Below are 58,959 nucleotides of genomic sequence, written 5' to 3'. Positions count from 1 at the left end.
ATGAAAAGCAACAAAGCTGGATTTTTTTTTCTTGGAGCTTTTTCCTTCCGGAATGTGAACTTTACTAAACTATCCAGATCGTGAGGAAACTTTATTTTCACTAATTGTAACACGAGTTAAGCGTGCTCGTCACTGCCTATCTGCACTACCTAACTGACCACAGCGGGGCAGCACCGGCTCTTTTACCAGTGCAGCTCTCTTGATTGGTTGGTTTTAACTGCTCAGTCAGGATCAAAATCGAAATCAGCTCTTTTTGTTCTGATTGAATATGTGTTAATGTGACACCACTCAGGGCAGAATTCACCTTCCAAATGCAACGACACCAGTCTCGATATTTAAACCTCAGATTCGCCTTGGCAGACGCTGAAGATCTTTCATTACCACTGAGTTGCTGTGCCACCTTATTGCCCCCTCCACTGTCAATAAATCACTTGTTGAACATGAGGTTGAGTGACTTTGTGCCCAGAGTCAGTCTGTGGAGCTCTGAAGGCCTCCTGCCGGCTGGGTGAGGGGGAAGAGAAGGGTAGACAGGGGGAAGGACAGAAAGAGGACAGGACCCTTTCTCAGCACATGAAGGTTACAGTTGCTATAAGAAACATAACAGAGATTGACCTGTAGGGGGCACCATGTATACACAAACTGTCCAGTCGGGGAAAAAGTCGAAATCTGAGGAGAGTATTTGTTTATTTGCTCAGGCTTGATCATTACTGGTGAAGGGACTGACTTTCTGGAAAGATTTAAAGCTTAAAGGTTGTTAAATGTGCCTCCCTTCACCTACTACGTTAAGCCACGGGGCGGCAGCACCCGCTCTTTTGACAGTATTGTGCAGCTCTCTAGTTATTTGGTTTTAAACCATTAAGTCAGCATTAAAGTGCTATATTCAGCTTATTGTTTGTTCTCATTCAGCTCGTGCTAATATAACACTGTCGCTTCGGTCAGAATTAATTCGAAACCATTGCAATGCAAAGATGTTGAGTTACAGTCTGGCACGAGCAACGGCCCTGGCACCAGCAGCACCGATTCAAGTGAACTAACATGGGGATTCCTCAGGGCTGAATGATCGGACCACGGATAACTGCCACACCAGCATAATAATGCTTGTCAAAAATGAGGCTCAATAGAGCCCTTTCTGTCAGAAATAAGGCTGAAACCCTGGAGGTCTGCACCAGTGAAGCTCTCTGTTGGACTCTCAACACCACACCTGCTCCAGAACACCCAGCAGGGCCAAAGTCCCACCCCCTCACCAGCTCTGCACTCATAAGACGGTCCTCATAAATAGGCACACATGTTAATATTTGATGGCAAATATCGATTTTGATGCTGTTTATACAATTACTGTATTGCTGCTATTGTCCGACTGAGCACCTGGAACAACATGATGGCAAACTTTCCTCCACTGTTGCCATATAAATACATATGTAAAATCTTGCATATTTTACTTTATTGTCGCATTTAGAGCTCTTTATTCGTGTTTGGGGGTTTGCAGCCACCACAAAGAAGGTGCAGACGAGTTCAGGGTTTTCCTGTGCGTTGGGTCATTTGTCCTCTACATGCCGAACGACTTCCTGTGTGGGCGGTGTCTAAATATAAATAGGAGGTTTGTTGGTTAAACTGGGTTAAAAAAAAAACCGTCCCAGCGGCAGCAGAGTCAGGGTAGCGGCTGAATGATCGCGGAGTTTTAGGGGCCCCCGTCTGTTGAAGAATGTTATAGATTTTTGATAAATGTCGGTGTTTGCGCGGTGATCGTTGCCGTGTCGGGGCTGCTAAAGTGAACGCGGCGGTGCGGTTATTAACTAAAACAAAGCGGACCCTCGTATCAGTTTTAGCTAGTTCTCGACTTCGCCCCCGTCCAAGAAAACCGTTTCAAGGAAGCTAATGTCGCTCTGAACCACCGCAGACGACGTTTTATTGCCTTCACACGGTAAGTGCTGTTGTTTTAACCCACCTTTGTGGCCTTTTTCAAGCAGGCAGCCGCGCTTGGGGCCATTGGGAAGACGGGGGTGAAGAATGTGTGTCTTCGGGCTAACTTTGGGTTTGCTCAGCACCAGTGGTATAAACGCAGTTAAAGCTTCACGTTCATGTTTAGTGGTGATCGGGGCGATGGGTGGTCGTGTTTGAGCCCACTTCCCCCCTCCAGCCCCACTCTTTAATAAAGGCTAGTTTGGTCTTTGTACCGAAAGTAGGCCACCGAGCCGCCCTGCGGGGCTGGAGGGCCACCAGGATGGCCAGAAACAGGACCAGTCCCGGAACACTCCTGTCATCTGTGACCCATCTGTATTGGGTTTTGTGTCAATGTCTTGGGTTCTCTCTCATGGTGGTGATGGTGTGAGATTGATGCACGTTTTCAGCCAGTTTTCCTGTTTTTCCGTGTTCCTGGTCTTCCCAGAACATGTGTGTTTCCAATGCTTCCAAACCCATCAAGTGTATTCCCTCTTTTTCCATTACATCACCAGATTTTCTCCAGGAATGCTGGGAAAATGCCCATCTGCAAGTGCTGTTTGTCATTTATACGTAATCGCAGAGGGACAGAACAACCTGGTCCAGGATCTGGTCAGACCACGATGTCTTGAAGGCAGCCGGGCTGGTCGAGCAGAACCCGAGAGGTTCCTGTTGAGTCAGGCCCGCGTCTCCGCAGCCTTCAGACCCGACAGGATCAGTCTTGTCTGCTTCATTCTTGTCCTCTAAAGGAATCGCTGTCTGCGGGGGTGTTTTTGCTTGGTCTTTTCGTTCCTTCCTTGTTAATCTCAGATCTTGATTTGATGAACTAGAAATCAGGTGACACAAACCTCCCGCTACAAGGCATAATTAAGGTGGGGCAGAATTCCTCGGGTAAATGGCCTTCTTTAGCCTCACAGGGAGTCTTTTAATGACATGGCAACAGCACCGTCTCCAGTGTGGAAGGCATTCTCCTCTGGTCCCGGTCGGATCACATGGATAATGTCCACCGGGTCGTGTAATTGCAGACACGAGGCAGGATGGGTCTGTCAACTTCTGCCGAATGCCTGACTCACTTCCCTTAGTTACGTTGCTGTTGTGCTGTTTAAACTGGGAGTGCCCCAGAGCTGGGAGTGCCTGGGGGCAGCTGGACTGGGCCGCCCCCCGTCCCCTACCCCCGACTTGAGTCACACATGTCCGGATCTCCAACGATGGTTGCGTGTGGAGTTTACGCTCCGTCACGTATGTCCCGACCCGTAAACTCTTGTATTTGTCCACTTGGCTGGGTGATTCTACTGCAGTTCTGAAGGTTTGTTTTTGGTGTCGGGGGTCCTTTTGGGTATAAAAGATGCTTTTTTTTAGTTTCTGTGACCTGACCAAGTGAACTCACGGCGGAATGAAGATTAAAACGATCCATATGGGGGTTACGTAGCCGCTCCGTGGCGCGTTCAGAGCTAACTCAGCTGGAATGCGTTATCTCATCTCTCCGAGGAGGCTTGAATGATGAGGATCTGCACCGTATGACGGACACAAACCCAAACGGGTCATCGCGTTCACTCTTTCAGTCCTCTTCGGTCTCTCGGGTTCCCACATGGATTTAGACTTCAGTAGGATTCAATCCATGTTGGGTTGATCCAGTTTGGATCCATACGGTTTGGCCACAGTTATGTGAACACTTCAGATTTGGGATCTCGGCTTGTTTACTGTTGAGTGGATCTTTATTGGCGTCACAAATCTCCCTCTTGGCGTTAGAACGCCAGCTTAGCTTTTAGCTGTGCCTCATAGGCATGCAAACGTGCTCGGGCGTGTCGGGACAATGTGACCGGTAGCCACGGCAACTTGCTCTGGGCCCGTTGGAGGAGACTGTATCTCAACACCGACACTTCTCGCCAACCTGAGGCGGAGTTAGCCGTTAGCTTGGAGGCTTCCATTAGCGGCAGATGTGGGACGGATTAACGGATATATCAGCATGTCTGTCGGGCTCTTTTGTGTCATTTTGGTCAAAGTTGGTGGTTGGCGGTCGACGTTTAGAGGCGCCGATGTTCCCACAAAGGCTTTGAAATCTGCGTTCTGAAGACCATCTGATAAAGAGGAGCTTAAAGAACGTGGTTATTCTCTCACTATTCTGCCATCTCCATGACAACGTGACATTATCCTGGGAGCATTTCGGATGGAGCATTTTAACTTAGCAAAGGTTTGTCATCGTGATGGATGCGTTAGAAGCTAGCTGAGGGGCAGGCCCTTGGGGGTCGTCGTCCAGGAGAACGGCGTTGGTGTCCCAGTGTGTTTAACGGGTTTGGAGCCATGCTGAGGTGTGTGTGTGTGTGTGTGTGTGTGGTGTGTGTGTGTGTGGTGTGTGTGTGTGTGTGTGTGTGTGTGTGTGTGTGTTGGGGGCAGACCTGGGTGGGTGGGGTGTGGGACTGTAAATCATTTGGTGCACGGCTGGATGACCCACCCGACTCTGTGTCGCAACACCAGTTTTCAAGGTCATAAATTCACGACGACGGCAGCGTGAAAGATCCGGGACACAAAAGTCACGTCCATAAACGTTAGTCACCGTTGTTTCATGCGTCGGGCTGGGAACGCAGCGTTTAAACGGTAAAATGATGACATGTTTGACACGTATGAGTCTCGTCCAACACTCGTCTCCTGTTCTGAGGGTGACTAAAGCTGACCCGGATCGGGGAATTCCACCAGGAGCGAGTCACTGAATCTGTAGCCTCCGTATTTGTGATTCATTCGTCCTCTCAGACGTTCTGGAGCAGCTATGTCCACGGTGGTGAGCAGAACAGGTGGTCATGCAGCTCCAGAGATGGACATGTGTGCTCATAATGAGGCCGGCTGTCAAATTAAATGTAGGGTAACCTGCGTTTAGCGAGGTTATATCAGAAAGAGCACGGTTCTGGTCCCTGAGGTGGACTTCTGGACTTGTCCCAGCTCTGACGAATCCTGAGGAACGGTGGGGATCATCTCCCACCAGGGAACCATGTGACTGGGCCGACGTTCAGTGCTCTCCAGTCTGACCATACAAAGTCAGGATTCCACACGCTCTCCCCCCACTGTAAATATTAACCTCATCGTCATGACATCACACTGTCAAGACGCCGCATTGGCCGCAGTTTCTGCCTGATGATGAATAACGAGCGAAGAAAGGAAGCAGAACGTTGTCAGCGGCTCAGTTTTTCCTACGGTTGGGATGAGATGCAGATGGCAAATGGGACATTTTACAGCTCTAACAGCAGATCTGCCTCGGTTGACGCCACCGTCCACAACGTAAATAAGGAGCCTGTCCACAGTCGTGCATTTAAAAGGTCTCGGTGGGCCGTCCATCCGTCCGTCTGTCTCTCTCTTCGCCCGTCGTCTGCTGACTCCCACCAATTTGCGTCAGACATTTTTCAGAAATTCGCGGTCACAGTAAATGTGACCACACGGCAGCTAGTTCCTCTGTAGCACCTTTATGCAACACCCGGAGCATCTCTGGGTCTGTCAGCTGGCCGCGATGTGCCGCCGTGCGTCCGAAGACGTAAACTCAACGAAGCGTCTAGTTTCTGCAGCAAACGGCCACGACTCTTCAACACAGCCTGTTAACAGACGTTCCACTCTGCATTGGGATTAAACACCCGACCTAAACATGCAAATGGGCTCGTCGAGCGACCGGTGTGTGCAGGTTTCAGCCAGCTGTGGGTTTGCTGGCTGCTTTCAAACACAGGGAACGTTTGTCTGACAATTAAAGTTGGTCAGTTTGAGGTGTGGTGAGGCTTCAAGAGAATGCAGCCTGATCAAACAGCAGTCACACACACACACTCACACACACTGTGTAGGTGTGATGTTTCACACATGTTGCCGACCCCCAGATGCAGTGTTTCCTCTCAATGACCAAGTGTTCCTCCCATTTTACTGTCTCTTATCGGACTTCTGCCTCTTCTTGGCTGTTGGGATTAATGTTTTACTTTTATCTGGACCGAGCTTGAGTCTCCCGTCTGCTGTGATGGACAAATGAGGAAGAGCTGTAGTTTGTGTCGTGCTGGGCCCAGTATTATAACTCAGATACAACAGTTTATTTAAGCAGCGAGTGTCTGCAGCCTCCCATACAGATGAGCCCACATCTGTATCCCATTGCAGATGTTGACCTCCTTTCTTCCCTGCCTGCAGACGTGTGTCAGACCTGCACGTGGACGTCCTGCCGCGTTTCTGGCTTAGATCTGACCTTCGTTCCATTGTTCTCGTTGCAGATGGATCTGCGTTTACTTTTAATCGCAGCTTTATCGGCGGTCCTCAGCATCAGCTGGGCACAACAAGGTAAGAACAAGGCCCGTGTGGTACCTCCTCTGAGAGTTCTCCTGGTTCTAGCTGTGTTAACGGCTCGTCCAGTCTGAACTTGTATTGGTGTTGTCCTGAGCCCGTCCGTGGTCTTTTTAACAAGCTAAAATCCTGACTCACAGCAGCTTCTCAGCATGATTCAAATCCTGGAGGTTTTCTGTTGTGACTCGTAGACATGAACTGTAGCTGATGTTGAACTCTCTGGAATAATAAAGTCTGGTCTAAGAGGAACTTTTCTTTGTTCCAGAGGGAAGCGTTTGCATCAAGGCCAACGCACAGTCGTGTGGGGAATGCATCCAGGTCTCGGAATCGTGTGGATGGTGCACAGATGTAGTAAGTTCAAATGTCCTTAATCATTTCTGTTCTTTATTTGAAGCCTCAGAACGACACATTTGACTTAATGGACAAACCAAATGTCACCTGGAGGGTCAATGAAAGCGCTCCGCAGCGTTTCTGATGGAGACAGATCTGCCGTCCTGTCGGTCTGGTCTCTGCAGAAATGCATCCACTCCCCAAGCTCATGAAACCACAGCGTGGTTGGCTGCAGAGCCTGGTGGCTAAATTTGTCTCAGTCGCAGCTTTTATCACACAGAATTCAGAATTCAGCTTGTACCAACACATAAAAATCACTTAAGAACTGACAGACGGAATAAAGGATCTGTTTTTGTCAATGAATGATGTCGGCTCTGGTTTGTTCCGAACGTTTGCTGTGCTACATTCTGTCTCGTGACTTATCTTGTGCAACCCCTCTGCAGCTATTCTTATCAAAGGCGTCCACTTCTCTGTTCCTGACTGAGATCACTCAAGAACATGCAGACAGTTAACTGAACTAGAAGATTGTTTTCACTCCCTGTGGGGTCACACTCAAAACTGGATCTGGAAAACGAATCCTGACACCTGATATTTTTCCGTTTCAGTCATTCCTCAGTGAGGGGGAGTCCAAGTCTGCTCGCTGTGATGATCTGGAGTCCCTGAAGAAGAGAAAGTGCACCGCAGAAAGTATCGAGAACCCGCGAGGAAGCGTCGTTGTCGACAAGGACAAGCCGGTTACGAACCGCAGGAACGAACCTGGAAAACTGAAGCCTGAGCAGATCACCCAGATCCAGCCCCAGAAACTCAACCTCACACTCAGATCTGGTGCGTAATCTCACGTTCTGTCTCTGGGGGGGTATTATATTGTTACAGCAGATGTTGAGTCAGGATCTTTGAGGAGTTACTGACACTAAATATCCACTTTTCTTCTCCGTGAAGGTGAACCTCAGACTTTCAAGCTGAAATTCAAACGTGCTGAGGATTACCCCATTGACCTGTACTATCTTATGGACCTGTCCTTCTCCATGAAGGATGATCTGGAAAATGTAAAGAACCTCGGCACCGACCTCATGAAAGAAATGCAGAAGATCACCTCGGATTTCAGGATCGGTAGGTAGAACCGATCCCACCCCCGGAAGCCCTGTGATGTTAGACGTCCACATTAAACCGGATGCGCTCTTTCAGGTTTTGGCTCGTTCGTAGAGAAGACGGTCATGCCGTACATCAGCACCACCCCCGCCAGGCTCGCCAACCCCTGCACGGGGAACCAGAACTGCACCAGCCCCTTCAGCTATAAGAACGTGCTGAAGCTCACAAACAAGGGAGATGAGTTCAATCGACTGGTCAGCCAGCAGCAGATCTCAGGAAACCTGGATTCTCCAGAGGGAGGTTTTGATGCCATCATGCAGGTGGCCGTCTGCCAGGTAAGAAGAGAGTCCAGGACCCTTCCTCTCTGCCTCTGACTGTGCTTATCTTTATGAAAACATCTTCATCTGTTCAGAATGAAATCGGTTGGAGGAATGTGACTCGGCTGCTCGTGTTTTCCACCGATGCCGGTTTCCACTTTGCCGGTGATGGAAAACTAGGCGGCATCGTTCTGCCCAACGACGGGAAGTGTCATCTGGAAAAGGACATGTACACCATGAGCCACTACTACGTACGTCCTCAGGACTGTCCTTTTATCTGCCGTTAAATGTGTCCATTTAAAATAAAGTGTTTGTTTTTATAGGACTACCCCTCCATCGCACATTTGGTTCAGAAACTGAGTGACCACAACATCCAGACCATCTTTGCTGTCACTGAGGAGTTCCAGCCTGTTTACAAGGTGAATCTGAGTCCCGAAGCACGTCTGTCAGTTAGCCGGCCTTTTCTTACCGTCTCACTTGGTGTCTCTTTCAGGAGCTGAAAAATCTCATTCCTAAATCGGCTGTTGGCACGCTGTCGTCCAACTCCAGCAACGTGATCAAACTGATTATTGATGCCTACAACGTGAGTCAAACTGCACCCTGTTCACCCGGCATCTGTCTGTCCATCACACTTAAGCTTACAGGTCATGTTTGGACCTGATTTATCTGACAACACACGTGTTCAGACACCTGTGTGATCCCGTTTCATCCGTCCTCTTTATTTTGGGACAGTCTCTGTCATCTGAGGTGATTCTGGAAAACGGCAAGCTGCCAGAGGGAGTTTCCATCAACTACAAATCCATCTGCAAGAACGGTGTGGAAGGAACAGGAGAGAACGGCAGGAAGTGCTCCAACATCTCCATTGGAGACGAGGTGCTCTTTGGTTTGGGGTTTTGGGCTCTTTTCTGAATGGTTTTGGTAGATTCTCACTAATGAGAAACAGCTTGTGAGCTAATGATCAACAGGAAACTTCGGGGCCTTTTCCTTAATGGTTTCAATGATTTAATAAACCTTTTGCTGGTTTCCAGGTGTTTTTCCAGATTTCTGTTCAGGCTGACAAATGTCCAGGTGACGGCAGGAGTGAAACCATTAGGATCAAACCACTGGGTTTCACCGAGGAGGTGGAGATCGTCGTGAACTTCATCTGCGACTGTGAGTGTGCTGCAAAAGGAGAGCCGCAAAGTTCCAAGTGTGACAGTGGAAATGGGATCTTTCAGTGTGGAGCCTGCAAGTACGAACTCATGCCAAAGATGGCGCTGCTGCTCCTGTGGCGCAAGATGGTTTTTAAAGGGCCGACCTTGTTTTTGCCGTGTCAGGTGTAACGAAGGACGTATCGGGCGTGTGTGCGAGTGCAGCAAGGATGACGTCCACACAGAGGACCTGGACGCCAACTGCAGAAAAGACAACGGTACCGATATCTGCAGCAACAACGGCGACTGTGTCTGCGGCACCTGCGAGTGCAAAAAACGGCAGAATCCCGCAGAAATCTACAGTGGCAAGTACTGCGAGTGCGACAACTTCAACTGCGACCGCTCCAACAACATGCTGTGTGGAGGTGAGCCGAGGGAACAGGAGAACGTCGACCACCAGTGTGGGCTGAGAAAACTCGTTAACATTGTAACTTCCTGCCAGGACACGGACGCTGTGAATGCAGGAAGTGCATCTGTGACGCCAACTACACCGGCAGTGCCTGCGATTGCTCCATGGATAAGTCCACGTGCATGGCCAAGAACGGGCAGCTCTGCAACGGCCGAGGTTTATGTGAATGTGGCATCTGCAAATGCACCGACGTTAAATTCCAGGGTCCAACCTGTGAGATCTGTCCCACCTGTCCCGGAGTCTGTCAGGAACACAAGTGAGTCCAGCAGATGAAGCCTGTGGACAGTTCTGTCTGTTTTCATGGGTAGGACGCTCCCTGAACCCCCGTCCTGTGTGGTTTTTTTAGAGATTGTGTGCTGTGTCGAGCGTTCCCCAGTGAGAAACCCTGCGTGAACTGCAGCTACTTTGATCTGGTCAAGGTGGCAGATCGCGATAAACTGCCCCAACCTACAGACCAGAGTTTCCCCCTGACCCACTGCAAAGTTCGAGATGAGAACGACTGCTGGGTCTACTACACCTTCGCCATCCAGAACCAGACCAGGCTGGTCCATGTGGTGGAGAAACCAGGTATGAGAGAGGCTTCATCGTCAAGAGTCGATTAACTAGACGAATCTGCCTGCAACTATGCTTTCTGATCTGGTTCAGGCTGCACTGAAGGGCCCGACATCGTCCCCATCGTAGCAGGCGTGGTCGCTGGTATTGTTCTGATCGGCCTCGCCTTACTGCTCATCTGGAAGCTTCTCATGATTATCCACGACCGCCGAGAGTTCGCCAAGTTTGAGAAGGAGAAGATGAACGCCAAGTGGGACACGGTGAGTGAGACGCATCCGGCAAATCAAGGAACGCTACCTGGGAGAAGGGGTTGCAGTCAGTACCTGCTCAGATCAAGATGCCTGGGATCTGTTGTCATTTTAGATTTTAAAAATTCATCCAGTTGGTTTTTAAAGAACAAAGTCAGTGTCATGTTGCAGGTTCGAGTTTCAGGTTTCAGCAAGAAAATACTTGAAGGAAATGGGGGGGGCAAATTTCTTTGGTCCTGATTTGGTGAGGGAGCGTCCTTCCTTCGCTGTCAGTGCTGCCTCTCACTGTCTGCACAGCACAACTGCATCTCCATAAAAGGTAATAAAGGAGAGAGAAGGCTGGAATGCTGGGTAACTGCTGACAGACAGGCCTGCAGCAGCACGAAGGGAGGAACTCCAAAAATACCCCTGAGCACTGCTTTCTCCCCACAAGTGCTATGAGTACTCTTTTTAGAGGTACTTGGAAGTATTTTAGAAGTATCTGGGTCATTTCTGCTTTTCCAGTGTGCCAACAGTAGTTTTACAGTGCTCTGAAAAAAATCAGCATTTTTCGACAGGTTGTGACGCTCCCTTTTGGCACAGGTTTCTGTTGTCTGTGTGGTTTTTACCAGCTCACCTTCATGTTGTTGACTAATAATACCAGCACTGCGTTGAAGTAATGACCATTTCTGACACCCATTGGTCCTGTTGTTGGCTCTCTGCTGCCCCCTTTTTTTGGGGGGGGGTTAGAGGACATCATTCTTTAAATTCAAGGTCTAAAACACTTATAATACTATACCATATAAAACTATTAAACATCCGATTACAAAGATTTACCTGATGTTCAGCTCTGGAAGAGCTTTTGTGTCTACCGACTACTGTACTGGTTTTACTAGTTGATCATTAAAATGAGATATGGCGGCACTTCAGCGCTTATCTGCTGTATGTGACAGCAGTAGATGTGCCAAACTGCAGAAAAACCATGGCAACGGTGACAAACCTCTGTTCATGCCATGTTTGACCAATACCAGTGGTGACGCAACAAATGTCAACACGCACCGGATTCTGTCATTTTTGTTTTGAGAGAACAGCTGCTGTATTTACACTTTTTGCTCTTCTTCTGCTCCCCAGGGTGAGAATCCCATCTACAAAAGTGCCGTCACGACCGTGGTCAATCCAAAGTACGAGGGCAAATGATGGAGCTTCACTCTGACAACACTGTATGGAACCGTATGCGGGATAAACGGGGCGGGTTTTTTAATGCTCTCACTGTTTGTTGTAGCCACAAAACTTTAGCATTTTGCCACTATTTCAGTTTTACTAACTGTTTTTATTTGCTATGCATCTTCTGAAAGTGTACAGTCTGTATAGATGTGGGAGGTTTGTTTTATTTCTTCCATGTGGAACTTGAACGAATGACGGCAAAAAAAAAGCTTTTTTGTGCCCTTTAATAGAACCATCATGCCATTTCTGTTGCGTTAATGATGGTGGGAAGCAATACAGAGTTAGCGGAACACGATAAAGTGATGGCTTTTGCTCTCCAGGTACATCGACATGTGGTCACGATAAAATGTGTAAGGCGTGTTTTCAAGCCATAAAATGTTTTTACAGAAGATGTTTGTGTGCTCGTCCTGAGATGGAACAATCAATTACAACATCGATCTTTGCTCTAGAAGAGATGTTTCTCTGGCTGTGTTTCTAGAACACCGGGGTACGGTAGCGCTACTGTTTGGCTCCAGGCTTTTTAACTTCTTAATTTAAAGCCAACTCAGGTCCATGGTTCTTTCACAGTGATGCCAAATACTCACATTCCTGCCTTACTTACTATCAAAGTGTTCTTTAACAAAATGTTTTGTATGTGTTAAAATGAGGGGGAATCCCTTTTGTGACAATTTCATCTTTAGTGGTGCCCCAATCAAACATAAAAAAAAAAAAAATTAAGATAAAATGAGTTTGGTTTAAGATCAATGCCCAGGGAGCTCTCTCTTATTTTTGGGGTTTGCAAAAGAAAAGAAAGTCACTCCTATCAATGTGGTTTTTAAGTGCCTTTTTAATTTCCACACATTCACATTTGCAATTCTGTATTTTGAAATTATTTATTGAATAAACATTGGCAACTGTCCACCACTAAATTGTTCATGTACTGTTGTGTGTTTACTTGTTTCTACTTTAACTTTTTATATTCAACGAATATTTTGGATGTTCTACAAACGACCAAATGTTTTTAATGTTTTATCTTGGGAGATTAAAACACTGCTATTTTCTTAAAAGAAGGCAAAATTATGTTACACTATTTCTCTTAATGTCTAATATTCATTACTTATCGCCATCACAGAATAAAGATTATATATATTGTTTGTATATGATGTTAAAATCGAAAAAGCGTCATTTTACGAATTAATCTAAAAATTAGCCAAGGCTAACAACCGCCAGACTCCCTCGTGACATTTCCAGCCAATAGCGTCGCGACTCGTGCCGAGTGGCACGTGTCGTCACGAGCCCGGGTCCCTCCACCGGTGATTGGTGGCCTCGGCTGACCAATCAGAGGCCGCGGTTTACAGCAAAGTTGTTAACCCCCAACAGTAGCACTTTGGTTGCCACCTCTAGTTTCTGCCTGCTTTACATCGACAGGAAAACATGGAGTTTTTCATCGACTGATAAACACAATCCGGAGCGGTGGAAATAAAGCGGACGGCGGCCTTTTCTGCCGGGAGATCGGCTCCTCCTTGTGGATATATTTTTAAATTCCCGAAACCCACTAGGAGAACTAGCTGCGGCTAACATTAATATCGCTTGTCTCTAGCTAGCTGCGTCGTTCTTTCTTTTTTCCTCTAAACTTCTGACGTGCAGAAATGTTCCCGAATCGATCATTCGGAACCCGCCCGGGACTCGCAGGCAAACGGGTGAGTAATATTTTGTGGCAATGTTGTTAAGTTGGACCGACGGTGGCCAAAAAGGCCCATCGTGAGCAGTCGTTTCTGGCATCAGATGATTTCATACACGCAATCAAATTCCTGGCTGGTCAGCTGGACGCAATTCAGCACTAAAACCACAAGTTCCCCGTCAGTTCCCCGGCTCCTTTAGCCAGGGGGACTTTGCCATCGATGGAGGGCCGAATGGTGTATTTCTAGAGGATGTTTTTATTTTATTTATTTTTTTAAATAGTTTTCTGTTTGGGAAACCTTGAAGCAGGAACCATAATATCGATTGTGCACATCAGGTGGAAGAAAGGAGCGGATCAGGGAAACGATGGCGTCACAAATCAGCTTTTAGCTCCTATCATGTGAGGGTTTTTTTTTCCCATCGTCTTGGCTGAAAACGTAACATTGTTGAATCACTGGCTCCGGGTGTGTGGCTGAACAGTGCCAGGCTGTTCCTGTGGTGTGTCGGGGAACTGCTCGGCCCTCGACCCCTCACACCCACCCGATGGGATGGGGTGGGGGGGTAAATCGTTATATCCACTCATCCAGGGAAGCTGTGTGTCGGTAAAGCAGAGAAAATGTGCACTTTCGCTGAGTGCGTGAACTGGTGCGTGTTGGGTCACCAACCCCACCCAGATGGGAATGACACGATTCCGAAGGTTGGTGGCATCTCTGAGTGGAATTCTGTCCATTTAATGATGGGAACTATCACAAAGTTGTGCCCTTTTTATGCATTAGCCTGATCCAAAACATGAGGAATGTTGCAATATTAATGAAAAGTCCTAATTCTCCTGAAGGGAAGGAAAACTGCAGTATAATATCAGAAAAGGGCTCTAATTAAAGTCCTGGATTTGTTAAGAGCTCCTTATCAGTGATTAAAATATGAAAACATCAGTACCTTTTATTTTAGGCTGGAGGAACTGAAGCACCAGCAGATCAAAACTGAAATGACCACCTCCAGTTCTCAGTTTCCCTCAGCCCTCCTGATCACTGTCCTGATTTGCATGGAGGATCTAACGTGCACACTAACGTGCACGTGCAGCAGAGGGACTAACACAAAGTCATCAAATGGCCCTCAACCTGACTGCTTATTGACTTAAACACTCTTAAAATGTCTTTCTGTCAGCAAGAATTAGGCTTTTTAATGATGCACGTAGACAGTTCTGGAGGAGACTGCATAATTCTGTTTAGGTAGTGGACATGTTCTGTCTTACCGGACGGACCCGGAATGATTCCTTTTCTGGAGCCTCTTTTATGACCCATTCTCGTTCATCCTCAGGTTCCGCTGATGCTCTCAGTGGATTTATCAATGGAACGACGAGCTCGGCCCCTCTGGGACGACCCTGGATGAGCCCCCCATCACCAGGTAAGACTGAAAGATTTGATGTTTTCTGCACTTTTGCGGTGCAATTTCAGAGCTGGAAGGTTGAGTCCAGTTCAGGGTTCCTGTCAGGTCGATGTTTGGGTCCACAGCCGATAGATGGCGCTGCTGCTCTAGTGATGAACGTGTTGTTGCGTCTGCGCGAATCCACCTGGAATAAACGACTAATTTGTTTTAACGAGCTCTTATTTTCAGCATCTATGGTTCCGTGAATGTGTCATTCACCAGTTGGATTTTAACGTTTGTTTCTCTGGTGTTTGAGTTCAGATTTACTAAAAAAAATAAAAATAAAAACAACCCGTAAACATTAACTGTAACTGTAGTTATTTTTTATTTAAAGGGAGTTAAATGTTGCAATTACTGGTTATTGTGTCTTAAATTGTATGTTAAAATTTATACGAACAAAAAAGGGAAATTAAGTAGCTTTGATTTTTATATAAAACATTTTTTTAAAATTAATAACATTGCTATATGTTTCGAAATCAGATGCACTTTTGGTTCTGCATTGACACGCGCATTTTGAAGTAACGTTATTAAAGAAAAATCGTAAATTGTCATAGTCATTTTCTTTCGCAGAAATGCGCAATTTTTAACTTGTCTTAAAAATGTAATTGCAGTTCAATCAAAGTGAACCGCCTTTCTAATTACAATGCTTTTGCACGAGTTTGTTTTTATTTTCATTCACTTTGAGTAATTTTATATTCCGGCCATGTTAAGTGTCTATTTTAATAATTCATGTGTTTGCGTGGAGAAGGAGTTAGTTTGTAAGAAAATGCCCCCTTCCCCCCACCCCGCAACGCGCAAGCGCTTGGGATCGTGTGGGAATGGTCGGTCCGGGAACTGGGGGTTGGACCGCTCCGAGCGAAACCGAGCAAAAGAGTTTTAAATGTCCGCCATGTTGTCCATGGCGCACTAACCCAACGCTAGGGAGCGGAGCGTCAGAAAAAAACAGTCCGAGAGAGAGCGACCAAGATCCGGGCCTTCCCCCGGCTCCGTCGGCGACGCCCTAAATTCAAGCTACAACAATTCGACCGTTAGGATAGGGAATAACCGCACAGAATCATCCATGAAAGCGCTACTCGGAACCGTTGTGAATATTAGGAGATCCGATAGGTTTATATTGCATCTCGAATTGTGAAAAATGAGTAAATTGTCGTTTCGGGCGCGGGCGCTGGACGCTTCCAAGCCACTACCCGTCTTCCGTTGTGAGGATTTACCCGACCTACACGAATATGCATCTATTAACCGGGCTGTGCCGCAGATGCCGACTGGGATGGAGAAAGAGGAGGAATCGGTATGTTTTAATGGTCTGATTTTGCGAAAATACGCGGCCTGGCTTTATTTTATTATTTTCAAACGGTCGGAGGCGTCCCTCTTTTTTTTCCTGCGCAGGCTTTCACAAAATGGCCGCCAATTTTCTCAGTAGAAACACGACGAATTCGGCCCGTCGCTGGTGTACACGCGGACCGGTGTGCATGTTTGGGCAAAAGCGGGACGCGGTGCATCGGCGTGGGGTAAATCGGGTCGTTTTTACCGGCATATTTGTGCATGCGGCGGGTTTGTGAGTACAAAGGAGTCATGTGACTTCGGCGAGGCCGCCATTTTGTGTCGCTTGTCAGGCTGGGGCCTTGTGTTGGCGTAGTGGCATACGACTGGCGCCAGGGGGCGCTGGCGGACCAACGTTCTGTTAGCCTCGGTGCTAGCTCCATCCAGAAATGTCAACACGGCTGCCGCGCACCGAGGGGAGACACGCTTCCCTCCATTACACACGCCTTTATTTATTATTGGTGTTTCTTTTAGACACATTCCCGTCGGTAGTTAGACGCGCCGCCTGTCTGGATTCGGATTTTGTAGTAAAGGCGTCCGATAAACAAGCGATATTAGCTCGCAGCCTCCCGTGATTCTGTGTCGTCGTGCTCGGTCATTATGCCGCTTTCAGGCCGTTTGAACAGCAACATTAGTCGGTGCGTGATTGTCTGCGTTCAAATTACGCAACCGCTGTTTCAGCTGGAAGCTCTCGAAGTTACAGTTGTTGACATTTCATTTCCACCGATGTTGAAACACTATTAAACTGTGAAACGAGTGTTTTTTTTAACACCCCCCCGGCAGTTTCACTGGGGGTGCATGTCAGGGCAGTGCGTGTGGAATGTTTCCATTTGGGGTTAATATCAGGTCATCTCCATTTCTGCAGAGTTCACTCAACACAAGACTTAATGTTGTTTGAGTTTAAAGCGTCACCGTCCCAGCCTATGTGTACACTTTAGCAAACAATGAAATTTGCCCCATGCACCCGTGTTTTAATGCTAAATTGTGTCTGGAGAGGTCCGTTCCTGCTCTTGCAGGAGTTTGGTGTCAAGGGTTCAGTGTGTCAGGCGCCCCGCGGGCTGGCAGACCGGCAGCACGTGGTGCAGCGGGAAGAGCCGAGGGTAGGGGTGGGAGGAAGAGGATGCAGGGGGGTTGCTGACACTTCAAAGTGTGCTCCGCTCAGCTGGAGAGCCTGGTTATGTAACGGTTATTATCATGAGAGGCAGGCCAGGGCTCGCGGCGTGCCAGCCGCTCGCCATCCAGAGCTGTCTGTCATCCGTTTCTACGGGAGTCGCTAGGCGATGGAGTCGGTCGGTGATGCTCTGCAGGCCTCGGTTAACGCTTGATGGCATCTCCTGTAGTGTTGCCTGGTGTAGGAGGAGTTGGGATGCTTCAGAAATGGGGCAGTGCCGCAGTAAATGTAATATTATTGGGAATCTTGAGTGTTTAAAATCAGTCTTAAACACTTCAGCATTGTTTGTATGTCAGTCTTGATCTTCATGATCCCATCTTTTTAAAACGATGCGATCGAGGCCCATCAGAAGCGTCACAACCAAGTTCAGATCCAGACTGGGGACAGAACCAGATGAGTTGTCTGTGTCTAGTGTGTGTGGAAATGGAAATTAAAGTCTAAAGAGCAGGTGGGTATGATTGACTGCAAAGGTCCTCCTTGGCTGTAGTGTTCCTCCACGTGCACAGCAGACTGACACGTACATCCATTCCCATTCAGGTTCAGATGTTCTGGAGGAAGCATGTTGATGCCCGGCTGCAGCGTCTGTGTTTCAGTACTCACGTGTGAGGAAGAGCCTCTGCTAAATGTGCTCTCTGAACCGTGAACACAAGGCTGCTGTATTACACAACAGTGGCCTCTCGCGTGAGAAATGTAATTCCATCCAGTCAGGAATGGTTATTTTCCCAGTCGGGCCCAGGAACGGGGCACCTTTAAGGCCCGTGCAGGGGTGGATGCTCCTCTTGTTTCCCACTCATGAGGCGGCTCCGTGCTGCAGCAGCGTGTCCTCGTACTGCCCCCAGGCTGTCCGTCATCTTAAAGGGCATTTACAGTGACTGGGACAGTAGCTGTCAGACACCAGACTGGAGCCTCTGCAGACTGGGGGGGGTGATCGATGTCTTTAAGTGGGCTATTTCTGGATACGTGTGAGGGATGGAGATAGGGAATCTGAGGGCAGGTGCGTGAAGACCCTGTTGCTCTCTTCAAGCCTGTTTGTTCTCAGACAACATCTGTGAGGGTAAATAAAGTTGATCAGGTTTTCCCTCTGAGTGCAGGAGCTCTTCAGCCCAGTGGGGGGGTGTTTAGTGTGTAGACGTGTAATCTGTAGGGGAGCTGGCGTTCATCAGAGGACGGCTCCAGGAGAGCCCGTTAGGACCGGAAGGTTCTGAGTGATTCCGAGTTCCCTCCCAAGCTTTTGGGAAGTGCTGAGAATAAAGGAGAGCATTGGCTTAATGGTGGAGTGAACGTGCACGTCTGTTTCCAGTCTACGCTGGTGATGTGGTGCTCAGTATCTGGGTACCGGGACTCCTTCCATTCCACCAGACCTGTTCCCAGTCATGGGGACTGGTCTTCACTCCGTCTGCACCTTCTCCCAGTTCACGGTGCGTCGTTCCTGGGAGCTGAGGTGGGTCAGTACCCTGGGTCTGCATGAGCAGATGTTTGTGTGGTGCAGTTGCCACAGTGGTGAAGACTTCTGCATGTTGTCAGCGTTTAATAATTGTGTGACGCTTCTGTAGGATGTTTGAGTTGAAGCACAAAGGAAAACAGTCTTCCCAGGTCTGTCGTTGCCTTTGACCTGGCTGTGGGGCAGCCGGCAGCCATTATTAATGCCATGCTCAAGAGCTGTCCAGCTCGGACGTGTTTGTTGCACAGATATGCAGGTTGTCATGGGTGAGGAGCAGTTGGAAACCTTTGTTTTTGCTCGTTGGCTGTTACTAACGTGGTAATTCTAGAGTCTTCTGCTGTTGGCTGCCAGGGGCGACCATCCCCGTCCGTCTGTCCTCGGCTGCTTCCCTGATGTACCAGACCTTTCACCATAGCTCCCACGTTAGCATCGTTAGCATCCTTCTGTCATGTATCACAGCTCTACTTTATGCATGTGCAGGCTCCTGTGGTTATCCCTAAATCTCTGTCGTCCCTCTTTAGACACGTTTTTCTCCATCTTTTGGCACATGCTAGCTGTAGCGTTCTCATATTGATCCTCATGTCTTTGCTAACTCTGACGGTCCCCCCCCACTATTGTAGCTGGTTGTCAGTCAGCCTCTTGGATATCTCACAGGCTAAATATCTATTTGGGTCGCGGTGCCGTAAAGATCTGCAGCCATTGAGAGCAGAGAGGTTGCCCTGACACCCCAACAGTCCCTCCATAGTACCACAGACGACCTGGAGGCCTCCTTTCTGTTCCGCTAGTGTGAACACTCCCACGGCCGACCAGTCGTGTGGTGTCGCCCACCTCAAAGGGAACAGGGCGTTAATCTGCCAGTGCCTGACCCTCCTGCAGGCTCCTTCCACTCCTCCTGACTAGCGTAGGAGGCTACATTTACTGTCATGCAAAGAGAATCAGAGAATCAACCGTGCACGTTGCCTGCAGCGCTGCCTCCAGAAAGGCTGGTGTCCCAGTGACCCGCTCTTTTACAGCCCAGTCCGGTAGCCACGGATGCACATTTGCCCCATTCTCTATCCTGGCGGGCTCCTCAGAGCGGTGGTCAGGTGGAGTTGTGATTGTTCTGTGGTAACGGGTGAAACACGGCTATTAGAACAAGTTCTTACTCGTTAGAACTCGCTTTACTGCTTTGATTTGCTGATATTCTGCAGCACCGCCGATACCGTACATGGAAAAACCCGATTAAACGTCATTACGGACGCTGCACTGGAGAATGTTGGAACATTTACCTGCTGTTGGGACTGAAAGTTGCGTTATTGCATCCTCGTTAATGGTCGCCGTGTCGTCCTGTAACATTTGGGGTTTGTACCAGGACTCGGTGCTTTTCACAGCTTCTGTCAACACGTGGAAGCAGCTAACGATTGTTTTCCAGCCTCGGCTCAGGTTGCAGCTGTGCGTTCGACGTGTTTTACAGAGGCGGCGTGTTGGTTCCTACGCAGTTTTACAAGCTTTACCGACCTCTTTAATTCATTCCAATTTCTGCTGACCTCAGCAGTACAACAGTTGTAGCCTGTCATTGTGCGGCGTTGTATTCAGCCCCTCCATCTGTGTGCAGGAACACCATCTCCAGAGGGCCATCTCAGCACACCAGGTCTATGGTGAGAAGCGGGAGAACATGGTCATCCCAGTCCCCGAGGCAGAGAGCAACATCCCCTACTATGATTCCCTCTACCCCGGGGAGTTCAAGATGCCAAAGCAGCTAATTCACATACAGCGTAAGTCAGCGTGGGAATGAAGGCACACAAAGCCTAAACTACACAGAAGTTATCTATATTTGAATTGTTATAAAGACATAACAAACTCTAGCCGTAAAATTTTAAATCAGTTTCTGTAAATGGAAATGTCTTGGATTGATAATTATCTGCTCTTATTTTGACAAGTGTGAAATATTCTGTTTACCCTGTATTACCATGACAGAGATGGCGTCAGGTTGGGGCGAATCCGTTGGTTCTTTGCAAATCCACAATTTCAGCAACTGTTTATTGGCCTCTTGGCTGTTGGGTTCACTTCATTATGTGCAGAATATTGGTCAGCAAGCTTATAAATGGGTGTGTGTGGAGACAGTTGTTGGGAGGAAACTGTGCCTCACATTTAAAACTACAAATTCCTAAATAAATACAGGATGACTATGAGTCCTTTGTCCCCAGATTTGGAAATAACACGATGAAATTGATTTCTGAATTGGTCAGATTTCTTCTTGTTTGTGGTTAAACTCTAGATGTGGTTGGGGACTGACCGCTGCGCCACCCTCCTGCTGGCTGTTGCATGCCTGCTTTTGTTATTGAGCGCGATGATGAATGACCCCGGTGGAAATGATGTGTTAAACTACAACGACTGTGAAACGTGGCTTTATTGAGCCGGTAGTGGTGTACACCGGGTCATCGCTGCAGTTCAGAGTGTTCAGAGAATAACAGATACACTGATGTGCAGCTTTAAAACTGAAGGTTTTGGGTTTCTGAGCAGAGCTCAGGTTCAGTTCTTTTTCAACCTCCTCATCGGATGAGTACAAAGGAGGTCTTAACTGTGACCGGTTTCTAAAGTCTGTTTTTGTTGTTGTTTTTTAAATCCTGTAGCTTTCAGCTTGGACACGGAGCAGCCCGACTACGACCTGGACTCAGACGACGACATGTTTGTGAATAAGCTGAAAAAGAAAATGGAGCTCAGCCAACTGCAGTTTGAGGAGATGATCGACCGGCTGGAGAAAGGCAGTGGGCAGCAGGTCGGTGCTCTTTATTAGTGAAATCAGCCCAAATGCATCCATACAGGGATCATCACTGATACGTTAAAGGACAAACCTGCTGTATCTCCAAGGCATCGTCCTCAGCACAGATCATCGTTTCACATACGTGCACCCTGTGTTTCAGCTGGTGAGCCTTCCGGAGGCCAAACTGCTGCTAAAGGAGGACGATGAGCTCATTAAGGAGGTGTTTGACTACTGGAGCCGCAAGAGGAAAAACAGCAAGGCCAACTCGCTCATCCCCACCGTCAAGCAGGAGAAACGGGACGGCTCCAGCACCAACGACCCCTACGTGGCCTTCCGACGTCGCACTGAGAAAATGCAAACCAGAAAGGTGTGTGGCTGTCAGTGGTTCGATATAATGATCCTCACACAACATTTCTGGGGGTGACTCTTTTGAAGGTAAAGGAGCCAACAGTCGTTAATGTGAATGAAATGGTTTAACTCAGCCCAGATCATTCATGTGTAAAGTCTGTTATATTTCTTTGATAAAAGCTTGGCTCCGTGTGGCCCTTGTGCCCCCCCAGAGAGCAGCAGGGATCAAGCATGTCATTGATAAAATTGTCTGGCCGACCAAAACCTTTATCATTTGTTCTTTTTTGCAAAATGCTCCTAGCAGCCTACAATTAAGCCATTTTCCATGTTTTTGCTTGAACAAACTTTATTTTGCATAGTAGACATAACAAGTGTGTTGGTACACTTGTGTAGAGGTCGCCACCAAGTGGCTGTTTGGAGAATTGAGTCTGAAAGGTACAAATGTGGTTTGTCGTGTCTGTCGTTGACGCTCAGAATCGCAAGAACGACGAGGCTTCGTATGAAAAGATGCTGAAGCTGCGCCGGGATCTGAGCCGAGCTGTCACCATCCTGGAAATGATCAAGAGGAGGGAGAAGAGTAAGAGAGAGCTGCTGCATCTCACTCTGGAAGTGTTTGAGAAGAGGTCAGTGCATCTGCAGCTTCAGTCCTAAAGTCATAAAGCTTTTTAGTCAACCTGGCACCACAGAGTAGAATCGGTTCAAAGCTTTGTTGCCCCTTTCATCAGAAACTTCATGTCAGACTTTGGTGGAGAGGTGATGGCAGAAGTGTTGGCTGAGCAAGCGCTGGTCAGGCCCCAGATCATCCCTCTGGTCCCACTCACCAATCAGTACAGACACCAGGACCACATTGACCACAAGGACTACAAGTCAAAGGTGAGACTGGTGAGACATCGGCTTTATTCGGTCCGATCTGTGTCACTCAAAGTGAGCTTGAAAGCTGATTTTTGTCTTTCTTCAGCCTGACAAGATGGAGGTTCCCAGGCAGAAGAGGAAATATGAGAAGAAGCAGAAGGTATTGCCTCTCTCATCAGGTGCCTCCCACCATCAGGGGCCCGCCGTCTTCAATGCCAAGGACCTTAACCAGTACGACTTCCCCAGCTCAGACGACGAGCCCTTTTCCCAGGTGCCTGCACCTCACACAGTCCCAACATCTCCACCTTCATGGAGCATCCTGGCTTTCAGAGGTGCAGATCCTGGTCTTGCTGTAACCTGGAACCTCTGTTCACAGCTGCATTCAGGCTCTTCAGAAGCAGAAGAGGAGAACGACCCAGATGGGGCCTACGCCTTTCGCAGGAAGTCGGGCTGCCAGTACTACGCTGTAAGTGACGCCGTGACTGGAGCAGTGTTACCGTTATCACCATCAGTCATGTGACACATCGGCCAGACCTGCTGTTGCTGTGGGTAACGCCCTCTCTCTGCCTCCAGCCTCGTCAGGATTGTGTTGGGGGCTGGCCGTGGTGCGGTCCCGGGGAGGACGGCCTCGCTGAAGCTCGTTTCCGTTATAGTCTCACCACGCTCACTGTGCCGCGGCGCTGCCTGGGTATGGCTCGGCGGCGCGTAGGACGAGGTGGCAGGTGGGTCGAATGCTGCTTTCCAGTCCTCCACATTCTTCAGATTTTACCTCCCCGTCACTCACGTCCAGAGTTTACTACTCCTTTAATATTTTATTGTAATTAGTATCCAGTCAGAGATAATTTGGATGATTTATGTTGTTTTTCTTCTCGTCAGGGTGTTGCTGGACAGGGCGCACACGGACTTCGATAACATCTTCCACGGACTGGATCCAGAAGTGCTCCACCCAACCCATCCTCCCTCTCCACGACCGCTCACTCCTCCTCCAACAACTACTTCGCGTTCGCCGGCCACCGACAAGTTTGCCAGTACCTCAGAAACGAATACCTCAGACAGGATTTCCTCCTCCTTCGACCCCTCTCTGTCCTCCCCATCTTCCACGGACCTCAGTCAGATACTGTTGAGTATAAAAGCGTGCCGATGGCGGCACTTTAGACCACGGACACTACCACTACACGAGTTAGACAACGCCCACCCTATATTCAGGAAGTTGAGTCGAGGCCTAAAGAGGCGAGTGTCGGCCTCCATCGCGGGGGGACAACCATATCAAAGGCCAGCACGAGCTGCTCCAGCACCTGCACCCATCGCTGGTACGTTGATCCGCATGTTTTTATTAGCACGCCGCTAACGTCCCTCTGACGGTGCGAGATGACGGAGACGCGAGGTCGGTGAAAAGACGCAGACCCGAGGAGCACGTGAAGCTGTCCGAGGGATTCCGAGCTGGACCGAAGTGTCCCAGACAGCAGCAGATCATCAGTGTCTGGTTTGGTGTGTGTTTAACTGTGTTGTTTGTGTGTAGCTTACACGTATGAACAGTACCAGCAGCATCAGGAGCAGCTGAGCCTGATGCACAAACAGCAGCTGGAGCAGGTTCAGTTGCAGCAAGTCGGCAGCTCCACGACCACAAACGCTTCACACGTGAGTCTCGGCCGTAGAAACGCAGCCGTTGTCTCGTCCCATCACTGACGGGTCGTTGTTGTCGTCCCCCAGCAGAGCCTGGCACACACACTGGACCAGGCCAAAGCTCAGTTCGCCGCCTCGGCCCTCATCACCGTCGACCAACTGCTCGCTCTGAAAACAAAGGAGGAGTTGGGCCCAGGAGGTGGAGTGAACGGTGTCCTCTCCCCCTCAGGTACCGTGGCTGTCCTCTCGTCCCTCTTTCTGTCCATCGTGGCTTTAAACTCGTTTGTTGTGGACATTTAATCATGTTTAAAATAGTGTAACCGACCAATTCAAAGATGTGAGTTAAGAGTTGACGCAGGTAATCTAACCGAGAACGCCTGGTAATTACAGTCTTCCCTCCATAATGGGGTGCACTGGATGGGGCAGATAAGACTGCAGAGTGAACAGAACCTGCTGCGCCGGAATCCCTCGGAAGTGTTCAGGCAGGAGGATTTAGATAACGGAGGAAAAGTGAGGACCCGGAATTTCCATGAGATGATTCCGCGGATGGGGAATAGTGTGAAGCATCTGTCAATCCCAGATAAGACTGGGATAATAATTGTGGATTTATTCTAATACTCCATGTCATGATGAGTAAATCCAGCTCTGGGAGCACCTGCCAGGGGGTCAAAGGTCAAAGTCCTCAGCTTGTGTAACATCTACTTCAGGAAATACACTGGAATGTTTGAAGTCTTCATTTTGTTTTATTTAAGCTGCACTGGGGTTATTATGATTGGATATAATGGGATTACACTTCCTGCCTTACTCACCCCCCACCCTGCCCCCCCCCCCCCCCCCACCACCACCTGGCCTCTTTTTACCCCCTCTCAGGTGTCTACAAGGGCTTGCACCTGGCGAGTACAGCGTCCCCCTCCCCTGCTGCCGCGGCTCCTCCCATCACCACGCCGACGCCCATGACTCTCCACCCCTGCACCACCACAAGCTCCGCCTCCTCCACCAGTAACAACGGCACTGCCCACCCCACCAACACCACTATCACCACCGCCACCACCACTCAGGTCCTGCTGGGAAACAACAGCCTCCGTCTGGGCGTTCCCGCCGGCAAACGCGTCCACGCACCCCGGACGCTAAGCAGCTCCGTGTCGACATCCGCCTTAAAGCTCGCCCACGCCGCCACCGCCAACTGTCAGAAACCCAAGGTCGCCAACGCCACGCCGCTGGACATCGTTCCCAGGTGAGAACGGCGGCGAAGTGGCGTTGCGCTGTTGTGGCCATGACATCACGCCGCGTCGTTCCAGCCTTCCCTCCCTCACTCTTTCGTTCTCTTCTCAGGGAGAATCACGAGCAAGACAAGCCAGCACTGAACAGTCTATCAGAGAACACAATGGCCATGGAGGTCACGTAGCCTCCGCACACAACGCAACAGTTTTCCTTCTTTTCCTTTTTTTATCATTTTTATTTTTAGGTGCTATGCATCGTTGTGACATCAAGTGGTGGAAGAATGAGCGAAGCAAGGCCGGGTTTCCATGGTAACTGTTTGGGACTTAATTGCAATGCTCATCATACAATCCCCCCCCACCCTAGAATCCCCCTATTGGTTACTGTTGATAAGAGATCGTCTGTAAATTCTTAATATGGCAATTATATGTACAGTACTGCATATTTGTATTACTCCCCCACCCCCATCCTGTTCTTGTATATAACATTACTTGAATACAGAATTGTTCAATTGTGATGTTTTGCACTCAAGATATTAAAAAAAAAAAGTCCAAATTAAAAAAGGAGAAAAAAAAAGAAAATGACAAACTGCAACTGGTGCGAGTGAGGTGTGAACGTTGTACCACAGGAAAAAAAGTGTCATCACATGCATGGTGCAGAACCTGCTGTTTGATCTATTTATTGTGCCGTGTTTACAAAAGGTTTTCTCCAGTAAGTTTTTTATTTTTATACACTGTACCACCCCCCCCCCCCCCGACCCACCCACCCTCGCTGTAGTCAGTGTTTAGCTAGTTTTTCCCCCCCGATGTGATGTTGTGAACGTGTCTGGGGGCTCGCCCATAATTTGATTTTTATTCTGGGCGTTCTTCCACGATCTCGCCTCTCGGTAGACTCCATGGAGACGTGCGTTGCTCGGATTCAGGCGTCGACCGGTCGGTGGGATTAGCGTTTCCACAAAGCTCTTCCATACATATTCTAATAATGAGACCAGTAACAAAACAGCCGGGACGAGACTTTCCCACAAGACATTGCTGCTTCCAAGCACTATCATGGTTTATTTTTATTAAAATTAATGCTGCTTTTGTATGATTTTGGTCTCTGGTTTGGATCAGATGACCTTTTTTGTCCTCCCCACCCCCCCAAAACTCGTATGTTTGAGCTCTTTTTGTATCCTTATTTTCCCTCTCAGATTTCATTGTTACTTAAAAAAAAAAAAACTAAATGAGTTTAGAAAATCACAGTAACTTGTAACTGACATCTTATCATTCCAGCTTCTACATAAGTTTAAAAAAAACAAAAAAAACTAATTGAAATAAACAACAAAAAAAAGACGGTTTACTTTTAAGAACTCTCTAGAAGGCTGCGATGCCATGAACCACAAGTTTTCGGGTGCCTTCATTTGGGGAAAAAATGTCAAAAAAAAAAAAGGAAGTCTCTTCTGTGAAGAGTTTGGTACTGAACAAGGCTACTTGTAGTTTTTCTTTGTCTGTACCACAGTCCCACTGCCCATTCCACTGGCCCAGCTGACTCATGACTTTGTTTTTGTAGACCCTTCTTACACACACACACACACAGACATGGGATCGAATAAGAACACCTCTTGAATTGTCACAAAATGAAATAAAATTCCAGGGCATTATGTTTTGAGCAGCGTGTCTTGTTTTTAATCGACTGAACAGCGGCTGATGTTTCCAGCTGTTTCGCTCTCTGGCTGTACAGCTGTGACCCTGTTTTTGGTGGTTCTGGTTCCAGGTGAAGGTGTGCCGAGCTTGTGTTGGGATATTTAGGAGCAGCGGGTGCCCGGCGTGGTCAGCTGAAACACCAAAGGTATTTATAGTTGGTGGCGTTGCCTCCATCAGGGCGCTTCGGCCGCCGTTTGTCAGGAAATTCAGCAAATGTTGATTCTTGGCCAAGTTTTGGTGATCAGGAGGGGCTTTGATCTACAGCTATGATCCTAAAGCAGCCCCTATGTTGCGTAACCCTATGTTACTCCTGCCTTTTTACAGTATATGGTGGAAGTAGGAACCCCCCCCAAAAAAAACCTCCAGCCCCCACAGGGCTCGCATCAGCAGGAACCTTTGAAACAAATTTGAAGGTTAAAGTCATGGAACCATCAACATGGAGCTTTGACTTTTGGTGTTTTATGAACATTTCCAGCGCTTCAGGTCGTTCTAATACAGGTGGGAATGGGGGCGGGGCCTATCCCCTGGACACGTCAATCAAAAGTTCACGTTCCAGTTGGATTTGGTCTTCAACTGTTGGAGACACAAGCAGAAGATCCAAGATATAATCCCTTAAAGTTAGCGGCACGGCAGGCTGTGTCGACTGACTGGCCCTTTCAGGGACATTTAAAACAATCCCAGATTTGAGCGGGAAATCAGCAGCCATCGAAAATAAACAGTTGTCTGGCGCCACCTTCTGGTCACGAGCCTTTTACTCTCAAATTGGGAAACGGCAACATTATCGTTACAATATGGACCTCGTGCATTTCATTAAAATAAGTTTAAACATTTTGAGCCTCCCACATTTGACATCGTCAGATACAAACCTCAGTACAGGTTTCTTAAACGTCCCCTTTTCCTCCCAAGTAACCTCGGACAGGCCCAAAGATCATTTTTAAGGCTTTATTCATTGAAGGCAGAAACTCAAGCGCTCCTCTCTCTCAGTAACAGTGCGGGCGGTCACAGCGCCGCCGTCGTGGTTTGTTCCACGTCGTGCAAACGCGCCCAAATATGTGGAGGTGAAGTGTTGTGTCCAAACAGAGAAGACCCGACCTTTGCTTCAAAGAGGATCCCAAGGCTGCTAAACTACTTGCTTGAACGTATTGTACTTTCTTCTGTCCCAGACATCCCACGGAACCCAACAACCTGAGCAATTTGATATAAATCTGAACTGTCCGATACGTTATGAAGTTCACAGTCGTAATTCCAAACGGTCTATAAATTCAGAGTCAAAATATGGACATTCAAACAGGTCAATACGTGATAATACACAAGAATCAGTACTTAAAAAAGATGTAGTCTAAAAATCACAGTAACGTTTGAGCCAGTTGTTGGCGCGATACTGAGCAAATCAAAGAGCCTGTGAGGCTGTGCTGGTCTGGCCGTTGCTGTGGCCCCCTCCTCCACAGGCAGCGGCCCCCTCCTCCACAGGCAGCGGCCCCGTCTCCAGAACACAGCGTGTAACAGCCCAGTAGCAAGTTCTGCTTTGATGGTGCAAGTTCTGCTTTGATTCTGCAGTCACAATGTTGCTAGATGTGGGCACCTGAACAAAAAAATCAAACTATAAAATGTTGCCTCAGAATGTAAGGGGGCGGGGCTTACTCGCCCACCTCAGGTAACCCCTGCTGGGTGATGTTTTTGCTCTATTTCTTCTTTTCACCAATCAGTGATTCCGAATCAGGCGAATTTTGTGGTGATTCACCTTCATATAAAGTGTTTCACCCATTTGTTTCATTATTATAGATCTTTCTGACTCCAGCTGGAGCGCAGGTGCCCACTCCGTGCTTCAGATCCGATTGGACATCATTCCGGTGTTGAGTTTCAGGAAAAACGACTGCAGCTTGCACAATGGACATCTCTGCTTCTTTTCCTTCTTGGTGCGCCTTCCTTTCTTGTACACACCTTCGTATTTCCCTTCCTCTTGCTCCTCTTCCTCATTCACCCAGGGCACCCAAGCTCCCTCGTGCTGGCTTGGGTCTGCCCGGGGGTCGTCTGGAGGGAAATACACAGGCACAGCCGTCTGGTTGTAGTAGGCGAGTCGGGCGAGCAGCTGCAGGACAACGTCTGGTCTCTGGTCCGCCAGGTCGTGGCGCTCACATGGGTCCGCCGTGATATTGAACAACCAGATGTTTTTGTAGGTGGAGTTTTTGTAGGGTGACAAAATGTTGCGTTCTAGGTCCCACCAGCGGCCGGGGAGGGTGGGGAGCACCTGTGGATGAGAGGTTTTCAGTCACGTTAACATACGGCTTTGGCTGTTTCGGGCTGTACCTGTGGGGGGACCCAGTCTCCATGGCCTGGATATCCTGTTAGCAGCTTCCAGTCTCCGACTCTGATGGCGGCCTGGATGGACGTGTCCCATAAGGACTCCGAGGTCTGGTGTTTCAGCAGGGGTCCTGGATGAGATTTGGGAAATGGTGTTTCTGAGTGGGACATGTTCTGGTTTTCCAATAATGTCCGTTTGGAATTCGGAGGGAATCGGATCTCCTTCCCTGGGCCTGGGGGAACTGGTTTTGACTGGACCAGGTTATGGTTATGTGACGTGGACCGTCTGGATTTTGATTTCAACTGTTTAGCTGGAGATATTGGAGACAATGACGGGGAACCACTGGGCAGGGACATCAGAAGTGGTTTATAACGTGATGCTCTCGGGTTAAGCGAGTAGAACGTGGTCTTGTGTTGAGGCTTCGCCTTTGATTTGGGGGGTGGCGCGAGCTTTGATCTAGGAACGGTATTAGCTTGAGCTTTGAGTTTAGATTTCTTTCTGGTCTTCAACTTGAACACTGATTTCTGCTTCAACTCTTGCCGAACAACCTTCTTCTTTGGCTTCTTCTTTCCTTTCAGTTTGGTTCCTAACATCAGAGGAAACATGAGAATAAAGAATGTTAAACAGAAGGTTCTAAAACTCCGCCCACAATTAGTTATAAACTGATATGAACCTGTGACAAAGGAATGCATTGTTGCCTAGGCTTTTCTTTGATGTCTTTAGTTTGGTAGCTACCTCCGGCTCCCGGCTTGATAGCGTCCCAGGTCGTGGGCTGAACTACATGTTTGTGCAGAGGGTCAATGTTGTGAAGGATCTCCTGGCGAGGCGAGTCCCTCCCTTCACTGATGGTCGGCCAGACGTCGAATCCATCCAGGCCCCGACTCTGAGGGAAGGTTCATAAACGGTAATGAAGAGCCACTATGAGGGATTCAATTTCATTATGTTCCCTGAAGTCAAATTCCGTGAGGTCCGTGGATTAGACAAAATGACTTTTACTGGCTTTGGCAATGGAAACGCGCTTCTACGCAAGCCCAAGATGGAACTTTGGAAGCTGCCTCGACTGGCCAATAAAGTTTCTCTTTCTGAACGATCACATGAACAGATTTATCTTAATCAGTAAAAAGCTTGTTTATTGTAGCGATCAGGATGGTTTTACGGTGTTGACATTGGATGGTCGATAATCTCGTAGAACCGTTCATTCGGTATCACGTAAACCTTCAGGCTGCAGCTACAGTTCTGTCAGGACCAACATTCCACTGACCTGGCTGATGTTGCCCCCAGCCAGACCCACCAGTGTGGGGAACCAGTCCGTGATGTGCAGCAGAGCTTTGGACACCCGGCGGCGGCGTTTCAGCAGTGGGCTGTGGACAAAGGCCACTCCACGGATCCCGCCCTCCCAGTACGTACCCTAGAAACAAACTCAGAGTTGGGATGGATCCCTCTCGCTCTGATCCAGGCTGCTATCGTCTGTCCGCAGGAGAACGTCTACCTTGCGTCCTCGCAGCGGCCAGTTGCTGCCTCCAGTGAACGGCTGGGCACCGTTATCTGTGGAGTAGATGATGACGCTGTTTCTGTAGAATCCGTACTTTCTCAGCGCGTAGGTGACGTTCCGGACCGCCTCGTCCACCGTGGACACCATGGCGGCCAACTTTCTTCTGGCTATGTTCGCCATGTCGCGGTAGGGGTAGATGTAGGACTTGGGGGTCTGTAGGGGAGTGTGTACCGCCTGCAGAGGAACACGGAGGTGGATCAATCGATTTATTTCGCTTTTGGTAAATTCTTCTTCACGTTTTGACTCAATACCTGCAGGGACAGAAACAGAAATAGAGGTTTTTCCGTGGGGTTGTGGCTCTCCAGAATCTTCCGAGCCCTCTGTGTGAAGAGCGTGGTCGAGTATTTTCCTTCCTGGCCCCACGCCACGCCCTCGCCATCATGGAGATCGTAGCCACAAACCCCTGGGCCATCGCAGGACAGGTAACTGCAGGTGAGAGAAAAGCAAGCTCCAGAACCAGACTGTAGCTTCAATGAACGCCAGGAACTTAAACTTACTTGTAGTGATCCACACTTCCTGTCAAAGAGCCAAAGAACGTGTCGAAACCTTTTCTGGTGGGCAGACACGCCTTCCTGCAGGGAAACAGGAAGTCAGCCGACACCTCGCTGCATGTCTGGGGATTTCGCCAGCAGGGTTCGGACCCCAAGATCAGACCCCAGAAAATGGCCCCACGCCTGTGGCTGCTTGTATTTTGTCAACATTGGTAAAACACTGAGTCCGGTAAAGCTTAAGTAGCTAGCCTAGCATAGAAAAAGACAATGGGGGGAGTCGGGCTGGTTATTTACTGCAGTCAGCCACCAGGGGGTACTTTTGGGTATTTTGGTCACCCTTCCAACCGCAAACCCACTTCTTGTTAGGCTTTCATGTTTTGGGGCGTAGTAACTTTAAAGGGTCCACAGGAAGTCTGGTCACACTCAAGTGTGAAGCGAGCAGAGCCGATCCCAGATTGGAATGATTATGAAATTCCCCTTGTCTCCATGACTGCAGGCTGCGAATTCTTTGCCGCAGAAGAGGAGAAATCCCGATTACGCAACAAAGACTGGCTTGTGATCGTACTCGGCCTCGTTCCTCACCTGTAGAAGCCGAGGTGCCATTTGCCGACTAAGTGGGTGGAGTATCCGGCCTGGCGGAGCCGCTCGGGCAGAGTGTCCATGTGTGAAGGCAGGCAGCTCGGCTGGCTGGGCCTGATGATGGAGTGCTGGAGACCCGTGTGGATCTGATACCTGCGAGGAAGAAAAAACCTTCGTCAGGCTTTGAGCAGATTAAATGATCTCACAGAAGAACAGCAGCAGAATGTTTAATGACCAATCAGATTATTCAGAGCAGCGGCCTCGTTTGCAGCTTGAATCTTCCTGACATTCGAGAAAAAGGAGGTTTTTTTTTATGAAATACACACGAAGGTGCAATCAGGAAGCAGACACTGTTGTTGATGAGGTGAGTCGGATTTTACAGAAACGGGGCCCGAACCTTCCGGTCATGAGCTGGCTGCGGGACGGCGTGCAGATGGGCTGAACGTAGTAGTTCTCCAGCCTCACGCCCTCCGCCGCCAGTTTGTCCAGAGTGGGGGTCTTGATGTTTGGGTTGTGGTAGCCGATGTCATTGAAACCCTTGGGAACAAAGACGGAATCTTTAGCCACGCCCCTTTATTTGCTCGTTAACTTTATGTGGTAACTAACTGAATAAGCAACGAAGCAACACAGCGCCCCCTGCTGGTTATAGCAGGAGCACAGGCGGCTCTCTAGTATGTATGTGGACGACTGAAGCGTGTTTGCAGACCTGGTCATCGATGAGGATAAAGACGATGTGTGGCTGCTTCTTCTTCGCTCCGGGCTCGTCGTTGGGAACATCTCTCTGGTTGGGTTGGGGCTGCGCAGCAGGCAGCAAGTCCGGGCTGAGGAGAAGGCTCCACAGCAGCGCGGCGGCGGCAGCAGGAGGAGGCTGCATGTTGGACCCAGGAACCCTGCAGAGAACAACAGCCAGAGGCAACAATGCAGAGGAGTCGGACACCAGAGGAGAGCAGGGAAAAATGTCCCGAGTCAGCACAAATTCTCGCAGGCGTACCATCAGCAGGGAACAACTATAGATCATAAAACCACATTGGAGATGGCCTCGCCAGCTTGGCTGCATGTGCGTGCTGAAGCACGTCCATCTGGAGGAGAGACGCTCAAAGTGCTTTTGTTTTTTAACCTTTTACAGCCTCCCAGCGGCGAATCGATCAGCTCGGCGAGGACGGACGTTTGCAGAACATCCCAGAATACGCAGCTGTCGGAGCCGCTTCTTGATTTTCTTGCAAAACTCTCTGGAAACCAGCTCATGAATTATTCATGTCTGCTGTTGTGAAAACTAGAGTTCGGTTACGCAACTGGTGTTTTTAGGCTAATTAACGTGGTTTTAATCCAACCTGCAGAAACTTCAGCTCAATATTGTTTCTCTTTACGATATTTTTTATTCATCTTTTCCACTTTTCTTCGTTTTTCCACTTTTAAAGAATTTGATTTTACTGATTTTCTCAGACAAGGTTTTTTTTTTTAAGAAAATGAATGACTAATTAAAGTATTCGTTTTATACAGTAAAAACAGACCAAATGATGTAATTTAAGAACTTTCAAACGGGAGATGTTCCTGTTTCTCCACAACAGGCTCCTGTGTCCAAACCCCCGCTTTTACTGGGCTTTTACAACCTTTCTTTGCTGTGGGGGTGTTGACAGAGGGGGTGTTGAGTTGATCTGAGAGGTGTGATAAAAAGCAGCTGTCTGGGCATGAATGTCACCAACATCTGCAGCTCATGGCAGCACTCGGCCCGTGACATGAACTTTCCCTGAGACCATTATTCCCTCTGCAAACACACCCGGCATCAGTTTTCACCGCGTTTACAGTCTGGCTCCGTCTCCGCTTAAAAGAGGAAAAGGTTTTTAATGCCTGTCTTTAATTTCCCACAGATCTAGTGCTCTCAACAGCTGTGCGTTAGTACTACGGCCCCGGGCCCGGGTCAGTACCTGGATCGGTGATCGATATCAGTGATCGGCTCCTCTTCGCTCGGCTGATTCCAGTAAGATTCGCAGGAGACGCCGCATGTCCGTCAAGTTTCCACAAAAGTTCCTTCCAGACTGAGTCCACACTTCAAATGAAAGTCGACTAAAGGCAAGTTAAAGATGCCTGAGCGAAACATCCGGTCTGACCTGTCAAAATAAAAGGCGCCACTCAAGTGACGCCGATAAGCGGCTCTTTTTGTTCGGAATTAGTGTCACGTTTTAATATAGCGTGATGATAAAAAATATAAATGTGTTTTTAAAAAATAAAACTCTCGAATCTGATCGATTAGCCGTTTTAATAGCACCGAGGCTAGGGTGTTTAGATAGCATTGCTAGCATGGAACGGTTTACTGTGTTTATATTTTAATTGTCTGGGGAAAGAATTACGATCATAAATATATATTTTACTTATTGGTTGGTTGATTCACTCACGAAACTTGTAGTTTATTTTATTTAAGCGAGCCATTAAATTATTTTGTCCCCGCTGGGAATTATGGAGCCCAATGTTACTTAATTTAATGTTTTGCTAATTATTTGCGCTAAATATGCTTAGTTTAGTTGCGTTGTTTAATTATCTATCATACTTATACGGAATGTATTCCCCATTGAATATTTACGTCCCGTCCAACATGCGCTCGTAGGCTGGCTTTTATTTTGAAAGCTCTACATCCGGTGTCCATTGTTACTTGACGGTCTGAAAACCGTAAAACCTCCCAGTGCTTCCATTAACCGTTCACCGTCGGCTCTCACGGCCCCTCTCCCACGGACGGACAAAGACCGCCCGGCCGAGCCGAGTGGCTGCAGCCTGGACCCGGACCCAGGCCTTGGAGCCAGCTGGCAGCGCGCACCAAACCAGGAATTTCTCCCTTTACGCAACATTACTGTACTGATGCTGAGCTCCGTCTGTCATCCAGACAAACAGGCCTGGAAGTGGGTCAGATGGTCCCGGCCGTTAAAAGTTTCAATCATCCATCATCCAGGGCGGAATTAATTCATAAAAACAGTCTGGCCCAGTAGAACCAGCGAATTTAACCCGTCTGACCGTGTGCACACATTTATTGTATCCAGTCTTTCCCGGTATAACCAGCTTGTGTTTCCGGTCAGTATAACCAGTGCGCCCTGTCCCAGCAGAACCAGTCCAGTTTTGCTCTCTGTCCCAGCAGAACCAGAAACGTCCCATCTGGACCAGGGAGCGGATCCCTGGCGGAGGTGCTGTGATTGATCCCAGTCTGATTCCTGGCAGTGAGCAGGAGGACCAGGAATGTTGCCAGATGCTCTTCTGTAAACCCAAACATTTGCTCATCGTCTGGGAAAACGCACCGTCTCGGCCCGCAAGCGTCATCACGGTGTGGAATGAGATCACACGGAACCACAAACGGATGCATTTATTGGCTCTTTCGCAGTTTGTTTGTCTTTTTGTCTCAATACAAAAAAATTCACGTCATTTCACAAAAAAATGCGCCCGAACGCGAAAACACCCCCTCAATGTTTGATTTCGGGGCGTGTTGCTGGCTGATGGTAATATTTCAGAACAAGACTCAATCTCCCATGATGCCGTTCGAGGGGGGCGTCGTCGCTCGCGCTGGGTCTGGCGCGTGAGCCGAGGTGTTAATAACAATATTCCAGCGGTGATCCGGATTCTGCCCCGACAGCCGCTCCAGTCGGACGAGATGAGCCCGGACGAGGACGCGCTTCTGCTGCTGCTGATCTACGAGCACCTGAAGCTTCACGGACACGCGAAGGCAGCCGAGGTGCTGGAAGATCACGTTAAACAGGTGAGAACTTTTGTTCCAAAATGTTCATTTAACGCTTTAATCGGCGCGCGTGACGCTGATTTCTTGTTGGCTTCGATCAAATCAAAGCTGATTTTAAAACACCGCGTTTGCCTTTTGTTATATAAGAAAGTCAATTAATTATAAATGTGTTTTTTGCTCGGATGTTGCTGCAGCCACCGTGCGTGCGTGCGTGCATGCTTGTGTTACAGCACATGGCAGCAAGTTCGGGCCTCTTGCAGCAAAAGAACATTGTGTTTCAGGAGCTGCAGGCTCGTAAAAAGAGCCTCAACCCCGCGGAGGTGAAACTATTTCACCACTAAATGGTCAGTTGGTGAGTTGGTGAGCAGAAAACAAACAATTAAAACACTTTAAATTAAAATACTTGATTCTGACGTTTACAAATTAGTTTCTCACACGATCGTCTTATGGAAATCTTTCGTGGTGTCTCGGACTTTAATCTTTTTCACCACCGCACATTTGCATCCTGACTGAAGCTTAATTAATTAATATTTCGGGTTTCTTTGACGAAATGGTCCATTTTAATTAGAGCAAAGGAAGTCAGTTCTGGAGTCAGTTCTCCTGCGGAATGGATTCATTTCCGGGAACATGTGGCATCAGGAATTCTGAAACCTCCGGAAATTAAATTTTCCCTTTTTTCCAGCTCAACACGTGTTGCTGTTGTTGAGCGTTAACGTGTTTGCTGGTGTGTTTGTGTGTCGGTGCAGGTGGAGGCGCCGCACCTGAGGCTCAACCTGCAGGACATCTACACGGCCTGGGCCAAGTACGTCACAGATGCCAAACAGTCGCCAAACTGGAATAAAGCGCCTCACAGGATTTCCTCTGTGAAAGATTCAGCCATCACAAACGGCCTGTTTGAACAGGACGTCGCTAACGGGCTTTGTGTTTGTGCGTCTGTGTGTGAACGGCCGGCTGGACTCCTGCCCAGCGAGTCCCGGGCCTGGAACCAGAGCCAGAACAGAAGAGCGATGGAAGCCATGACTCCATCCGAGGAACAGATAGACGAGCGTCGGGACTTTAATGGCAACGATGTTCTGGAGATTAAAATAATAAATCGGACCATTGGGGGAAAATCTGCAGCATGAAAAACATCAGAGCGAAGTTAAATTCGTGTCTTTTAAAGTCAAATCAACTTTTTTTAAATTTTGTAATTAAGGTTTTTAATGAGATGTTAAATTTTATCTTTCGTTGAAGTCATCATTTGTGACATTTTGGTTTTTCTGGCTGAGCGAATTTGTCTTTCTGCTCATCAGTCACACACACACACACACACATTCCCCTGTCAGCGTGATTTTCTCGCTTGTTTTCACACCTCCAGATTCAAATCTGGTCTCACGCGTAGATTTTAAATAAATTCTGTTTCCGGTTACGCTTAAATCAGAAAAAAGTGAAGTATTTTAAATAATTGACTCGATTTAACGCCTGAGTTTCAGATCAGGTGTATTTTATTGTGAAGGATGGTCTCCTGTGATTGGCTGCTGCGGTGTCAGTGGGCGTGGCCTGTGTCAACTCTCGATACCGATGTTTTGTGTCGCAGGTTGTGCGCTTTGGCCCAAACCACCAAGCTGGAGATGGAGGACGGCGCCTCCCCGAGGAAGAGCGAGGAAGCCGAAGCCGCCAGCAGCGAAGACGACAGCGGGCTGGACGTGAAGGCGTCCAACACCACCAAAGAAGAAAACGACAAAACGCCTGGTCCGTTTTAGTTCAGATGATCAGAGATTAGAAATGTGAAACGTTTTGATGTGTTTCAGTGAGGATTGAAGGAACAAAATCTTCATTTTCAGACCCTGAAACACAGCAGCTGAAGCCTCCTGATGGTCCGAACGCCAGCGAAGACGGTTCTGGCTCTGAGCACCTGGACGGACAGGTGAGGAGGAAGCAGAGAAACCAGAGAACGGCGGATATGGCGCCCCCTGGTGGAGCCTGTGGCCACGAAGTTTTATCAGTAATCTTTAACGTGAACTTTTGTTAAAGGCAGCTACGAAAACATCGGCTCATGTTTGAAATCTGTGCTCATAGAAAGAAAAGGAGCTGATCTGAACAGACACACACACACACACACACACACACATAGCTGTTGTCCAGCCACTGTAATAATGAGCTGATGGATGAACAGTAGCTCCAGTGTGATTGGATGAGTTTTCATGTCTCTGTCTGCCCTGAGAGTGTCTGCGTGTGTGTGTGTGTGTGAGAGTGTGTGTGTGTCTCTGTGTGTATTGTGTTGTGCTCCAGTTCTGGCCGATGGTTTTGTGTCGGTCCTGACCTGAATGATCCAGCTGGCCAGTGAATCCAGACCAGAACTGTCTGCAAACATGTTTTTATTGATCCCGTTTTGATCAGTTCAGACTCCATCGATCGTCCATCGTTGTGTTTATGCGATGGGAGAATATTGCACAGGAAGTGTGTGTTGCCCTGTCAGCTCTGACACGTTCCTTTGGACCTTTTCTCAGTCGGCTGCCACCGGGACGTCCAGAGAGGCACCAGACGGGCCGGAGGGTTCCGGCTCTGAGGAGGATCTTCCTGATGCAGGAACTTCCAGCCAGGTGGACCCCGGAGCAGCTGACGGGCTCTCGGCGCCGGATCTGACAGGTTCAGTCGGCGTGGAGCGCAGCGCTGACGCCGATGAGCCGCAGCAGGTTTGTGACCCGAGGCTGAATCTCAAGTATGTGCTGGTTCTGCTCCAGCTTCACCTGTGGGAGGAATTTCACCTTTGTTGAGATCTTCCTGGTCTGGAAGCAGCACGTTCCTCAGAGCTGCTGCTTTCTTTTCCTTCTGCTCATCTGAAACTGATTAGCAGCTAATTCTGGCGCCGCGGCGCTCAGCTAGCTTCCAGGAGCTGAGTCACAATTCTGAAAGTTTTGTTCAACTTGTTTGTCTGGAACAAACAAGAAAAAAAATCAGCTTTTTCTGTCTGAATCTGTTGAGGTAAGACTCTTCCTCTCCCCTCTTCTTCATCACCAGGAGACGGACGCAGCTGCAGAGGTCAGAGGTGAAACTGCTGCACTGGAGCAGACCGATGTCAGTCAAAGCAAGGCCACGCCCACCTGCGCGGAGGAGGAGGAGTCTCCTGCAGAGGTCAGAGGTGAAACTGCTGCACTGGAGCAGACCGCTGTCAGTCAAAGCAAGGCCACGCCCACCTGCGTGGAGGAGGAGGAGTCTCCTGCAGAGGTCAGAGGTGAAACTGCTGCACTGGAGCAGACCGCTGTCAGTCAAAGCAAGGCCACGCCCACCTGCGCAGAGGAGGAGGAGTCTCCTGCAGAGGTGGCGTAATGAGACAACCTTCAATCAGAGTTTGAGTCCTCCACGTTCACCAGTTGATGTTTTTGGTTGCAGGATCTCGGCCAGATCCCGTTGACCACCCCAGAACCAGTTCCTCAGGAGACTCCGCCCCCCACAGGTAGGGAAGACCAGACACGAGTTGAGGTTCCATGACCTTATGACCCCCGAACTCTGGAATCGTTCCAGAGCAGGATATTAGCGTTGGATCAGAGCGTTACCATGGTTACCATTGCTCCACATACCAAGTCTGAGCCTTTTTAAGAGTTTTCAAACATGAAACGTGTTCAAGGTTAAAGACTTTTTTTTTATGTCAGTTGATCTGAAGTTTCCTACTTTTAGAATCTGAAGATCCAGAGAAAGACGAGAAGATGGAAGAGCCACAAACTGAGGTGTGTGTGTGTGTGTGTGTGTGTGTTTTATAGTGTACATGTCTTTGTGGGTAATTTAACATTTTCTTAATCTTGATTGAGGTGACTCAGTTTGTGTTTGTCTTCTCTCCAGAGGTCAGAGGTCGCTGACCTCACAGTCCAGCCCGACTCTGAAGGGGAAACAAAGACGTCGCCAAAATCAGACGACCTCTCGCTCACCGACCTGGGTAACAACCATCACCGTGGTCACGAGGTTGATGTTTGTTTTCTGAAGGACGACCCCGTTCGTGTGGAAGGTCGAATGTCTGGAGCATCGTTGACCTTCAGTTAGTCAGCTGAAGGTCAAGACTTACTCCTGCTTTGTGTTTTCTGTGGTCAGTTTCAGAGGAACCGCCGACAGCGGGGGCTGAAGAACGAGTGCATCCGGGGGTCAGCATTGTCCTCAACATTGAAAAAGACGAAATGGATGAGCAGGAAGTGACAGAAGCACTTCCTGCCGAGGCCGCCGAGTCCTGCGAAGATGTGGAAACTCCCAGGAGGAAGAAGAAGAAGAAGAACAAAAAAGATTCAGATCCTTCAAGCACAAACGTCTTCATCTTAGAAGCGTCGAGAGATTCTTCCATCTCCAGTAAGAAAAAGAAGGACAAAGAGAGAGTGGGAGAGGTGGAGGAGCAGCAGGAGGAGGTGGAGGAGCAGCAGGAGGAGGTGGTGGTAGAAAAGAAGAGGAAAAAGTCCAAGAAAAGGAAAATAGAGCAAGATGAAGTACAAGAGAACCTGGCAGAGACTCCCGTCACTTCTCTGGACATGAGAAGTAAAAAGAAGAAGACGGAGGTGAGTGAGGAGCAGCCTGAGGAGGCAGAGATGTCTGGGAGCCCAGCAGAGGCACCACAGAAGAAGAGGAGGAGGAATCGGAAGAGGAAGAAGAAGCAGGGAGGGTTGGAGGTGGTGCAGTCCGAGGAGCCGCCAGCAGAGGGAGACATAGACCCAGAAAAGGAGCTGACAGGTAGAAAACTCAACTTTAATCCGAATTATCGAGGAGCTACAGATGCTTTTCTTTTTCTTCCAGATGGAGACGCTCCTCAGCTGCCCTCCATCCCAAAGAAGAGACGCTTCACGAAGAGGCTGAACAGCATGAAGCAACAAAGGCTCCTTTATCAACAGAAGAGCAGCAAGACATCAGGACACAAGAAGAAGTCAGTGTTTGATGCAGATAAGGAAAATATGTCGGTGTACTAAAGCTGATTTATCCTTATAGACAAAAACTGATCCAAGAGGACACGCCTCGACCTGATGCTGCTCAGGACCAGGAAAAAACATCAAAGAAGAAGAAGAAACCCAGCAAACAGCAGGAAGAGAACTCTTCAAAGGAGAACCTGCCACCAAAGAAGAAGAAGAAGAAATTGTTGCCAAGTGAAGATGACAGCGGTGTGATGAGCGAACAGACATGCGAGATACTTCCAGAGAAGAAGAGGAAGAAGAAGAAGATCAAAGCAAAGGAAGATGAAATAAAACCGAGCTCGGACGTACCTGCGGAGAAGAAGAGTGAGAAGCATCATCAGTAACCTGAGATTTCAGTCAAGCTAAAGGTCGAAATTAACACGTTATGTTTTAATTGCAGAGAAGAACAGATCAAAGGAGGCTGAAGAGGCTGCAGAAGAACTGGCTCCTCCCACTTCTACAGTAAAAATCCTAAAGAGATTCAAATAGACATGAATGTTCTGATGACGAATCTGACCAGATGTTTCCTGTGTTCCAGAAAAAGAAATCCAGGAAGAAAATCACCTCTCATTAACTCTGGTACGTGTGTGTGTGTGTGTGTGTGTGTGTGTTGTGTGTGTGTGTGTGTGTGTGTGTGTGTGTGTGTGTGTTCAGTTATAACAACTAATGGTGTTATTTTCTGCTTTCAGTTCAACAACAGAATCCTGATGTTTGAGCCCCTGAACCTTGTTTTTTGTTTCTTTTTACACTTCGATCAGTGTTGAACTACGTTGTTACAGCGCCTCTAGTGGACAAACTGATGAATTATATCAGAATCTCTGGGAAATGTTCTCTCCAGGACAGTGGGACAGTTATCAGTACTTGACATTTTGTTCTGTGCTCAAATACTATCGCTTTAAATCTAATTATATATTGGTATCATCAAAGGGAACCGATGCTATTGGACACCACTTTAGGGCGCCACCTATAGGTCACCTTGGATATTCTGTTTACTTTACAGCTCGAATCATTGAAGCTGTTTTCACTGTTGTTCCTTTTTTTTCATTTGTTTCTAATTTTCTTCCAGATCTGTGAAATTGTGTTTATGCTGATTTTCTGTGTAACCAGAGAAAACTGATCACACCTGTTTCCTGTTGCTGCAACAAATGTGAGAATAAAAGGTTCACTTTGTTACTTTCTGTCCACTTAAGTAATTTTGTTCATTTTTTATTGTTTACATCTTCTAGTTAAGGCGATAATCTGTAAACATGACAAATTATTAATCCGACTGTAACTGGACAACTGAAGTGCATGTGAAAGTCATCATCATCACATATACAGTATATTTAAATGTATTCATATCACCTCCCACCATCGTCATCACCATAAAAGATGTCGTCATCCTCATGACCATCATGTTCATCATCCATACATCACATCTACATTTCTCTTGTATCTATATCTGTAAGTATGCGTGTGTATATCTATGTGTATATCTATGTGTGTATGTGTATATTTGTATCTATGTATGTCTTAAGTGTGTGTGTGTGTGTGTGTGTGTGTGTGTGTATGTATAAATGCATGTGTGCAAGTACATATGTATGTGTGTATATATTTCTGTGTGTATGTGTGTGTGGATATACTTAGTATTTTTATGTATGTCTACAGTATATGGATATATGCAAGTATATATGTATGCATATACTGTATATGTGTGTGTATTTATATGTACATATATGAATCTATCTAGTATGCATATGTATCATTGTGTGTCTGTATGTATATGTCTGTTCATGTATCTTTGTGTTTGAATGTATCTACATTTGTATGTATGTCTGTGTGTGTTTGCATGAATAAATGAATGTGTGTGTATGTGAAAAAACTTTTTGTATGTATGTGTGCATGTGTCTATGAATGAATGAATTAATGTATGTACGTATGTGTATGTATTTGTATGAATGTATCTATGTCCATAGGTATGTTTGTAAGTACGTACGTGTGTTTTTAGCCATTGCCATGTACGTACATGTGTGTGTGGGTGTGTGTGTGCGTGTACCTTGCAGGTACCTTCGTCATCTGAGCGAAGATTGAAATGCGTACATGTTGCAGCTCGTCCAGCAGGGGGCGATGTTGCCACGGTGTAGATGAGGCACCTGCTGAGCTTTAGTGTTTCTGGTCGTTGTTGGAAAGTTCGGAGGGAGGAACCAGCTGGTCAGTCAGTCACCATTGACATTGGATTAAAACACATCCTGAATACCACAGACATCAAGAGTAACATTTCAGGTTAACCATGCTACTACGTCTGACATTCCTGGAGACTCGTCCAGATCTGCTTCCCCTGGCTCACCTGTGTGCAGGTAATGGCGTCAGTGCCAGACTCTCCTGGGCCATTTTTTTTTAGCATCATTACTTGAAGTTGCATTTAAAATTGCTTTACATTGAACAACTTGTAAACTGGCAACATACCGACATCCTTGATTAAGAGAAGTCTGTGGAGAAGTCTCATCTCCGGCAGGTCACATGATCAGGTCACATGATCAGGGTGGGCAGGAATGGATTCATCTGAGTCCATCTGTGTAAATACAGTGAGGGATACTCAGCACATCGTTACTCAAATGGACAAACAGTCGAGCATCCGCCACGCGGCATTCCCAGGAGCCTGATATTCCCACACTGGTTCATGTAATCAGTTTAATGTATATATCTGGACGTGGGAGGATGTTATTAGCCTTCCTCGGAGCCTCTCGGACTCACAGATGTTTCATGTGCGTATGGATCGTTGTCTATACTGCACCGGGTCATCACTGTGTCACCTCTCCCACACATTTTCAGGGAACTTTATTTTATGGACAGGTTGGGATGAGACGGAGTAGCTAGTCAGCGCCGGTGTTCTCCAGGAACAATGAGGAGAGACGAAACGGTCCTGCAGTCTACCCAGCATGCACTGCTGCTGCCCAGCCTCTCCAAGGACACCCGAGGGGTGCTTTTACATCACGAACATATGCAAAGGATTGTTCAAATAACCTTGAACATCAACGCAGAACATCAAAGACCGAGGAAGGTTCCAGGTTTTAAGACGATTTAAGAAGATTTGGAGAATCAAAATGTGAATCCCATCAAAACTATGAAAAAGTTATCAAAGGATGAAAGAGAAGCGAGGACGTGCTGAGGGATGAAAGGAGGAGCAGCTATCAACGCTAAACACTCGCAGAGAATCAGACCAAAGATCAGCTCCAGCTGCTCCAGCGTCTGATGATTCTTAGCATGTTTCCATAGCAACGGTGATGAGTAGACGCCTGAAAAATGGGAATCTGCCGCAGCTACCTGACCGGGCAGGTAAACATTCAGACTCACATGCTGTGTTTCAATAATATCACAAACTACTTGACAATTACCACAAAGTACTGCAGCAGTACTACAAACTACTACTTTAATGCTCCACACGACTGCCACAGCAGCAGCATTTACTAACTACTGCAGGAACACCACAAACTACTGCAATAGAACTACAAACTGCGCAGTGACTGGACAGAATTCCAGAAAGAAAAGGCATCAGCTGCATTTTGGATTTGGTTAATTTCCTGTCTTGCTGCCATGGCAACAGAACATGAGAAAGAAACCTGAGGGATCAGAGTGTTACTGAAACAGTCGGTGAAAACTGTTGCATTTCGGGAGTTGAGCTGAGACTGAAGCAAAGAGACAGTTTCAGACTACTTATTACATTAAAAATTCCTATTTTTCCAAAAGCCTCACCCGTAAAGAGTGGAGGTGGGCTCCTACCACCTCAAGCCAGCAGGGAGCGCCCTGGGGCGTAGCATGAAAGAGACCTTGAAGATTCAGTTGCTTGTGAGGTCCAATAAGGGTGAAAGCTCAGGAGGTTGAGATTAAAAGCATCAATCGACAGAAGAAACCTGTGGAACAACACGAGTGAAGCTGACCTCAGCCCAGCTACGCAACCACCACAGCAGGAAAAAGCTTCTTAAATCCTTCTGACAAATGGACAATTGAGAGAGAAATGTGTTAAAGATAGTTTAAAAGCTCCATGTTGGCGCCGAGCTACCCACAGGAGTTGCTTGGACCCGCATTCTGTAGTGTTTTTGGATCAAAGTCTCCAAAACACAAAGAAAAAAGAGGTCACGTCTCAGAGGAACCCTCGCAGAAGTTTGCCCAGGACTATGCTTTAAGTCCTTATAATCTGTTTATAACCGAGTTTGCAGACACTGGGAGTAGCTCCCGCCCTCAAACTAATCAGTGACCTTTGACCCAAGACACCTGTCCTCACTCTTGAGAGGAGAGGAGAGGAGAGGAGAGGAGAGGAGAGGAGGAGAGGAGAGGACAGGACAGGACAGGACAGGACAGGACAGGACAGGAAAGGACAAGCAATCTCACAGCCTGGATACTGCTGGGAGACTCATGAGCCGGTATACCTCAATGTTTTTGTGTGTCAGTGTAGTAGAGAGCTTTTCTGGGGAGGATTTATTTTTTATTTTAGTTGTCTCTTTATACATTCTAGGAAAGTAAACGTCAGGACTGCAGTGCTAAGGTACAATGGATCTCAATCTGAATGGTTCTGGCCAAGGTGTCAGAATGACACAGCAACAGCATCTTCAAAACCTTTCAAGAAAAAAAGCCTTTTTGGGGGGGAAATTTGTTTAAAGTGAAAACTTTTCAACTTCAAAAGAATCAGAGAGTCCAATAAATGTATTGTTTTAATTTATTTTCAAAAGATCATCATACATGGGTTGACAAGATGTATAACGACACACAATGATATCCAGTATGCAATTTACATATTCACAATTCACACAAAGCCTCTGGCAGCGTAATCCAAAGATTCTAAATACATATGTCCTGGTGTTCAGGCTGAGTTTTAGTTGGTCCTCGTGCACTCAGTAGTTAGTGCATTTGAAAACCTTGGAAAGGGATTTGCCCAGGAAGGAGAAGAACCTGGTGATCACACTTTTCTTTTTTCTTGGCATTAACAACTGTTTGTTAATGATCAACATGATTTGATCAACAACTACTGGCTCTTCACAGATGATTGAAAACATAACATTGTCTGGAGAGCCCAACACTTTGTAGAGCAGCTTCTTAATGTTCTTCTCCAGGTTCTCAAAGACTTCAGAGTCTGTGTAAAACTGCTCTTCTTTGACTCTTTCCCACACTATTTCTACCAGGTTGTTGATTAGATCATAGGCTGTCATTGGCAGCACCTGTGCATCCGAGCACACCGTGAAAACTACCTTTTTGATGACAAACTTCAAATACGATTTGTTTTTAGCTCGCTGTGCCTCTTGGCGAGCTACGTCGTCATCACTTCTGACTGGTTCTGGCAACTTGTTAATCCCAGAGCGGTCCACATAAGGCACCGTCACCCTGTCAATGACCCACTTTACCTGAGTCTTCAGGTACCAGTTCATTAAACCCATAAAGACCCATGCTTTGCTCCTAATGTCTGCATGGACCTCACTCGGATCTTCCCTCTCAACTGTGGGAGAAGGATCTTCTGGTACTGAGTGATGGTAAATTTCATTACTCAGTTCTTGGTTGAAATCCAAGACTTTGTTCCCACACAAGTCTGTGAACACCTGGACTAAGGCATCCTCACATTCAGTATTGTGATCTTCCTGATCCAGAAACTGGGATGAAAGTTTCTCCAGGATCGTCTCTACTGAGTCACTCTTGGCTTTAGCCTGTTTGGGATGTTTTTTCTTCAGTTTAGCAAATATTCGCATTAGGCAAACTTTGGCAAAACACTTAGCAAAAAACGATTTGATTTTTTTCACAGCAGGTTTGACAGCTATTGTTTCTGATCTTGTCTCAGAGAAGGTGCGTATTTCTTCAGCTACTATTTTAATTTCCTCCGATATTTCACGATGCAAGTCCTTACATTCATCTTCTGGAAGATCTACCATCAGAGGACTGAAGATATCCCTAAACTCATAATTGATTTCCTTCCTGATCCCCTCTGCAATGGGTGATTTTATGTCCTCGTCCAGTAAAAGATCTCTTGAACTTAGTGTGCATTCACTAATTTTATGTGGACGAGGGCCAATAAAAGTCTTGATCTCATCTGAAAACTTTTTGAAAATCTCCACAAACTGGACAATCATGGCATTGATTCTGGAGATCGGGGTGATTCGCTGGTTGGCTACTTTTTCACTGCTGGAATATGAATGGTTCAGGTTAGCTTTCACCTCCTTTTGAATTGTGTCCGTCAAGGTCCGAATTCCATCAGTGTCGACTTCATCTTGAATTCCCAAAGCTTCTAGTATTGTCTGAGAAAGATTTTCTTCCAGCTTGGTCAGGACACTCTCCTCAGATGTGGGTGTGTGAGACATCAAAGTTGATACAACGGAGTTGGATAGAGCTGCAATGATTTCTAGAATCAACTCTGCCACTAAAATTGTTGTAGCATCGTCAGGACGACCATGAATAAAGGACTCCCACTGTTCTACGGTTGTTCTTTCCAGGAAGGAGCGAATAAGTGGATGAACTTTGTCCATGGCAAATTCATTTGCATGTAGTGTGTAGCTCATATTTGTTGGACTGCTTGTGAATCTATTAAATATTCAGTTGTTTATTTTAGCCAACATACATTTAAAATGTACGATTGTATTGTTGTATCAAAGCACCAAATGTTTAGTACTTCAAAGCCAATTCACCATAGCATACATTAAAGCCTCTTTAAACATATCAGTTAATATATTAACGTTAATTTCCCCCATGAAAGGCAGTTTCCTCCTTTCATTCTCTGTCATTCCTCTAGAGTTACAGTCTGCTCCAAGCTAATCAGAACACTCTTGCATACCTGTGTCTTCCCTTTGCTCGTCAGCCCAATCTAGCACACCTGTTCAGATCTCAATTATCTAAACCCCCTCCCTATTCACTACTCGCCACATGGGGGACTTGGATTGAGTGAACTACGTAGCGCACTGAATTTAAAATGATCTTTCGGACACTATGGCACACGTAAAATAACGTCATGGTGTCGCATAATAATTATGACCCCGGTCGAAGGTAAAAATGGCCAAGTCCATTTAATTATTTTTAACACACCCCAATACATTCAGCGGCCGTATTTTAGAAATGCAATATTTTACGCTAAAATTAACTTTAGATAGTAAAATAAAATATCAATGTCCATAATGATAAAATAACAATTACCCCCTTGTATTATGCTACGGGTCAATTTGACCCGTTTTGGTTTTTGTGTTGATCAAAGTACTGGTTATCTTTGGTTTTTCTTCATGAAATTTTGTGACTTTTCCTCATCTAGGGTCATGAATTGGTGTGTAAAATTTGGACACTGTGGTGTTTAGTGGAATGTCTGTGCAGAGTTTGAATATGAATATTATGTTGCGGGTCATTTTGACCCGGACACTTTTATGTGAGTAAGTAGCAGTAAATATCCAAAATAAACATGCCTTTTGATGTCCTTCTGATCTACATCAAAGAGTATTGTGCTGTGATGTACATTTAATTGTATTTTGACTGCCAGAGACCCAGGTGCATCGAGGAGGGACTTTCTCTCCCTTTTTCTTGTCACTTTTCTTATGCCATCTCGTTGACCAACACACCAAAAATGAGCTCCAGAACGTTTACAGCTGAAGAAGCTTTATCACAGATTTTGAACTCAGACACTGATGCAGAGGAAGAGGTTTCAGAGACAGAGGATATTTCAGAGACCGAGGACAATGTAACTGATGATCCAGATTTTCAATTTTCTGATGATGAGGAGGATTCAGAGGATGAGCCTGCCGTTGTCTCTCCATTGGATGAAAGCCAAGGAATGCAGCAATCATCATCCACAGAGGAGACATGGGCATCTAAAGATGGTAAAATAAAATGGTCAACATCACCACACCAAAGCCGAGGTAGACTGTCATCTTCCAATGTCATCAAAATGACTCCCGGTCCTACAAGATTTGCTGTCACACGAGTTGATGATATCATATCAACATTTCAGCTCTTCATATTCCCACCAATTGAGAAGATCATACTGGAAATGACCAACTTGGAGGGGAGGCGTGTATTTCAGGAGAAATGGAAGCCACTGGATCAGACTGACTTGCATGCTTACATCGGAATTCTGGTATTAGCTGGAATGTACAGGTCAAAGGGAGAAGCAACTTCAAGTCTATGGGATGAAGAGTATGGAAGGCCAATCTTTCGAGCAACAATGTCTCTGGAGACATTTCACATGATATCTCGTGTGATCCGATTTGACAACCGTGAAACCAGAGCTGGTCGTCGTGAAAGAGACAAACTAGCTGCAATTAGAGATGTATGGGATAAATGGGTTGAAATTCTACCTTTGTTGTACAATCCTGGTCCACATGTTACTGTAGATGAGCGCCTTGTTCCATTTAGGGGGCGCTGTCCTTTCAGACAGTACATGCCCAGTAAGCCTGCCAAGTATGGCATCAAAATGTGGGCGGCCTGTGATGCAAAATCCAGCTATGCATGGAATATGCAAGTGTATACTGGAAAGCTACCTGGAGGAGCATCTGAGAAGAATCAGGGGATGCGTGTGGTGCTGGAGATGAGTGAAGGGTTGCAAGGTCATAACATCACATGTGACAACTTCTTTACATCCTACCGCCTTGGAGAAGAACTTCACAAGAAAAAGCTGACTATGTTGGGAACAGTCAGAAGAAATAAGCAAGAACTTCCCAGTGAAATTCTTAAGATGCAGGGCAGACCTCTGCATTCCTCAGTATTTGTTTTCACGGAGAAAGCAACAGTTGTTTCATACTGCCCAAAGAGAAACAAGAATGTTCTTGTAATGAGCACAATGCACACAGATGCATCTCTGAGCACAAGAGAAGACATGAAGCCACAAATGATCCTCGATTACAACTCCACCAAAGGAGGAGTTGACAATCTGGACAAAGTCACAGCAACATACAGCTGCCAGCGCAAGACTGCCCGTTGGCCCTTGGTGATTTTCTACAACATTGTGGATGTGTCTGCTTACAATGCCTATGTTCTGTGGACTGAAATCAACCAGCAATGGAATGCCGGGAAATTGTACCGACGTCGGCTTTTCCTGGAAGAACTCGGCAAAGCACTCGTCACTCCCATGATCCAGAGGCGAGCCAGGCCAGCCCGATCCTCAGCAGCGGCAGCTGTCATTGAAAAGGTCAAGATGGGGTCATCCAGCCAATCTGCAGTGGATCCAGTGGACACAGGTGTAAAGAAATGGAAAAGATGCCAGGTCTGTCCCTCCCGAGATGACATCAAAACAAGTACCTCTTGTGTGAAATGCAAGAGTTATATCTGCAGAAAGCACACAGTTACATTCTGTCCATCATGTGGAGAGCATTGAAATGTTGAATTTGGAAAATGTGAAAAAAGGGGCAAGTTAAATGGAAAAAAAAATTCATAGGGAAAAACTTGAACAAAATAGTTCCTAAATATAGTGTTGAAATTAAAATGTATTGTTATGTCTCTTTTCTGAATGTTCATATATTCTAAAATAAAGTTGTTGTTGGTTTAAACTGTTTTTTGTCTGTTTTGAATGGATTTACACAGTACGGGTCAAAATGACCCGCAACATAATTATTGTAATTTTTTTTCAACATAATACAAGGGTTAATACGTGAAATAATTAGTGTCCCTTGACATTTTCAAGACTGATGGCACTTTCTCAAGTTATATTCCGCTGTTGTAAAAACATTTAATAAAGCAATTTTTCATCAAGAAATGGATCCAGAGCTACTTTTCATCTTTGTAAATATTCTTTTACTGAGATCCTGTCGCCTGGTGAGGAACAGACAATTTTGAAGAACAATTTAAAGTGAGGGAGGGGGGGGAAACAGTGTAGGTTGATTTTTTTTTTTTTTTCACATTTATGTTGTAATATTTTAAGATGACAATATTGGACCCCTACTGAAAGAAAACAATTGTAAACTACACATTGAGTTCTTATTTCCCAAAAATTTCATATATCAAACTGCACAGTGGAAATTACCTTAAAAAAAAAAAAGGTCATGTGATACCATCAAGGCTGATGGGATACATTTCTGAGTTAGGGTACATCGGTTGTACACTACTTTTTCCAGTGCATTGTGGGATACATTGAGTGCACTGCATCGGGTCGAGCAAATGCTCACGAAGAATTCGGACATAATTTCAAAATGGCGTACACACTCTTGAGTGCACTATGAGGGTATAGGGGGTGGTTTCAGACACAGCGCTTGTAGATTGTTTGCGATCCCGTGCCCGATTCTCTAGCGTTATTTTTCGGGCCGATTTCTTGGTTTTGACCCTGCCTGTCCTGGTAAACTAGTCATTCTTCCATTTGACCAAGACTGTGCCTGCTCTCTGCCCATTTCCATTTGCCTTAAGGAGGTGGGTAGTGGGGGGAGGAGAGGATAGGCCGGTATACCTCAATGTTTTTGTATGTCGGTGTAGTAGAGAGCTTTTCTGGGAAGGATTCATTTTTTATTTTAGTTTTTTTTAATATATTGTAGGAAAGTAAACGTCAGGACTGCGGTGCTAAGGCACAATGGATCTCAATCTGAATGGTTCTGGCCAAGGTGTCAGAATGACACAGCAACAGCATCTTCAAAACCTTTCAAGAAAAAAAGCCTTTTTGGGGGGGAAATTTGTTTAAAGTGGAAACTTTTCATCTTCAAAAGAATCAGGGAGTCCAATAAATGTATTGTTTTAATTTATCTTCAAAAGTTCATCATACATGGGTTGACAAGATGTATAACGACACACAATGATATCCAGTATGCAATTTACATATTCACAATTCACACAAAACCTCCGGCAGCTTATCCAGGTAACTGTAAATTTTCAGGTGAGCTTATACCCCGGTATTCATGGTACTCGCTAGTGTACATTTGGACACATCTGTCGCATCCTCAGAAAGACCAGAAGTTTCCTGCTCGCTCTTGCAGCCCATGAAATTGTCTACCCCTCAGTGTGACACACCCTACCATCACCAGATTTACCACTCATATAATCATCACAGTGGTGCTGGCAAGTTCCTCACAAGAAGCGCGTACTCCAAAGATTCTAAATACATATGTCCTGGTGTTCAGGCTGAGTTTTAGTTGGTCCTCGTGCACTCAGTAGTTAGTGCATTTGAAAACCTTGGAAAGGGATTTGCCCAGTGAGGAGAAGAACCTGGTGATCACACTTTTCTTTTTTCTTGGCATTAACAACTGTTTGTTAATGATCAACATGATTTGATCAACAACTACTGGCTCTTCACAGATGATTGAGAACATAACATTGTCTGGAGAGCCCAACACTTTGTAGAGCAGCTTCTTAATGTTCTTCTCCAGATTCTCAAAGACTTCAGAGTCTGTGTAAAACTGCTCTTCTTTGACTCTTTCCCACACTATTTCTACCAGGTTGTTGATTAGATCATAGGCTGTCATTGGCAGCATCTTTGCATCCGAGCACACCGTGAAAACTACCTTCTCGATGACAAACTTCACATACAATCTGTTTTTAGCTCGCAGTGCCTCTTGTCGAGCTATGTTTTCATCACTTCTGACTGGTGCTGGCAACTTGTTCATCCCAGAGCGGTTCACATAAGGCACCGTCACCCTGTCAATGACCCAGTTTACCTGAGTCTTCAGGTACCACTTCATTAAACCGATAAAGACCCATGCTTTGCTCCTAATGTCTGCATGGACTTCACTCTGATCTTCCCTCTCAACTGTGGGAGAAGGATCTTCTGGTACTGAGTGATGGTAAATTTCATTACTCAGTTCTTGGTTGAAATCCAAGACTTTGTTCCCACACAAGTCTGTGAACACCTGGACTAAGGCATCCTCACATTCAGTATTGTGATCTTCCTGATCCAGAAACTGGGATGAAAGTTTCTCCAGTATCGTCTCTACTGAGTCACTCTTGGCTTCGGCCTGCTTGGAATGTTTCTTCTTCAGCTTAGCAAATATGCGCATTAGGCAAACTTTGGCAAAACTCTTTGCGAAAAACGACTTGATTTTTTTCACAACAGGTTTGACAGCTAATGTTTCTGATCTTGTCTCAGAGAAGGTGCGTATTTCTTCAGCTACTATTTTAATTTCCTCCGATATTTCACGATGCAAGTCCTTACATTCATCTTCTGGAAGATCTACCATCAGAGGACTGAAGATATCCCTAAACTCATCATTGATTTCCTTCCTGATCTCCTCTGCAATGGGTGATTTTATGTCCTCGTCCAGTAAAAGATCTCTTGAACTTAGTGTGCATTCACTAATTTTATGTGGACGAGGGCCAATAAAAGTCTTGATCTCATCTGAAAACTTTTTGAAAATCTCCACAAACTGGACAATCATGGCATTGATTCTGGAGATCGGGGTGATTCGCTGGCTGGTTACTTTTTCACTGCTGGAATGTGAATGGTTCAGGTTAGCTTTCACCTCCTCCTTTTGAATGATGTCCGTCAAGGTCTTAATTTCATCAGTGTCTACTTCATCTTGAATTCCCAAAGCTCCTGTTATTGTCTGAGAAAGATTTTCTTCCAGCTTGGTCAGGACACTCTCCTCAGATGTGGGTGTGTGAGACGCCAAAGTTGATACAACGGAGTTGTACAGAGCTGCAATGATTTCTAGAATCAACTCTGCCACTAAAATTGTTGTAGCATCGTCAGGACGACCCTGAATAAAGGACTCCCACTGTTCTACGGTTGTTCTTTCCAGGAAGGAGCGAATCAGTGGATGAACATTGTCCATGGCAAATTCATTTGCATGTGGTGTGTAGCTCATATTTGTTGGACTGCTTGTGAATCTATTAAATATTCAGTTGTTTATTTTAGCCAACATACATTTAAAATGTACGATTGTATTGCTGTATCAAAGCACCAAATGTTTAGTACTTCAAAGCCAATTCACCATAGCATACATTAAAGCCTCTTTAAACATATCAGTTAATATATTAACGTTAATTTCCCCCATGAAAGGCAGTTTTCTCCTTTCATCATTCTGTCATTCCTCTAGAGTTACAGTCTGCTCCAAGCTAATCAGAACACTCTTGCATACCTGTGTCTTCCCTTTGCTCGTCAGCCCAATCTAGCACACCTGTTCAGATCTCAATTATCTAAACCCCCTCCCTATTCACTACTCGCCACATGGGGGACTTGGATTGAGTGAACTACGTAGCGCACTGAATTTAAAATGATCTTTCGGACACTATGGCACACATAAAATACGTCATGGTGTCGCATAATAATTATGACCCCGGTCGAAGGTAAAAATGGCCAAGTCCATTTAATTATTTTTAACACACCCCAATACATTCAGCGGCCGTATTTTAGAAATGCAATATTTTACGCTAAAATTAACTTTAGATAGTAAAATAAAATATCAATGTCCATAATGATAAAATAACAATTACTTAATACGTGAAATAATTAGTGTCCCTTGACATTTTCAAGCCAAGACGTGATGGCACATTCTTAAGTTATATTCCGCTGTTGTAAAAACATTTAATAAAGCAATTTTTCATCAAGAAATGGATCCAGAGCTACTTTTCATCTTTGTAAATATTCTTTTACTGAGATCCTGTCGCCTGGTGAGGAACAGACAATTTTGAAGAACAATTTAAAGTGAGGGGGGGGGGGGGGGGGCAGTGTGGTGGTTGATTTTTTTTTTTTTTTTTTTTTTTTTTACACATTTACGTTGTAATATTTTAAGATGATAATATTGGACCCCTACTGAAAACAATTGTAAACTACACATTGAGTTCTTATTTCCCAAAAATGTCATATATCAAACTGCACAGTGGAAATTACCTTTTTTTTAAAAAAAAAAGGTCATGTGATACCGTCAAGGCTGATGGGATACATTTCTGAGTTAGGGTACATCGGTTGTACACTACTTTTTCCAGTGCAGTGTGTGGATACATTGAGTGCACTGCATCGGGTCGAGCAAATGCTCACGAAGAATTCGGACATAATTTCAAAATGGCGTACACACTCTTGAGTGCACTATGAGGGTATAGGGGGTGGTTTCAGACACACGCGCTTGTAGATTGTTTGCGATCCCGTGCCCGATTCTCTAGCATTATTTTTCGGGCCGATTTCTTGTTTTGACCCTGCCTGTCCTGGTAAACTACTCATTCTTCCATTTGACCAAGACTGTACCTGCTCTCTGCCCGTTTCCGTTTGCCTTAAGGAGGTGGGAAGTGGGGGGAGGAGAGGATAGGCAAGTATACATCAATGTTTTTGTATGTCGGTGTAGTAGAGAGCTTTTCTGGGAAGGATTTATTTTTTATTTTAGTTTAAAAAAAAATATATTGTAGGAAAGTAAACGTCAGGACTGCGGTGCTAAGGCACAATGGATCTCAATCTGAATGGTTCTGGCCAAGGTGTCAGAATGACACAGCAACAGCATCTTCAAAACCTTTCAAGAAAAAAAGCCTTTTTGGGGGGGACATTTGTTTAAAGTGGAAACTTTTCATCTTCAAAAGAATCAGGGAGTCCAATAAATGTATTGTTTTAATTTATCTTCAAAAGTTCATCATACATGGGTTGACAAGATGTATAACGACACACAATGATATCCAGTATGCAATTTACATATCCACAATTCACACAAAACCTCCGGCAGCTTATCCAGGTAACTGTAAATTTTCAGGTGAGCTTATACCCCGGTATTCATGGTACTCGCTAGTGTACATTTGGACACATCTGTCGCATCCTCAGAAAGACCAGAAGTTTCCTGCTCGCTCTTGCAGCCCATGAAATTGTCTACCCCTCAGTGTGACACACCCTACCATCACCAGATTTACCACCCATATAATCATCACGGTGGTGCTGGCAAGTTCCTCACAAGAAGCGCGTAATCCAAAGATTCTAAATACATATGTCCTGGTGTTCAGGCTGAGTTTTAGTTGGTCCTCGTGCACTCAGTAGTTAGTGCATTTGAAAACCTTGGAAAGGGATTTGCCCAGTGAGGAGAAGAACCTGGTGATCACACTTTTCTTTTTTCTTGGCATTAACAACTGTTTGTTAATGATCAACATGATTTGATCAACAACTACTGGCTCTTCACAGATGATTGAAAACATAACATTGTCTGGAGAGCCCAACACTTTGTAGAGCAGCTTCTTAATGTTCTTCTCCAGATTCTCAAAGACTTCAGAGTCTGTGTAAAACTGCTCTTCTTTGACTCTTTCCCACACTATTTCTACCAGGTTGTTGATTAGATCATAGGCTGTCATTGGCAGCATCTTTGCATCCGAGCACACCGTGAAAACTACCTTCTCGATGACAAACTTCACATACAATCTGTTTTTAGCTCGCAGTGCCTCTTGGCGAGCTATGTTTTCATCACTTCTGACTGGTGCTGGCAACTTGTTCATCCCAGAGCGGTTCACATAAGGCACCGTCACCCTGTCAATGACCCAGTTTACCTGAGTCTTCAGGTACCACTTCATTAAACCGATAAAGACCCAAGCTTTGCTCCTAATGTCTGCATGGACTTCACTCTGATCTTCCCTCTCAACTGTGGGAGAAGGATCTTCTGGTACTGAGTGATGGTAAATTTCATTACTCAGTTCTTGGTGAAATCCAAGACTTTGTTCCCACACAAGTCTGTGAACACCTGGACTAAGGCATCCTCACATTCAGTATTGTGATCTTCCTGATCCAGAAACTGGGATGAAAGTTTCTCCAGTATCGTCTCTACTGAGTCACTCTTGGCTTCGGCCTGCTTGGAATGTTTCTCTTCTTCAGCTTAGCAAATATGCGCATTAGGCAAACTTTGGCAAAACTCTTTGCGAAAAACGACTTGATTTTTTTCACAACAGGTTTGACAGCTAATGTTTCTGATCTTGTCTCAGAGAAGGTGCGTATTTCTTCAGCTACTATTTTAATTTCCTCCGATATTTCACGATGCAAGTCCTTACATTCATCTTCTGGAAGATCTACTCTACATGAGGACTGAAGATATCCCTAAACTCATCATTGATTTCCTTCCTGATCTCCTCTGCAATGGGTGATTTTATGTCCTCGTCCAGTAAAAGATCTCTTGAACTTAGTGTGCATTCACTAATTTTATGTGGACGAGGGCCAATAAAAGTCTTGATCTCATCTGAAAACTTTTTGAAAATCTCCACAAACTGGACAATCATGGCATTGATTCTGGAGATCGGGGTGATTCGCTGGCTGGTTACTTTTTCACTGCTGGAATGTGAATGGTTCAGGTTAGCTTTCACCTCCTTTTGAATGATGTCCGTCAAGGTCTTAATTTCATCAGTGTCTACTTCATCTTGAATTCCCAAAGCTCCTGTTATTGTCTGAGAAAGATTTTCTTCCAGCTTGGTCAGGACACTCTCCTCTCAGATGTGGTGGTGTGAGACGCCAAAGTTGATACAACGGAGTTGTACAGAGCTGCAATGATTTCTAGAATCAACTCTGCCACTAAAATTGTTGTAGCATCGTCAGGACGACCCTGAATAAAGGACTCCCACTGTTCTACGGTTGTTCTTTCCAGGAAGGAGCGAATCAGTGGATGAACATTGTCCATGGAAAATTCATTTGCATGTGGTGTGTAGCTCATATTTGTTGGACTGCTTGTGAATCTATTAAATATTCAGTTGTTTATTTTAGCCAACATACATTTAAAATGTACGATTGTATTGCTGTATCAAAGCACCAAATGTTTAGTACTTCAAAGCCAATTCACCATAGCATACATTAAAGCCTCTTTAAACATATCAGTTAATATATTAACGTTAATTTCCCCCATGAAAGGCAGTTTTCTCCTTTCATTCTCTGTCATTCCTCTAGAGTTACAGTCTGCTCCAAGCTAATCAGAACACTCTTGCATACCTGTGTCTTCCCTTTGCTCGTCAGCCCAATCTAGCACACCTGTTCAGATCTCAATTATCTAAACCCCCTCCCTATTCACTACTCGCCACATGCCACATGAGGACTTGGATTGAGTGAACTACGTAGCGCACTGAATTTAAAATGATCTTTCGGACACTATGGCACACGTAAAATAACGTCATGGTGTCGCATAATAATTATGACCCCGGTCGAAGGTAAAAATGGCCAAGTCCATTTAATTATTTTTAACACACCCCAATACATTCAGCGGCCGTATTTTAGAAATGCAATATTTTACGCTAAAATTAACTTTAGATAGTAAAATAAAATATCAATGTCCATAATGATAAAATAACAATTACTTAATACGTGAAATAATTAGTGTCCCTTGACATTTTCAAGCCAAGACGTGATGGCACATTCTCAAGTTATATTCCGCTGTTGTAAAAACATTTAATAAAGCAATTTTTCATCAAGAAATGGATCCAGAGCTACTTTTCATCTTTGTAAATATTCTTTTACTGAGATCCTGTCGCCTGGTGAGGAACAGACAATTTTGAAGAACAATTTAAAGTGGGGGGGGGGGGAAAGTGTAGGTTGACTTATTTTTTTTTTACATTTATGTTGTAATATTTTAAGATGATAATATTGGACCCCTACTGAAAACAATTGTAAACTACACATTGAGTTCTTATTTCCCAAAAATTTCATATATCAAACTGCACAGTGGAAATTACCTTTTTTTTAAAAAAAAAAAAGGTCATGTGATACCATCAAGGCTGATGGGATACATTTCTGAGTTAGGGTACATCGGTTGTACACTACTTTTTCCAGTGCATTGTGGGATACATTGAGTGCACTGCATCGGGTCGAGCAAATGCTCACGAAGAATTCGGACATAATTTCAAAATGGCGTACACGCTCTTGAGTGCACTATGAGGGTATAGGGGGTGGTTTCAGACACAGCGCTTGTAGATTGTTTGCGATCCCGTGCCCGATTCTCTAGCGTTATTTTTCGGGCCGATTTCTTGGTTTTGACCCTGCCTGTCCTGGTAAACTAGTCATTCTTCCATTTGACCAAGACTGTGCCTGCTCTCTGCCCGTTTCCATTTGCCTTAAGGAGGTGGGTAGTGGGGGGAGGAGAGGATAGGCCGGTATACCTCAATGTTTTTGTATGTCGGTGTAGTAGAGAGCTTTTCTGGGAAGGATTTATTTTTTATTTTAGTTTTTTTTAATATATTGTAGGAAAGTAAACGTCAGGACTGCGGTGCTAAGGCACAATGGATCTCAATCTGAATGGTTCTGGCCAAGGTGTCAGAATGACACAGCAACAGCATCTTCAAAACCTTTCAAGAAAAAAAGCCTTTTTGGGGGGGAAATTTGTTTAAAGTGGAAACTTTTCATCTTCAAAAGAATCAGGGAGTCCAATAAATGTATTGTTTTAATTTATCTTCAAAAGTTCATCATACATGGGTTGACAAGATGTATAACGACACACAATGATATCCAGTATGCAATTTACATATTCACAATTCACACAAAACCTCCGGCAGCTTATCCAGGTAACTGTAATTTT

The 58,959-nt window shown here is 46.1% G+C and overlaps 4 protein-coding genes across 14 annotated transcripts; 3 read left to right on the top strand and 1 right to left on the bottom strand.

The window, feature by feature from the left end:
- Positions 1 to 1,610: 1,610 nt before the first annotated feature.
- Positions 1,611 to 12,483, top strand: LOC130539555 (integrin beta-1-like). 3 transcript variants are annotated; one of them, XM_057057983.1, is made up of 16 exons: positions 1,611 to 1,921; positions 6,168 to 6,234; positions 6,503 to 6,588; positions 7,173 to 7,392; positions 7,507 to 7,677; positions 7,753 to 7,991; positions 8,069 to 8,224; positions 8,297 to 8,392; positions 8,467 to 8,556; positions 8,706 to 8,846; positions 9,002 to 9,204; positions 9,290 to 9,528; positions 9,606 to 9,828; positions 9,919 to 10,139; positions 10,218 to 10,384; positions 11,483 to 12,483. In XM_057057983.1, exons 2-16 carry the CDS (start codon positions 6,168 to 6,170, stop codon positions 11,546 to 11,548), a joined length of 2,385 nt encoding a protein of 794 aa, XP_056913963.1. In that variant the 5' UTR covers positions 1,611 to 1,921; the 3' UTR covers positions 11,549 to 12,483. The 3 variants fall into 3 exon arrangements, with proteins under 3 accessions (XP_056913963.1, XP_056913964.1, XP_056913965.1); XM_057057984.1 differs by having other exon boundaries at positions 1,613 to 1,921; positions 6,088 to 6,234; XM_057057985.1 differs by lacking the exon at positions 1,611 to 1,921 and adding an exon at positions 3,083 to 3,244.
- A 453-nt stretch (positions 12,484 to 12,936) lies between these two features.
- LOC130539554 (enhancer of polycomb homolog 1-like) lies at positions 12,937 to 27,022 on the top strand. Of its 3 annotated transcripts, XM_057057982.1 has the most exons (15): positions 12,937 to 13,254; positions 14,552 to 14,638; positions 20,186 to 20,345; positions 21,204 to 21,349; positions 21,495 to 21,701; positions 22,157 to 22,305; positions 22,408 to 22,555; positions 22,641 to 22,805; positions 22,911 to 23,000; positions 23,108 to 23,256; positions 23,411 to 23,844; positions 24,054 to 24,172; positions 24,245 to 24,386; positions 25,028 to 25,391; positions 25,490 to 27,022. In XM_057057982.1, exons 3-15 carry the CDS (start codon positions 20,246 to 20,248, stop codon positions 25,560 to 25,562), a joined length of 2,286 nt encoding a protein of 761 aa, XP_056913962.1. In that variant the 5' UTR covers positions 12,937 to 13,254; positions 14,552 to 14,638; positions 20,186 to 20,245; the 3' UTR covers positions 25,563 to 27,022. The 3 variants fall into 3 exon arrangements, with proteins under 3 accessions (XP_056913962.1, XP_056913961.1, XP_056913960.1); XM_057057981.1 differs by lacking the exons at positions 12,937 to 13,254; positions 14,552 to 14,638 and adding an exon at positions 15,521 to 15,947 and having other exon boundaries at positions 24,248 to 24,386; XM_057057980.1 differs by lacking the exons at positions 12,937 to 13,254; positions 14,552 to 14,638 and adding an exon at positions 15,521 to 15,947.
- A 963-nt stretch (positions 27,023 to 27,985) lies between these two features.
- LOC130539557 (arylsulfatase I-like) lies at positions 27,986 to 34,065 on the bottom strand. Of its 2 annotated transcripts, XM_057057994.1 has the most exons (12): positions 33,907 to 34,034; positions 33,759 to 33,802; positions 32,688 to 32,871; positions 32,379 to 32,518; positions 31,985 to 32,134; positions 31,409 to 31,483; positions 31,163 to 31,337; positions 30,849 to 31,085; positions 30,621 to 30,767; positions 30,095 to 30,242; positions 29,365 to 29,945; positions 27,986 to 29,305 (listed from the first exon to the last, which is right to left on the bottom strand). In XM_057057994.1, exons 3-12 carry the CDS (start codon positions 32,853 to 32,855, stop codon positions 28,883 to 28,885), a joined length of 2,244 nt encoding a protein of 747 aa, XP_056913974.1. In that variant the 5' UTR covers positions 32,856 to 32,871; positions 33,759 to 33,802; positions 33,907 to 34,034; the 3' UTR covers positions 27,986 to 28,882. The 2 variants fall into 2 exon arrangements, with proteins under 2 accessions (XP_056913974.1, XP_056913973.1); XM_057057993.1 differs by lacking the exon at positions 33,759 to 33,802 and having other exon boundaries at positions 33,907 to 34,065.
- A 618-nt stretch (positions 34,066 to 34,683) lies between these two features.
- Positions 34,684 to 41,773, top strand: LOC130539556 (uncharacterized protein DDB_G0286299-like). Of its 6 annotated transcripts, none has more exons than XM_057057987.1 (15): positions 34,684 to 35,717; positions 36,443 to 36,498; positions 37,273 to 37,427; positions 37,520 to 37,602; positions 38,186 to 38,371; positions 38,697 to 38,996; positions 39,069 to 39,132; positions 39,363 to 39,403; positions 39,516 to 39,678; positions 39,762 to 40,385; positions 40,449 to 40,575; positions 40,638 to 40,924; positions 41,001 to 41,062; positions 41,139 to 41,179; positions 41,290 to 41,773. In XM_057057987.1, exons 1-14 carry the CDS (start codon positions 35,613 to 35,615, stop codon positions 41,172 to 41,174), a joined length of 2,289 nt encoding a protein of 762 aa, XP_056913967.1. In that variant the 5' UTR covers positions 34,684 to 35,612; the 3' UTR covers positions 41,175 to 41,179; positions 41,290 to 41,773. The 6 variants fall into 6 exon arrangements, with proteins under 6 accessions (XP_056913967.1, XP_056913971.1, XP_056913966.1 ...); XM_057057991.1 differs by having other exon boundaries at positions 34,685 to 35,717; positions 38,697 to 38,903; XM_057057986.1 differs by having other exon boundaries at positions 34,685 to 35,717; positions 39,354 to 39,403.
- Positions 41,774 to 58,959: the final 17,186 nt, after the last annotated feature.

This window comes from Takifugu flavidus, chromosome 15 (genome assembly GCF_003711565.1).
Source record: "Takifugu flavidus isolate HTHZ2018 chromosome 15, ASM371156v2, whole genome shotgun sequence".
NCBI lineage: Eukaryota > Metazoa > Chordata > Actinopteri > Tetraodontiformes > Tetraodontidae > Takifugu > Takifugu flavidus.
This window is presented reverse-complemented; position numbering and strand designations above follow the sequence as displayed.

Coding starts and splice junctions, on each gene's coding strand:
- LOC130539555 (XM_057057983.1), top strand. CDS start 6,168: ATGGATCTGCGTTTACTTTTAATCGCAGCTTTATCGGCGGTCCTCAGC. Junction 7,992..8,068: donor TGCAGGTGGCCGTCTGCCAG/GTAAGAAGAGAG, acceptor TCATCTGTTCAG/AATGAAATCGGTTGGAGGAA. Junction 10,140..10,217: donor CCATGTGGTGGAGAAACCAG/GTATGAGAGAGG, acceptor GATCTGGTTCAG/GCTGCACTGAAGGGCCCGAC.
- LOC130539554 (XM_057057980.1), top strand. CDS start 15,795: ATGAGTAAATTGTCGTTTCGGGCGCGGGCGCTGGACGCTTCCAAGCCA. Junction 22,556..22,640: donor ACAAGGACTACAAGTCAAAG/GTGAGACTGGTG, acceptor GTCTTTCTTCAG/CCTGACAAGATGGAGGTTCC. Junction 24,387..25,027: donor CGGTGTCCTCTCCCCCTCAG/GTACCGTGGCTG, acceptor ACCCCCTCTCAG/GTGTCTACAAGGGCTTGCAC.
- LOC130539557 (XM_057057993.1), bottom strand. CDS start 32,855: ATGCAGCCTCCTCCTGCTGCCGCCGCCGCGCTGCTGTGGAGCCTTCTC. Junction 31,338..31,408: donor GGAAGTGTGGATCACTACAA/GTAAGTTTAAGT, acceptor TCTCACCTGCAG/TTACCTGTCCTGCGATGGCC. Junction 29,946..30,094: donor TATCAAGCCGGGAGCCGGAG/GTAGCTACCAAA, acceptor CTCTGATGTTAG/GAACCAAACTGAAAGGAAAG.
- LOC130539556 (XM_057057986.1), top strand. CDS start 35,613: ATGAGCCCGGACGAGGACGCGCTTCTGCTGCTGCTGATCTACGAGCAC. Junction 38,997..39,068: donor AGGAGGAGTCTCCTGCAGAG/GTGGCGTAATGA, acceptor TTTTGGTTGCAG/GATCTCGGCCAGATCCCGTT. Junction 40,386..40,448: donor CCCAGAAAAGGAGCTGACAG/GTAGAAAACTCA, acceptor TTTTTCTTCCAG/ATGGAGACGCTCCTCAGCTG.